The following is a 60,967-nucleotide window of genomic DNA, read 5'->3' as shown; positions in this document are numbered from 1 at the left end:
AGAAGGTCTGTGTCGAAACAACATAGAACTACTTCTGCAAAGTGACAGCAAACCTCAGTATGCACAATTGAAGACAGTATTTCCACAAAAACGCACCACAGAGAACTTCACAAAGCCGGCATTCATGAAAAAGCTAAAACACTAATAATAGACACACCAATGCTAAAATGCAAAAAACAAAAACAAGAACAATATTGTCATGATCATAAAACCTGAATATTTGGAGCACCAGGGTGAATTTTAACATCTGCCCTGGCCAGTTCAATTCTCTGAATGAATATTATCAAAACACTATGGACAGTTTTGGAGAGAAGAGTAAAACGTTCCCAAGTCCCCCTTTAAATAAACAACAACTGCAATTCAATGAAATGGTAAATAACTGTTTTCTATTTGAATAGATTCTAAATCTAATCTTTTACTGTGACAGCAAAGCTTTCTGCAAATCATTGTAATATGATTCTAATATGATTTGGTGCTCAAGACTCATTTCTTATTATTATCAATGTTTAAAACAGATGATTTTGGTGGAAGCCAGGGTTTCCAGGGTTCTTTAATAAATAGAAAATGTTTAACAACAGCATCCATTTGACAAAAATCTTTTGTAATATTCTACATTCTACTGTAAGTGATTCATTTAATGTATCTTTGGACAATAAACAGTTGCATGTCTACGTGGAGGCCAGGGGTGGCACCAGAACACCCACCCCCACCCGAAATTTGTATGTCCACCCCAGGTGCCCCCCCCCCTTTCAGATGTCTTGCGATAGGCTTGTTTTTAGTAAATTTCTAACTGCATCTGGCAGTGCTACCTCAGTAACCCCTCAACCCCATTACACAATCATTCTCGCCCCATAAAAATAATGAACTGATCCTTACGTAACATCATTAATAGGAAGTGACACCATACAACTCTTCTGAACAACATTGTGAGCAGACATAGGCAAGTTAACTTCTTTTATAACTATAACATAAATTATATTGTGATTGTCAAGCTTAATGACTCATTACATCTTAATTACATCAAATAAAGATAGAAAATGATTACTTGTGAAAATTATCCTTTTTTTATTTTAACAATATAGATAATTTCTTAATATCATGCATACCATGTGCTCTCCTGTTATTCACTACATTTAGGTCAGGGGCCGTTATTTATTATAATTATTATATTTGATCAAGTATCTTATCCCACATGCATATGTTGAATGTAGTAATGTCCATGTCAAAGCTGTGTGTTTGTGTTCTTCCTAGATTTTCATATCTCAGTGTTCAGTAAATTCAACAAACAATGCCACATAATGACAAGGTGAACAAAGTTGGAAAGGTAGTGTCAGTGCATCAGTTTTCAGATCTCTCCATCTCTCAGATTTGTACCTTGATACAATCCTGTCTCTGAGGTATACAGACAATGCCTTGGACTTCATGGCTTGGTTTGTGCTCTGACATGCACTGTTACCTGTGGGACCTTCTATAGACAGGTGTTTGCCTTTCCAAATCAAGTCCAATCAACTCAATTGACCACAGGTCGACTCGAAACAAGTTGTAGAAACATCTCAAGGATGATCAGTTGAAACAGGATGCACCTGAGGTCAATTCGGAGTATCATGGCAAAGGCTGTGAATACTTATGTACATGTGATTTTTTTTTTTTTTTATAAATTAGCAAAGATTTCAAACAAACTTCTTTCACATTGACATTATGGGGTATTGTTTTAAGAATTTTGTGGAAAATTATTAAATCCATTTTGGAACAAGGTTGAAACATAACAAATTGTTGTTATGAAAAAGTGGAGCGCTGTGAATACCTTCTGGATGCACTATACAGGCTTGTTGTATGTTGGTTTAAAACCAGAGCCTGTGTTCTTTATTTTATGTAGAGCTCTTGAAAGAGGTGTGGGCCATATATTGAATGCCACACAAGTTATATGTTTTATATATCATGACCTATTGAGTCAGTTTATTATCTTCTAATGTATGCTGTTATTGTTGTTTAACTGCAGTCGGGTTAATAAAACGCCGTTCAGTTGCAATTTATATCTGTTGTCTTTCTTGGTCACATAATGAAATACAGCGTTTATAGAAAATCTTACAGTGAATTGGAGTAAAAAAACAACTATTTACATGTTAAGTTCTATTTGTCTCTTCAACCCCATGACCATCTTCAACCCTGTTATCCTAGTCTCAACCCCGTCACACCAAAAGTTTATGAAAAAATGATTTAATGCTTGTTGAACTCTGAAATGTTCAATGCAATTATAAGAAAACTGATTTTAGTTCAACTTCTGAAGTTTACCCACTTCTTTGATCAAACATTATGAGGTTGATGTCACACAAAATTCAATTTCAGGCTTTAGTATATCAAAACTGTGAGATTTTGTGTAATTTTATATTTGGAAATACTGAGGTAGTGTGAGGACATCTGATTAACAGGAAAATGTGGATTTCATAACAAATACATTTTATGATCATATTCAGAAAGCTCCATAGGGTCCATAACAGGGTTGAAGATTAATAGTGCCCATATCTTAAAATAATGACCAATAATAATAGGGATTTGATACCTGAGGTGGGAAAATATGTTTTTCAGGAAGTTAAATATGTCATTAATGCTGTGGGGTGTTCAGAAAATTAAATTGCAGATTTGTGGAGGTTAACTGTCTTTATGCCACTCACCAAAACACTCTGGTTGAGTGCAGCTCCAACTGATCCCATCCATCAGCTTACACAAGTGAGCGTGCCATGAATTTGCCACCTGTACACCCGCACACAATACAATGAAAGATATTTCACAGAGACAGATGTCTCAATGTGTGCTGATGGTGGGTTTGCCTACAGAGCGAATGGGCAATGTCAGGCTTGTTCTGCTTCAGAAACACATCAGCCATAAGGAAATAACCTCCAGTCATCTCTGTGCTGCCCAAACCAAACATCTCACTGGTATAGTACACCTACACATAGAAAAAAAAATACATATAGTCAGTTATGTACAGTTAATACACAGATTAATAAATCATTTAATAAAAATTTGGTACATTTATAAATGCCAGTACGCCCCAATTGACCAATCAGAATTACATATTTCAAAGGGCCTTGCAATATTCTTAACAATATACTAATATATATTACACAACAGACACACATCAGCAATGAGTCATAGCAGATAATTATGTACATGCAATCCAATAACAGTGTTCCACATGTTTTAGGACTCACGTCATTGGCAAAGAGAGGGAGAGCAGATGTGTATTTTCCCATGGCAGCATGCAGGCGGACCAGGGTTCTGTGTAGCTGATGAAGGACAGTGTGACTGCAGCCTGGTCTTTTCACTACTGTCCACTGGGCCTTAGACAGATACTCATGTGCCTGGGAGAGAGAACCTAAACCTAAACACACATCAACAAAAGTAATGAACAAGAGTTTCTTGATGCCTCTTGAATTTAAGTGAGCCTAGCTATTAGAAGTTCTTTTTCCAGTGTTTTAAAGATTCCTGTCTGGATTGCTTCTCTGTCAAACAGAAGATGAAAGCAGCCACTGTGAATTCTCAGCATACAACGCATTGCATCTATCCACATAGACAGAAGCTTAATTATCAGGGGTGTGTCTCAATCCGCTCCCTTATTCAACAATACAGTGCCCAGGGAGTTGGCCATTCCTAGGGCCATTGTCATCATCAAAACCATTCCATGTTCACTCCCAAGAAATCCACTGAATCCACCATAAAATCTAGTGAGCATCAGCTGCTCACTATATTCACTTACTGGAAATGTCATCTTTTTTGCAGTCTCTCTAGTTGTGAGAAGATGAGTGCAAGTGTAAATCCATGAAGACAAAGCTATGTTTCTGTCTTTAAAACCTTTTATTCTTAATATTCACAGAAGAAAAACCACCCTGCAAACTTTTAATGACCATAAAAGATTTAAGGGTTTTTATAAAATGTAATAATTAAATAATAATACGTTTTTATAATTTAATTCATTATAATATAATTAAAAGGAAAACAACATTTATTTGAATTAAAAACTTTAATTTATGAATGTTCTGCAGTTTTGTAATAATTTTTTAAAATGTTTTTAAAAGAAGTCAAATGATCAGAAAAGCTGCATTTATTTGATTAAGAAATAAATACAATGAAAAAGTATTGTGAAATACTACAATAACAACTGTTTTTATATAAAGTTCACAGAATGGCATTTGTTTGAAAATGAAATTTTTAGTAACATAAATGTCTTTAATCTCACTTTTGAACAATTTAGTACATTCTTGCTGAATTATAGTATTGATTCTTATAAAGGTTTTTACTGACTGTTTTATTTACTGTATACTTTAATCATTTTGCTTAATTAGGTTGTTGTCTGAATCTTATGTTTGCACATTACCTGTTTAACATAAAAAATGCAGGGCAGGCATATTTTATAACAGCTGTTAAGTAGATGCACTATATGCATTATACAGTGAGGTTGTTTATTAATACCAGATGCATTTTAATGCACAGTTTCTTTTCACAGAAACAGAGTTGCAGCTCATGACAAAGAGCTTTCAATGTAAGAGTTTTTTACTCAGACAGTACACATCTGCATGACCAGTCTGCCACATCCTGAATTACATAACAATTGTCTCTCTCTACAGTTCATGTCCAAGCACCGCCCTTGAGCCCACCAATAGACCATCCCACAGGAAGTTAACAGGGCTCTCTGCCAGCCTCCGATTTTAGCAAACATTTGTTTCCATTCTCTCCTGAAGTGGAAGTTATTTGCTGCCAGCCTCCAGAGAGGTTGAGAAAGTGAAGCAAACTGTGATGTCTACCTGTGGCTTTAAATCTAATGGATCTTAAAGGGGTCATATGATGATTTCACATTTTCCTTTCTCTTGCGTGTTAAGCTGTATGTATGGTGCATAATGAAGACCTGTAAGGTTGCAAAGACTAAAATCTTGAATCCAAAGAAATATTTTTTATAAAAGTTAAGAGTCAACCACACGCCCCTTAAATGGCTCATTCAAACACGCCCCCACATGTCTACATCACTAAGTGGGATGATTTGCATAACGCTGCCCAAATGTTCATGCAAAGAAAGAAGGTGTAACTTTTATTCTCAGAGTTATCACAGCTACCATTTTGTGGAGACACTGTATGTTTCATTGTGAAAGTGAAACTACTTTCTTTGGTGGTCCAAAAGAAGACATAACTAGAAATCTGCACAAATATTTGTGTGTGCCACACATTTTATGGAGGATGAGGACTGTTTCCTGAACCAGTAGCCTACGATGCGTCTGTGGCACAAAGGCTGTTTCTATAAAGTGGGGCAGTTCTAACTTTGCAAAGACAGTCTGCCGCTTCTGACTCACTATCTGTAAGTACGTTTTTTTATATTCAAATAATTTGCCAATGATGATTCAAACGCGAGTTTTGAGCAGTGTAGGGCAGACTCGTTGTGTATTGTTTCTCCCATCACAAATGCAGATACAGTTTTCTTTTTACGCAGCATGATACGCAACGCAACGCTAAAAAGACAGTATAAGTCATTATAATCAGTAATTATGTCCCCAATGGATGCAACAAATGCCTTGTTTGTAACAAGTTTTATTGGCTTTATCTCATCGTGCTGGGAGAAGGTGTTCTGTCAGAATGGGTTTGCAACCTTTTCAGCATGATGTGCTATTTTTTATTTTTCTGGTTAACCATTGTGCCAAAAACCCCCACGAAAACCGCAGGATCTACCACGCTCCCTCAGCCACTCCTGCTCCTCCAAAGACAACACTGCAGAAAACACGGGTTTGTTTTATCCCACTTTTCTTAGTTTGTGTTTAATATAACAGAAAACATTAGCTTTCCTGCTATGTTGATGTTTCTAATGTCACAACAATGTGTCTTGAACATGTTTTGCATTAAGTCTGACACTTCTCTTTCTTTCTGGAATTATTGCTTCAGTAGATTTTATACCTAGTTCTTCTCAACATTTCTAGCTGTATTTTTAAACGTTTAGTCAAGCAACAATATATTATCTCATGTATGTCTAAAATTGGGGATTAAAAATTAATTTGTTCTAAGTAAAAACTGTAACATTAGGCTATTTTTTATTACACTTTTCCAGGTTACAAAGGAAATAAAACTTTATTTAATAAATTCATCCATTTAACAAAATTACTAAATATAATTAAAAAATATATAATAATTTTATATAATCATATAACTGATTTAAGATTTCTTTATGAAAACTTAGTATTGAAGAATAGAACAATACTGTTCATTATGTTCATATATTCGTTATGAAGAAAATTTGTTAGCCTAGCCGATTTGTTAAGTTGATTTAAAATTCTTGATAACAAATTTTAAGAGGTTTAAGGTTCAGAAAAATGGAATTAGCCTTTAGTCTATATATAGGCCTTTTATTAAGACTGCAGATCAAAATAAAACATTTCTTTATAATCTTTAAAATGAGAGAAATCACTGCCAATTTATTGGCTAGTCTATACTTTGCAGAAAAAAAAGTTTTGCAGTTAAAAAATTTGCAGTTAACTGATGAATTAAAAGAAAGACAATAAATAAATAAATCACAACAAAAACAATCGAGAGTTTTCTTGTAATGAAGAAAAAAAGATATTACAAAATTACAAAATGAATCCTAAATGATTTTGACAGTGAACACATCTTCATTGCATAACTGCATACAATCACTGGTGGCAGTCCCAAATATTAAATGTGTTAAAAAAATCTTTGTGAAGACGACTGGCAACAATTGGTTCTTGAATTCTAAGATTATAATCTTTAGACAGCACACACTATGCAACTTTTTCTGACAACTGCACACAGCAACTGAGCCCAACTGGAACAGACATGGTCCGACTGGGCACGATCAGTTGTCAATACCAAATTCCATTCATAATAAGCATGACAATTGTGTAGTGTGTTCTCAGCTTAAGAGAGATTTAAAACTGGTATAGCATTGTGTTTCTATGTATGTTTCACCTGTATTAGCCTGTGCGAGCAGTAGATAAGCTGGTACCTGTTCAACAGGACAGGATCCATACACTCGCATGGCCCAGCGCAGGAATAGGAGAGCAGCCGGTAACAACATCCTGGAACCGCTTCTTGGACATCCACTTCTGCGCCTCTGAATATGCAATCTCTACTAGATGTTTCTAGTGTCAAAAACACACAAAACACAGACTGAAATATATGCCCTGCTGGCATTCCATTTGCCCCAATTTATGTGTTGAGTGCATTCAAACCTGTTTCTTCGATGTTTGTGGTGGTGCTCGCGGTCAGACTGCAGTGCACAATTTAATATGATTTTAGGCCATCTGGTTTACAAGAAGGGAAGTGTCCTCATAAACCATCTTCACACTGTAATACCTATGTCATTATACACATGTGTGCCTCATAACCCTGTACTCAGACACACACACACAAACACACTCACACACAATAACGTGTTCCAAATTGTAAAGCAGTCTCCTTTTATGAAACAGACACAAAATAAAGCAAGCCATTCAGGTTCGAAACAAAATAGCTGAGCAAATACAGTATTTTCATATTTAATTTAACTATCGCTTTAATGGCTGCCCGTCAACGAACATTCTGTTCTGTCCAAGATATATCGATATGTATTTGCATGTTGACACTGTGAGACCGTGTAGAGAGCTGTGAGGATGGTGGCGTCTTTAAAAACAGCAAGTGAAAACGCATGCACACAAAACACATACATTTTCCAGTCATATTTCTTTCTCTTTTCTCCTGGTTGGCTTTAAGCACGCATGGCTGGCTATTCTCTTCCCTCTGCACATAATTTCTCCTCCAGCTGTTTGAACTCGTTCAACCTTTCCATTTCTGCAGTAACTCGGCCAAGAAGAATGTGCGCATGACTTGTTTGTCTACAGTGCCACCTGCTGTCTACACGCGCAATTACACGATGGAGCATTATATTACTTGTTGGTTAACACAGGGGCTGATTCCGTGAAATCGGTGCCTTTTGCGTCCCTAACAAATAATCAGTTCTGTAACTATATATATATATATATATATATATATATATATATATATATATATATATATATCTTAGAAATATAATTAATTTTATTATTGTCCCCCAATTTTATATCAGTCCTGTTACTAACACCAAAACCCCCTATAAAATAATGGTACAAACCAGAAGTGACATCATTTCATGGACATTTCATAATTTAGAGCAAGTGGTTTCCTCAGTGTAAGCAAGGGTAAGTTTCTCTCTTCTTAAATATTATATTTTTCATGTTTTATCAGGGTTGTTAGAGAGGGGGCGGCATACAACATCAGTCCTGTTAACATTTTTTAAAGTGTACATATAAACATTTATTTATTAATCCTGATATTACCAAAATCTGGAAGTAATAACCTTTCATAATACATACCATGTGCCTTTCTGACATTGACCTGTTAGCTAGAAATGAGCATATTACCATCAAATCATCAGTCCTGTTACTATACCAGACCAATAGGGGGCATAGATTCCGGCCCAGCCGCATACCTAGGTCATAGATGGTGTATTTGTTATTTGTAGGGGAAAACATTCAAAGGCAATTTAAGGATTAGGACAACAACTCAGGGACATAGACACTTATAAAGGTTATTTTGTGTGTTATTGAGCTAAAACCAGCGACGAGTCAGCAGCATATTTGCATCAAGCACATAGTTACCATTGTATGTTTCTGCATCATTTTTTTTATTTGTATGCTTATGCACCTTATTTTGTATTTTCTCTTATTTGCATAGAATTAACATCACTTACTTTGTTATACACTTTTACAGTTGTTAGTAACATGCCATTAACTGCAGCTGAGAAGCAACGGCGCTATCACGCTCGTAGAGACCAGGATCCAGAGAAAAATGTCATACAAGAAACAATCAGTTATTTAAAAGTATTTACCTGTTATGTCCTGTCAATTCATTTTTTTTTTTTTTTTTTTTAGTTGTATTTCATACATCCAAAGCTGATTTGTTTTAATAAAGATATGTTATCTTCTATCGTTGTATTTTTCTATATAATTCTAGATTACCTCTCATATGGAAGCAGATTGTCATGGCCTAATGTTCCATATAGGTAACTAGTACGTAAATGAGTTCATAATGCATGCTATTAACTGCAATGACAAACAATAGGTGACTAAATACCCTCTTGAGAGCTCAGTCCTGTAACTGTCATTAATTTGATATTTTAAAAGAAAAATGACATTTGACAGTCAAACAGATCTCACCATAGTAACATGTACTATACTGCATTTTGGACAAGACCCTTTTTAAAATAAATGTTTTGTCAAAGTATACATATTTCTTTATTGTAGTGTGATGTAATCTGTGAAATATGAAATTTTTAGTCATTTGAATGGCAATTATGATACAAAACAGATTTTGTTTTTATATGACAAAATCTGAATGAAAAGAGGGACCAAAATATATGTGCAAACTGTTGAATATTTGCAATTGGAAGTGTTATATCACTTTATTCAGTAACCGGAGAGAGGAAAATATCAAAACATTAAAGAAATAAACAGTCATAAAATAATAAAGTTTTGCAGGTTTCTGGCCAAGTTCGCACAGCTTCTTCACTCCTTTGACTGTGGGTTGATGGTGGCCGACTTCCCAAATAAATGTATTCGCAGCTGTTTCAACCTTCAAAATGCGCTTCAATAAAAAAAAAAAAAAAAAAAAGTGAGAGTTTTCCAGTTTCTCCAGAGTTAGTAGTGTTTTTCAAATTGCTTCCCATGGAGACGACCTCGGGGCAGCTGACGAGGACTTGTCTGCCCCTGCGATTTTAATATTTGAAATATTTGAAATATATATATATATATATATATATATATATATATATAGACACACACACACACACACACACACACGTTTTATAGTTATTTGTCAGCAACTTTTTTTTATTTTTTTATATCTAACGTCCAAATAAAATGTAAAGCAGCGATTTTGTTTTCCAAAATATACTCGTATATATCCATCTGAACATAACCAAAGAGTATAGAAGTAACTATATACTTCTATACTCTTTGGTTATGTTCAGATGGATATACATGTTCATATTTGTTCAGTGGCCTGTATATTTTAATATATAGCCTATATATATATATATATATATATATATATATATATATATATATATAAAATTTGTGACATCTTGTACTTCAGCCCATCATAGCCCAAATCATTATTTTATCAAAATGTATAGATTTCACTCAAAGTAATAACTAATTTATATTTTATTAAAAAAAGTTTATTGATTTGATCATCCACACAAAAAACATCAAAACATACAAAATTTTCACACGTGAAATTCTTCAAATTGACTTAAAAATTCTACAAAATTTAGAAATCTTGAGTTTTTTTTAATGGAATCTCTGTGCACAAACAAACACTTCCTACCAGTCTCTCTTCACCTCACACAACTGTCTTGCTGACAGGAGAAGTTTTAAAAGCACGCTGGTTAGTGTTACTTCTGTTACCTCGGCCCACAATTAAAAGCGGACATAATTATGGAAAAATTAAAAGAGAAGAGCAAAAAAGCTTCACCCTCTAACGTCACATTGCATTTTCTCAGGGTGGTCCATTTTCTCTATACAGCAGTATCTTCCTTCACACAATTACCAACACTAATAAGAAATCCACCTGCACACACACAGTGGAGTGGAGTTTAGACAGCTCTGATCCCGTACACAGAAGTGCAGTCGGAGCAGCGAATCTGATCTTTTCTGAGATAAAAAGAGTCGTTAACACTACCCTGCTTCTTTCTGCTTTTTGTCTCACAGCTGCTATTATTCAGACGAGCTCTGAGATTACATTACATTACCAGAGAAATGTATACAAGCGCACATCCCCTCAGGACCCACACTGATACATTTCTATTGGCTTACAGCAATTAATGCTATGTGTGCATTACGAAAGAGTATGAATTTCAGCTTAAATGTACCCGATTAACGTACACGATACAGAAAATGCCATCTACTGTGACTAAAAAACGACACTAGAACAGATTTACTACTTGCTGAAACAAAAGGTTTCTAAAAAAAAAAAACCTATATGATTCATCTGCTATTTGACTGCAGTGTAGCAATGAATCACAGCAGCCAGCAGGTGGTGGTGTTTCCTCCCTTTGTTTCAATGTTTTCACCTGAAATTCACTCACTTTCACTGATATATGTTTGAGCGCTGTTAACTCTTGTTCTTTTCGCAGACCTGAGAGTCATGTTGTTTTTCACATGCTCAGCAAATCTAAAAAGCAGAAGGATTAAAATGGCTTTAGAAAATTCAAGAATATTCCCTGGTGAGTGCGGGTTAACACTAGCAGAACTTGAAATTAAGTCGCCTTTATTTCTAGCCAACGCAAACGCAGTAGCGCTTTTGTTGCTGGAACAGGTTGAAATCAAGCAAATTAAAAATTAAAAATTAAAAATCACTACAAATTCTCTTGACATTACAGAAAGCTCTGTAAAAAGGTTCAAGAGTTAGTATTTTTTTACACGTATGGCCGTTCAAATACAAATAATACCTGCATGTAGATAGAAAGGCACCTAATCAAGGCACAGGTTCTGTTAGCAACCGTAATTAAAACTAGTTTCGAGACATTTAAAAACAACGTGGTCAAAAAAGCAAGTGAAAACACTTATAAAAGGATCCCCTATTTGAATGTACCCTAGTGAAACTCATCATCTTCATTAATGATAAAAGAAACGTAAAAACTGAAGCACATCTCTAGCAGTCTTTCCATGTGAAGAAGTGAGAACGGCCTCAGACGAAAAACAAAGACCTTTGCAATATTGTGTCTGCTGTACTTCCTAAAAATGGTAACCAGAGAAATCTTAATGCTTACAGTACAGAGAGTAAAGAGTCTGATAACCAGTGTGAGATCTCAGATCACCAGAGCAGGAAGCAGTCTGTCAAAACTAAAATACATTTAACTGCCCATGGAAACAAACCGTGAATTCTTCAGCCATGCAAAGGCATTCTGCCCTATTTCATGAGTGAATCCGAGTCCAGTGACACAAGGGACTTAACCAAATGTTTAGAGCACAAAAGCTGATATCAAATCAATCAATCAAAAAAAAAAAAAAAAAAACCTTCCAATCAGTCTTGAAATAATTTCTGCTCTTTGCCTTTATATGGCAATCCAGCAAATCCTGGCACTATTTTCTACCAGCCAGTCAGAATAGGGAAGACTACATACACATACTAAACAAAAATTTTAACACTATGTTTTGAAGATGGAAGATTGACAGAAGAGTGAAATCTTTCTTCTTTCATGTCTTGAACTGACAAATTCTGTGTGTATGTTACCTTAAATGTCACACATCATAATTCTGAAAAAATATTTTGAAATGGCCATTTTGTGGTTTAATTTAAAGGTTTATAAACTGTTATTCTGGAGTCAAATCTAGGAATGTTCTCATTCTGGTTATAATATATACCAAAAAAGGCTAATTGTGACATTAAGGTATGAAGACACTCCCGTATCAATGTTGGGAGAATGACAGTAACATTTGACGTGTGTGAGATTGCATAAAGGAGAATTTCTTGGCATCAAAGGCCTTTGTGCCGTTTTAAACACTGGCTGAATCATTAAGTGATGCATTATCATTTTGGATGGTCAAAACCGGAAGACAGATTGTTGGTGTGTGTGCACATATTAACATTTCCTCCATTTGGCAATGTCAGCTTATGCATCTGATGCACCTCCATCCGCCTCCTTTGCCTTCTCGATCAGGGCATTGTCTACATTCGTCTCAGCATCCCTCTCTTCCTGTTTTGCTCTTCTCTCCTCCACCCTCTTCTCTTTATCCAACAAATGGTAGTTGATTCCCATTCCCACAAACAAGAATATGCTGGCAATCACCAGGACGATTCCACAAGCCTGATATGTGTATTTATAATCACCATAATCATCATTGAGCTTTCCTGCAAGGGAAGAAATGGAAAATGGATTTGTCAGTCTCTTTTACACACTCACTGGAACATGATACGTTATCATGATGTTCAGTGATTAATGGAAAGCTGAAAAATATAACACACACACACACACATGCATGTATATATTTAAGAAAAATATGTTACGTTTATATATATAAATCTTTTCAAAATAAATGCTGTATGTGTGTGTGTCTCTATATACGTAATAAATATACACCGTACACACATGTATTATGTAAACAAACGTATATGTTTTATGTGATTTATCGTTTGACAGCATTACTTTTTAAGCTATATCAATATTTAATTTGAATATTTAATTGTATATATACACACACAATTAAGCATTAAAGGGACCCCCCCCCCCCAAAAAAAAAACAACAACAACTAATCACCCTCATTTGATTACCAACTTTCTTAAATCTTATGTCGCTGGTTTGGAATGAGGTGAGGGTGTGTAAATGGCCATTTTTGTGTGGACCTTTAAGTGAAAAGTATTGACACTCTGTCTTACCCAGCATCGGAGGCCCCAGCAGCACAGGCCCACACTCCACGATGGTCACCAAGCCGACAGCACTGGAGAACCTCTGAGCGCCCACCAGGTCCATGAGAGTTTCAAACAGCACGGAGCTCAGCCAGCCGAATGCCACACCGAAAAACACTGCATAAATGGCAAAACCCACGTAATCGGTGGAGAGTGGTGCCAACAAGTGGCAGACGCCATTATACAGCACAGATGCGGCGAAGAAGTACTGGATACGTGGCCGGACCCAGCGAGTGTTGGCCACCAGGCCCATGGACGGCCGAGCAATCATGTCGGTGAAGGCCAGGATGGACAACAAGAACGCAGCCTTATCCTTGGAGATCTCTTTACTCTTCGCATAGTTACTGAGGAAAACAAGTGGTGCGAAGAGGCCGAAGAACATGACGACGTTTCCGAGCAGGTACAGCAGGAAGCCTCGGTGAGTGAACAGGGTCAGATCCAGGAAGCTGTTGATGGTCTGCATGCATGTCTTTTTCTCTTGACCTTTGGGCTCGCCATCCTCTTTTGGACTGACAGGTTGTGCTTTTGGTCCAATGGGCCGCATTAGTGACCCCGCAACGCAGCAGTTCAGCAAAGCTCCGCCCAGAATGAGGAAACTGCCTCTCCACCCAAAATGATCAAACAGCCAGCTGTTCAACGGGGCAAGGGTGGACAAGAACACTGGGCTGCCCGCCATCGCGATGCCATTAGCTATTGGCCGGCGCTTGTAGAAGTATTTGCCAATCATGGTCAATGCCGGATTCAGATTAAAAGCCAAACCCAGGCCTAGAAACAGGTGAGAGGAGGAGAAAACTGATTTCTGATATTTTGATTATTTAACTGTACTTACTCGACCTTCAGGTCTCTGAATCGTTATGATCGGTCATTCAGTGTACTTACCACCTATAACTCCCACACAGAAGTACAGACCCTCCACGGTGTTACAGAAGGACGCGGCGACTAACCCTGTGCCAGACAGACAGCCCCCAGCAATCATGATTGGCCGACTTCCAAACTTATTCACCAGAATACTGCTGATTGGTCCTGTTGAGAGAAAACTTGTTAGATATATAGCGTACTTTATACATTTTAATGTTGAGGTTTAATTTTTTTTTTTCATAATAGCTAAAATAAATAAAATGACAAAAAAAATATATATTTATATTTTGTAATTGTTGTTTTATATTCTTCATGTTATGAGGTTTACTTAAACCTAAGAGAAAACAGGTGCTTTAAAAAAAAAATTGCAACCCTGTCACCCATTGTGATATTTTGTTTTATAAAATAAAAATTACTTTCATGCTCATCTAATGTTTAGAAATAAATGTTTTAAACTGTATTAATTAAATTAAAACAGAATAAAATATAGAATAAAAAAAGGTTAACAATTTTGTAAGTGTTTATTCTGTTAATTTGATATGTAGTTTTAACAAAACTGATCAACTTGAGCGAAAACAGTTGGATTAAAAACAGGAGTAAAAACAAAGCTAAACCTTAAAAAAAAAAAAAACTAAATTAAATAGTTATAATTTGTACATTTAAAGTATACTAAAAAAAAAAATAATAAAAAAAAAAAAGGAAAACAAACAGAAAAACACCACACATTGTTGCAAAAAAATAATTATTTAATAACTACAATCATACATTATTTTTGTCCTCTTGATGCTGGAATTTTACTCACAATTTGTTCACAAAAAATCTTACAGCTCTTTGGAAAATTAACTATGATTTTACTACAACAACAACAACAACAAAAAAGGTTACTGTAGTTAAAATCATTGTAACCATGTTTTAGCTAAACTAACAATGGTTTAAATAATGGTATTTGTGGTAAAACTGGTTCTAGAAAGTGTAATCAACACGTCAAAAAAAAAATAAGTTTTTACTTTTACTATAATAAAATCTTGGTTAATTTTCGTAAGGAAGGCCGCATTTTGTAATGTTGCAATCATACAGTTCCACCGCTAGATGGCATCACACCAGGAGTCATTAACAGTTCACGCCACTCGGACTGCAGGAGGACATAGGAGACGGTTCAGAGGAAGGAAACTGTGATACTTCACATGACATGTGATCAGCTGAGCTGCTGTGAAGGACAACATCTTAATCAGCAGAATCAAGCTGACCTCCAGCGATCAGAACAGGAACTTGCTATTTCTGTGTCCCAGTGTGTGGCAGACCAGTGTTCATTTCAGTTAACTCAGCTTATATGACCTTCCTTTACTCAACACAATCAATGGAAGTTCCTTCACAAATACACAACTGCTAGCAATACTAAAGAAATACTTAAATTGAGTATTTATTAATTCCTGGGCTGTATTGGTGCAGTAATAAATGGAGGTATTCTCAAAACTGCTTGGCCAGTGCTCTACTTTTCTTGTGAAAGGCTCCATTTAGAGCAGCGTCAGAGATGAATGACTTCTCTTTCAAGGCTAGAAAGCACGGTCTTAAAAAAGTGGTTGTATGCTCAACATGGTAACTAAAACTTTTAAACGACAAAAACAGAAAAGACGCAGTGATGTTTGCCAAGGACAGTGCAGAGGAATCTAGTGCAAACTCCATAAAAACGTCATAGCAAACAGAACTGTGTACATACAACTCCAACTAATGCTAACGTCATGTAGCTTTCAGAAAGGCTTGACGAATAGTGTACAGAAATGTATAGACACCAAAAATATTAGAAACTCTTACTTTGTGTGTTTATAAAATTAAATATCTACAAAATTTGCACGTGCCGGTTTGCCATGAAAGCTAATCTATCATCAGGAGGAGGAACTCTCTCGTACGTTTCACACAGCCAATCAGAGCTCAAAGCAATTTGTTCATCCCCCAGTCACATTTCTCGAATTAATTTATTCAGACAGGCCATCCTTTCCAGCCGAAAAGAGACAAAGACGGCAGTGATTCAAATAGACACACACACACACACGATTATATAAACTGGTTCAGAGACGTGAGAGTTACCATAGGACACGTTTTGGATATTGAGTCTGAGGGCTGCTTGTAGTTTTACGAAGAGAATTTAAAATGCCCAACATACAGGAGCAGCAGTGCGCGAGTCACTAACACTGGAGAATAATCAAACGCTTGTGACTGTGAACAACAAATGTAGACATGCAGATAGGTTGTTACATTTAAATATGAATTTTTAATGGGGATTAAAGTAAATATTTCATGTCAAAAGGGTTCAGCAGACAAAAAATCTGGGAATCCCTCATCGCTGGTATTGATCTCATTTTGCTTCATACTAAAGTTCAAGTTTGGTGAACTCTCACCTGCAAATTCTACAGCAACAAAGTGTTTGACCAATACAGGGACTAAAGGTCACAGATCGACCTCTTGGGCAAATGACAGATGTGATAAACTCATTTTTGACAATTTCACATTACTACAAAAGTAAATTAATAAATATAACTAATTATAAGCTGTACTGTTTTTAAATGTTTAATATCATTTTTTTAAATAAAAAGGCAGAAAATATACAATACCGTTCAAAAGTTTGGGGTCACAAAATATAATTAAAGGAAGTAAACACTGTAACCAACAAAGCACTCAATATTCTGGGAAGTTTGTGTGCATTGGGAATCATTTTTCAAATAAAGCTAGGTAAACACTAATTTTACATAAAAACACAGAGAAAAATGACATGAATATAACAGTGGGCAAAAGCATAAAGTGCAGGAAAGTTAAAGCCACATTTCAATCAAAAAAATATTGTAAACCTTAATTTTGTAAAATATTATTACAATTTAAAATGACTCTTTCTATTAATATATTTAAAAACTTACATTTTAGTGCTGGCAAAGCTGAATGTTCAGCAGCCATTACTCTGGTATTGAGTGTCACATGATCTTTCAGAAATCATTCTAATCTGCTGATTTGGCGCTCAAGAAATATTCAATATTATCAAAGTTCAAAAGAACAGCATTTATTTGAAATTTAATTCTTCAAAGTTATTATAAATTAAATCACTTCAATGCATACTTTCTGGATAAAAAATTTGTAGAAGTAAAAATCATATCCTGTTTCATATCCTGTTGTCAACAGAAAGAAGAAAAAAAAAGAAAAGAGAGAAAGATTCATTAATTCACCAGGTTACAGCACAAGCATTTGCCTAACATTTACATTTACTACACTTCTACTTTGAAAGATATGCACTTTTACACCACCTGGTGCAAAAAAAAAAAAACAAAAAAAAAAACACCTCGCTCACTTGCTCTCTCTCTCTCTCTCTGCCTTTCTCAGGTTATAGGTGACTGGAAGAGCCTCTATGTTGTGTTCAGGCTACGTGCAGAGCCTCATGAACATAATGAAGTCAGTGTACTGAAACCACATGGTCTCTTTCAGGAAGTGACATCATCAGTCTACAACGTCCTCACCCAAATGCACTTACGCGGCAGTTGACTGCAAAAATTAGTCATACTAGATGTTTGTATCCTCCCTAGTGTGGCATCAAGTGACTCAACTCTTCAAATCATAAACCAAAACTTCTTCCCAGCAGCCCCTTCACGTTACCCATCAACCTAACTAGTAGTCTCAAATGCCTTTTCCATCGCCATGCTTTCCAAAAAATTAACTACAAAGTAGTAAAGAAGTGTGGTTTAACCATCTGATCAGCATAGTGTTCTGGGTGATTACCTGGAAGAACATCAGGTTAGAAAACCAGTTTAAACATGCCTCTACCAAACCAGTTTCACTAAAGGAAAACTTCAAGCAAGTAAACAGATGCACAGCCCTGCAGTGCACAACAGTACAAAAAGCAAGTCATGGTTTAACCACACAGCTGTTTCAGTTCTGACCTTATTTCAACCAGAACACAACCCCAACAGAAATAAAACATCTACAGAGAAAGCGGCACCCAAAATACAGAATTGAACAACTCTCATTTTACTGGCACGGAGATCCAGAGGGCACAACATCCACTGATCTGCAGCACAGGCCTGTCAATTTTCCATCCAATTCAAACCATGAATATTTAGATACCCTATTAAAAGAAATATATGTAAACAAACTAGAAGTTCTGGGCAAGTTAAAATGAAACGTGCTTCAAGTGGCATAATGTACTATGGTCACACACACAGCATACTCTTTACCTATGATGCACACTCTCTAGTACAGGTGAGCAGATGACCCCAGAATATGATTGTGATGGACTAAATTGCAAATTCATTAAAGTTGTGGTTTTTGATTTGAAAATGCTTAACATTAAATTTTTGCTCATTGTGTTCATATTCCGGGTTTATCTGCTTGCCTGTACATAGTATGTACATATTTATTAATACGCTCTGTACTGGATTTAATTTTAGTACATTAATACTGCGTACAAAACCCTGTTTTGTCATCCAGATGGGCATAAGAATAAGGATGTGATGTCAAACAAGGATGTGATGTCACAAATTACAATTGGGCCCCTTTTAATTAGAGTCTGACCGATATTGTTTAGCCGATATTATCGGTCGATACGAGCCTGTCGCTGCTGCTTCAAATTATCCACCACCCACCTACCATCACCTATATTTGATCGTCACATTACAATGATTCTAATTCTTAGTTTTGCATGATGATATGATTTGTGGTCAACCGATATATATATATATATATATATATATATATATATATATATATATATTTTTTTTTTTTTTTTTTTTGACAGCCGATATCCTGTAAAGCAGGGGGACGATAGCCAATATAAAACCAATATAATTTTTTATTATTATTAATATTTAAGAAATTGTAAATAATTTGACAATGGATAAAAATAAATAAATACAAATAAATGAATGAAATAAATGTTGAATAGATGGCTCATTTTTAACAGCTGATTGAAGTTAGAGACTAGAGCTGATCTGCACATCATGGCACACGTCTGCGGCCACCACAGCTGATCGTAGTTATTCAGTCAATGCTGGTGTTTACATCGGCCGCACCGATGATGGGTCACATCACATGAATTATATTACATTTTGTTATGCCACACCGCTCACGTCCGGTGTAGAACAGAACCCATGGATGCAATAAACAGATGCCTCAATCTACTTATGACGTGCTGACACAAAGTTCAGATGATTTTCAATGGTTGCTTTGTCGCATACTGTTCGGCACAGACATGGTGTCAACATAGTTTGTCAATATGTCAGTAACATAGCAGATTGAAAAGTTCGTATCTTTCTGCAGTCCAATGGACGGCAGCGCGGTGGTGGCTTGAATCTTTTGAATGGGGATTTAACGCTACATTGTCACCTAGTTAGAGAGACTCAATGCTAAGTAAATAAACAATGTCCCCATCTTCTACTGTCACAATAAACTTATATTTGTTTGCTACTTTAGTAGGGCCCTATGATTTCCACAATGCAGGAAACATGGACGGAATTGTGGAATGCAGCCATAAGAACGGAATTGCATGTTTATTATTATTATTTATAATTTTGAGTTGTTTACATTTGGAGAAGCTGTGCTTCCTGCATAAACCTATCCCCATTGGTTTCCCCTACACAGTTGCCTGGTTTTATTTCTTAATTAAAGTTCTTTTTTTTCTATTTGTGTTATTCATAATAAGTGAAATGAAGTTAACTGTTAACTGCACTAATGTCAGACACAATTTGAATAATAAGAGTATTTTTAAATTGTTAAATACCCTGCCTCCACCATTCTGGCCTATGTTTGTCACATCATAAGTGTTTGATCACCACATTTGAGTTATCATATATATATATTTATGTAGGTTATAGACTATATTCCATATACAGTTCCAGTCAAAAATTTGGACACACGAATTGGAAGTTGGAAATTGGAAAAGTCCAAACTTTTAACTATACTGTACAATAATATAGCCCACACATAAAGAATATCGGCCGCTATATTGGTATCAGTCATTTTTTACTCCCTAATATCGGTATTGGTCCCAAAAAAAAAAAACATATAGATTGGGCTCTACATTTAATGTGTGAATTTCAATTGGCCACATCAACTGGATGGCATTCAATTACAACAGGAAGAGAAATGTGCTAGAAAATTACACAATATAAAGTAAATCACAAGTTTTTAAGACAAAAACATGTTATTAAATATGCATGATTAAACAGACATATATATACATATATACATATATATATATATATATATATATATATATATGAGAGTTTTTATAAACTAAAAATCTTATCAACCCCAAACCTATAAACTTATTTTTCCTACTTCTCCAAACACTGATTATCATTGTTATAAAATATCCCATAGGGGTGTAGGATAGCATGTTTATGTGTAATCTGCAAAATAAATCAATAAAATTCTAAATCTAATTATCACAGAGAGATAAATAAGTACAGTAAGTACAAGGATGAACAGAAGTGACAGTAGTAAATGGAACTGACCTCCTGCATACATGACAGCCAGCATAATCGACGAGATCCATGACACTTGGCTGCTGGTGGCATTGAAGATCACCTCGATCTCTTTGAAAAACACTGTGATGGACTTGGGGAAGGCATAGGAGAAGCCAATGCTGATAAAGGCCCCTACCACCACTGCCCAGCCCCAGCCTCCCTCGGGAGGAGTGTAGCCCACCGGCCCTCCTGTCGCTGGCGGCATCTTCACACACTGACAACGATGAACAGGAGAAGGATCAGCTGAGCTTCAAACACACTGGATCAAAACTGGAAAAAGAAAGAAAAGAATTTGGAGCAGAACGCACATAAGGACAGACTGGAAAAGATGATTCACAGTCACACAGTGTCAGATACTAGTCCACACTGGATGAGATCCAATTTAGGAAAAGTTATCCACGTGGACAGGGCAAGAGCACACCATGTGAATGAATAAAGCGTGAACACAAATACTGTGTAAACAGCTTGTAGTTTGAATCTAACTGCTTTAGTCAGTTACTATTTAACTGAGATGATGTCAAAATACACAAACATACAAGACCTGGACACATCAAATGTCCTTTCCCCCACAAGTAATGTAGAGAATAGGCTCAGATGCCTTCACGCACAGTCTTTAATTCCACTGAACAGAGTCCCTTAGGCTCCAGAGCACAGAAAACATTCATTTGAGCGTGAAAGGCATGTTCTCAGACTGGTATGTGTGCTATGGGAGGTCGAGGCTAAATCTCTCCAAGTGCCTCAGAGTTGAAGAAGGGTAATGTATCAGAAAGGATCAAACAGATTGGGGTAATGACTCCAATTTTTAATCAAGTCCTCTCACTGTTGGTTCAGGCAGAATTTACCCGAGCACTCCAATAGATGTGCATTCATACTAAATGTATTTAGACTGCTGACTATGGTATTGAGGTGCTATGTGTGTGTGTTTTATATCTCTGGTCGTCATGATCTAAATGTATGATACTATGGAAGATTAACAGTCAACGTTAATAAAACTTATATTTCACCATAATAAAAATAGATTGATAAAAACATTTTTACAGATGTTATAGCATTTGATAATGAACATAAATTTACATCTGCATCCCAACTCAAGTTACTACTACTGACTATGTGCATTTCTAAGAGGAAAAGAAAAAAGTAATATTTTTTAATATTGAAGCATGTACTGCAAACTGTGCTGAAGATACACAAAGCTGACTTCAACTTAAAAAAATAAATAGAGAATATGAAACATTTTATGATAATCGCCCAGCCCTACAGGAAATGGAAAATTATATACTTTATGTCTGAGCAAGCATGACGACATGGTTTCATTCTGTGTTAAACCGGTTTAAGGCCATATGGTATTTGCAGAATCATTGGAATAGTCAAGGCCTGCTGATGCTTGTCTGAAAAAAAACTGAAAGCATGACAGTGTACAGTACACCCACGCCATTCACCGTTTTGGTTAATTGTTGGTGAAATCCAATGCAGTGGGCAGTGTTTTTTGGCATAAATAGTACAGTGAGGGTTAATGTAAACTGGTGCTAAACAAGAAAAGTTCAAGAGAGATGAACCGAGACTAACCCTGTTACTGTATGTTTAGTCAGTACAAATATGAGAGATAGCAAAGTCAAGATGCATCTATACATTTGAAAAATAATTGTCACAAATTTGTGAGAGCACAGCTTTGTCATGGCACCAGACACAGCTACGACCTCTAGTCTCAGGCCACCTGACTGACATCAAAGTTGACCAAACACTTGGTTTAACATTAGGGCACATGATGTTCTTACAAGAGCATCAATGTTATGTTATACACAGCCAAAATATTGGAGAGTTACACAGATAATGATTTATGAGAAGCTGAAATATCGAAGCAGCTGTTCGCTCTTCAAGAATTAGAACACATTTTCCATCACTGCCAACACTGAAATCCTGGACACTCATGTTCGGAGAAAGAAACTCCCGCTGAACTATTTCAAAGAGCAGCTTCCACTGGCGCCAGGATAAAGTCCTTACTGGCTCTCACAAATATTTACACAACTATACGATGTTCTGCCTTGCCAAATCTTAAATTATTGTCCTAAAAAGTACAAGGAGGATCCAATGTGAACTGCCATTTGCAAACCATTTTAAACTTCTTGTTTCTGGGTGAAATGAAAATATTTTTATGAAAACTGTCAATCACATTGGAAATTTCAGGCTTCATTGGAATAACATGCAAAAAAATTAATAAATAAAATTGTTCACAGAACAGAAACATGCATTTTTATTTTGTGTCACTCCAGTATGTGAATTCAACCTCTTGTATTTATGTGGTCTAATATACAAACATCTGCAGTTAGATGAGCGCAGACACACTAGCTGGATTGTTCTGAGAACAAACCGAGAATCAAGACTTGATTGTCGTGATACCAGGCTCTCCAACTTCCCCATGATGTTTTATTGATGACTACTGACGAACCTCTATTTGGTTTATTATTTTGATGCATTAACCCCTCCTCTTAATCCTAATTGGTCTGCAAATCTGCCAATCACCTTCACAAGCTGCTGATTTGTGCTTTTTGGTGATTTCATTTGGATACTGTATGTTACACAAACTAATAAAACATAGGGGTTTCGAAACATCTGCAGACTTGAGGACTTTAAAATGCTGATCTGTTTCCTAACACAGTTCAGACAGAAACCCCAGCAGAATGCCAGATCACCTCACACATAAAACTGGTTCATTCCTACCTGCTGTTCTTTTAATGCAGCAGAAACGTATGCATTTAATCTGGCTGAAATCTGAGACAGGAAAAACTAAGGTGTGTGTGTGTGTGTGTGTGTTAAGACTTTAAGCGTTTCTGTTTTCCGTTGACTTTGCAAATGCCCTCAAAAGGGCATTGTAGCTTAACTGGCGTACAGTTATTTATAAATAATTAATAAAATGTATGATGTCCTTGCAAAAACATAACCAAAGATTAATGGTTCAGGTTACTGAAGAACCACAATGCTGTAATATATAATGGTCAGAAATGCATTTAAAGGCAGCATAATGTTTCTGCAACATCTAGATGATGCACATGTCCATATTTATGTAAAAATTTGCTCATTTTAATCTCTCTGAAATGGGTTCTTTTTATAGACCGTGAATACCAGGCTAATATTAAATATTTGTAAATCTCCCAGCATGCTTCAGTATGGCCCAATTAAGCCATGAAGAGGCTCTTTCCTCCAGAGACTGCAGTATTGGACAGGCTGCTGGTTCTGTGGTCTCCTGAGAGTCTGTGGATGTCCTGAACTGCTCTCCCTTGTGGACACATGTGAGTGTGTGTGTATATCAGTCAGGCTCTCAACAGTAAAGGTTACGACCTAATATTTCTCCACTGGGGCAGCAGGATGCTGACTAGTCAAAGGTTGAGAGATGACAATTGTGCATGTGACGAGACAAGAGATCAGCATTAAGAAGATAGCTAATGTCCTCAGTGTAGGTCAGGTGTTGTGTTTAAATTTCAAGTAGGAAGAGGTCAGGATGGTCGACCAGTCAAGCCTCGATATGCTTTAAACAAAATCGAAGAACGAACTGATATGACAATTTCGAACAAAATTAGGCCGAAGTTAGTTTTTATTTCATTTCGACAGTTCGAAACAGCGGACCAAAGCAAACTTTCTGGGGCAGTTTGTTTTGGCTCCTAAACACCTTCGAGCTTTCATTGGTCCTTGATGATTACGCAGTTGGTGGGTGTGTTCAAAACCTCCAACCTTATTTAACGTGCAATTTTTTTCTCGGTTTGTTTCTCATTCAACGCATTTAAATCCTAGAAAGAAATTGCAACGAAGCTTGACGAGACAAGTTTTCCAAAGCCATGAAAAGAGTAAATATATTAGGTATTAAGGAGCAAATACATGCAAATAAACATTACACCATACCAGCAGTATGCTGCCGAAGTTCTTTTTAAAGGGAATACAATATAAATGAAATGCCAAACGAACATACAATAATAAACCTTTAGTTTATTTTCCCATAAAGGACTGATTATGTTAATGAGATGGTTCTATTGTATTGCAAACATGATACTTGACTCTGAACTGCTGCTAATCGTTATTCTTTTGTCTATAATATACTGACCATTGGTGCCTGTCTCACACCTAGACTGCCTACACCTCATTTCATCGTTGTTTTGTTTAGGAGATATGCGCGAGCATTTAGAGTCATGTTTACATTAATCTACACCCCGTCTCCAGCAGCGCAGGGGTATCGGAATGTTCAAAAACAGAATGCCATTGCCCAGACTTTTCAAACTTATTTTTGCCCCTAAACGAAGAAAGAAAACAAACTTTGTTTGAAGTATACAGGGGCCTTCAGTCGACAGATGGTCCATCATCAGCCAGCATTAAATAAACTACACGGGGAAGTCGTGGCCTAATGGTTAGAGGGTTGGACTCCCAATCGAAGGGTTGTGGGTTCTAGTCTCGGGCCGGACGGAAATGTGGGTGGGGGGAGTGCATTAACAGCTCTCTCTCCACCTTCAATACCTCGACTTAGGTGCCCTTGAGCAAGGCATCGAACCCCCAACTGCTCCCCGGGCGCCGCAGCAAAAATGGCTGCCCACTGCTCCGGGTGTGTGCGTGTTCACTGCTCTGTGTGTGTGCATTTCGGATGGGTTAAATGCAGAGCACAAATTCTGAGTATGGGTCACCATACTTGGCTGAATGTCACTTCACTTTCACTTTCACTTTACATTAAACCTGGATCATTTCACGTGCATGCTGCTTTATGTCAAAAAAAAAAAATGTTAAAAGGTACTAAAGTAACAGTTTCTGTTCAATGGATTTTCACCTTGTTTTTAGAAACTGAAAAGTAATTTATGACATTTTCAACATTTGGTGCTGCAGTTTCAGCTTTTTCATTAAACTCTAACCTAAACAAATCATTTTTATTTAATCAGAAGAATTGCTTCCAAGCAATTATTATTATTAAAAATTATTATTATTCAGTACACAACATATAAAATTTGACATTCATCTTGATGTATGCTGGGCAGGGAATATCAATGCAAGTACACGAATAAAAATAATTTGGCACATACAATGCTGTCTGTTATTATCAACTGACTACATTTGACTAAACACCTGTCCCATACTTACACATATCCTCCTCCATTACTTCTGCTGTGTACTGAATTCAGCACATCAGAGGATAAAAATCACTCTGCATCATGCTGCCGCCTACATCACCACTACAGCAATCCATGGAGATACAAACACAAACTACACCTGAATCCAAAGATCTGATGATATATGGCCAATTATAGCTTTCTAGAGCTCTTAATGTTATAGACATATGTTAAAAGTTCAACCAGATTAGAGCTGCTATTATAATCACCTATGTTAATACTACTCTTACTATTTCTAAACATAACCTATTTGACTTTTGCAGAAATGTGGAGGATACTTTATCCCATAATACAAAATGCACTATTTGACCTATTATATCCAGTCTGATGGAGCAGTGTCTTTGACTCATTAGCCTATATGACCTAAGGCTGGACTGCCCAAAGTTAACCAGGCATAATGTGAAATAACCATTTTAATTTCCAGACATTATCTGGACAACACTTGCTAAATTATACATACATTGTTTAAATCAAAGTTATAGCTATTATTGCCTATTTTAGTTCATAAATGGTGTAAACCCTCAGTTTAATGATCTTTAACAAAAGACAATAGATGGATGGCAGTTGGCTGCATCTCAAAAGAAGGAAGTGAATATTTCCTGAAATGTCCTGATCTGAGAATTTGCAAGTGTAAATGATTAGTCTTTTAACAGTCACAAATGTCGGGGGGGTGTGTGACAATGTGTACACAGGCCTTCAAGCGAAATCCTTTCGGCTAAAGACGTCGGGTCAAAATTTATTTGACAGTAGAGAAGGATGCATTGAACATTTAAACCGTGTGACTAAACTACTCTCATCCTCATGTATAACTAACTTGCGCACACACACACACACACACAAAAATCCTCATATATAACTAACTTGCACACACACACAAATTACCGTCACAAAGGAGTGTTGAAGGTTCAAAAAAGCAAAACCATTATTAAAGTATGACTTCTGAACCCATACTATATTTTTATGTTGAACCTATTGAAATTTAGGCCCAAGTCTTTATCTATTGAAAATACTCCCCCTTTACGTGAGCTAATGAGAGAACTGATTCATGAACGAATCATGTATTGTATGGCTTCAGAAGACTTAGAAAGTAATGTTTAGAATATAATTATACAGAAAAGAATGTCCAGAGCATTATTTAAATTGCTAATTTGGTGCTCCCTGGTAGAAAGGAAGGCATAAGGAAGAATACGAAATTACAACACGAGTAAAAATTACTATAAGAGTATTTGTGCAACAACCCTGCAAAAATCTTCACACCATTTCCTCTTCTGAATAAATCTGATAGGGAGCGCCCAACTTCTATGTGACAGATAACAAGTGAATCAAGCATGAAATCAATTAACTGATACAGTGTGTGGCCTTTGATCAGAAACCAGACTTACACTTGCAACAATCCCACATTCCCTCTCCTCTCACTCGCAGCAGAATAGTAAGGATGGTAATGAATGACTTTATTCATTGATACATACATATAACCAAACAAATACATAGGGGCAGCTGTGGCCTAATGGTTTTAGAATCTGACTTGTAACCCAAAGGTCACAGTTTTGAGTTTCGGTGCCGGCAAGAGTTGTAGGTTGGGGGGAGTGAATGAACAGCAGTCTTCAGCCCCTCAATACCCATGGCCTAAGTGCCCTTGAGCAAGGCACTGAACCCCCAATTGCTCCACGGGTGTTAAAGCACTAGCTGCCCACAGCTCCGGGTGTGTGTTCACGGTGTGTGCCCTTGGATGGGTTAAATGCAGAGCACCAATTCCGAGGATGGGTTACCAAATGTCACAAAAAAAAAAAAAAAAACTTATATATATATATATATATATATATATATATATATATATATATTTATTCCAGGTTATTTGCTTCAAAAATCAGTTTTTTGCTCAGTATAACACCTAATAGAAATATAAAAGTGGGCCCACAACTACTCATTTCACAGAGTACCATACTTATGACCCTGATACACATATTAACAGTGGAACAGGTAACACACACAGTAACAATTAAGGAATAACCATAAAAAGAAATTTAACAGGCACTTACACCAGTGTTAATTTCGTTGACTAAATATTTTCGTCATTATTTTCGTCACGAATATATTTTTGCGGACGAAAACGAAACGAAAACTAAAATAGAAGGCACTGATGGAGACTAAAACTATGACTAAATTGATTGACATTATCGTCAACGAATAAAGGACGAGACGAAAATAGACTGTGACGAAAATCAAATCAGCAGACGGGAGAGATGCGAGGAATGAGCAAAAGAACCGGCAAAACAGAACAGACTGCATGAGAGAAGAGAACCAATCAGAGCCTGACTTATTGAGACGTGAAGCAAAGGTTTTCAGTTTTTATGAGCTCCCGGGAAGTCGGCATTCGAAGAGGTGATAGGGACTTTACGCAACAGCCTCTGGTGGAACGGCAACGCCATTCTGGCGTTGTATTGCGCCTGCGCGAATTTAACTGCTACTTTCTGACGTTCTAATTTAACGGTCTACTACGGGAGAACAGCTGATTTGCCAGAGTCGCTACAACGTGAGAGGTTAGGTAAATAAATGTTATGTTTTTAGACTTATTTACATCATACAATATTAAAAACTCCTCTTCTGACAAAAGATTGTCATTTAACGCCAAAAGCAATCCTTCTCTTGCTTTTTTAAATTATATATTTTTTTGGATCTCAATAAATGAATTAATGCTGCGTTGCGCTGTTCTGTTTTACCGTTGCTTAGTGACTTTTACGTTCTTGGCTACAGCGGTGTGACGGCAAACTTCCGGTCGCTGTAGCCGTTCCATTCGCAGCTGTTGCTTAAAGTCCCTACTGTCTAAAAGAGCGACAAAATGTCCACAGCTCACTTCACGTTTGACGACGAACAAAACAAAACAAAGTGTAAAGCACGCAGAGCGCTCATTCGTGGCAAGAACACAACCAATTTGAAAAGACATTTTCTCAAATGTAATTTCACAACGATGTTCTTTTGTTTATTGAGCTAAGCAAAATTGGAAGACTGCAGTGCGTAGATGTTGTAGCATTAAATATTACGAACTGAAAAGTACTGTAAAATAGCCCCTTCTTCAAATTAGATGCGAGCACAATACTAATACGTAATATCATGATAAATACATTTGATTAATATAATGTTTAGTATATTTTATAATGTTCTACTTGTTGACAATATCACAAATATTTCTATATTAGTCATGTGAAACATGAATGTTCACATCCTATCATTATACATACAAATCTAGCAATATTGTAGTATTTAAAACATACAATATTGCTAGACAAATGAATACCTTATAAAATCTTGTTACTTTTTTTATCCACCTAGCTGCCAACTTATTAAATATTTACTTTAAATGTATGCACTTATTGTTGAGCTCAGCTGTAAGCTTTAAGGTCCTGGACCTAACATTATTTTTCTTTTATTGATGGTCAATTGGCAGCTAGTTATTGTTTACATTATCATGACAGTGTTTGTTGCTGCATAAAAGCTTTTGAATCGAAATAAAGACACAGTTGTGTTGAAATAAAGTTGAATTTGTGTTTTATATATTTTGGTTAAGTTTGTTTCCTATACCAGCTGTAAAAAATTGTCTAGTAAATCTGTTATTGATTTTAGTCTTATTTTAGTCGACTAAAATACCAAGCAATTTTAGTCGACTAAAATACCAAGCAATTTTAGTCGACTAAAATAAGACTAAAATTAAAACAAATCAGATGACTAAAACTTGACTAAAACTAAAAAGAATTATAGTCAAAAGACATAGGGCCCTATTTAAACGATCTGAAACGCAAGTGTCAAAGCGCGAAGCGCAAGTAACTTTGTGGGCGGGTCTCGGCGCTGTTGCTATTTTCCCGGCGGGATAAATGGCTCTTGCGCCCGGCGCAAATCTAAAATGGGTGGGTCTGAAGTAGCTTCATTATTCATAGGTGTGGTTTGGGCGTAACGTGAAATAAACCAATCAGAGCGTCATCCAACATTCCCTTTAAAAGCAGGTGCGCAAGTTCCATTATGGATTGCTATTATTATGGCGTATTTACCAGGCGCACGCCAGGAGCGGTTCACAGCCGAGGAGACTGATGTTCTTGTAAGAGCAGTGAAAGACAGAGAAATTGTGTTGTATGGGGATGGGAGAAACCCACCCAAAATAGCGTCGGTTAAACAGGCGTGGGAGGAAATAGCCACAACTGTTTCATCGATTTTTTTTCCTGGTTCTTGACGGACAAACCAATTTGTCAGATGTCCTTATATACATATATGTATTGCCACTATTGGGCAAACAGGTCTGATCCTTAATTACTACAATTAGCCTGAATAATTTGTAAGCAAGATTTATGCCTATTTTTTCACATCTTCGTGACACACCACAATGATTTCCGTCATCTCATGTGTTAATATTTTTTTAGTGTAACAATTTATGAATCTTAATAAAAATCTGTGTAGATTATATGAGCAAAGTGTATGCGCGTTGTGCACGCTATATACATTACGGTCAAACATGCGCCCTTAAAATAGCATAATGAACAGCGCGCAACGCGCCACTGACTTTAGACTAGGTTTTTTCTGGTCAGTGGCGCAATTGCTTAATGGAACAGCAAAATAGCACCAGGGATTGTTTGCGCCGGAACACGCCTCTTTTTTTGCGCTGATCCGCCCAGGGAGCGCAAGTTCATTCACTAGTTTAGCGACGTGCTTCTGTGGAGGGAAAAGCGCGCTTTGCGCGGGTGCAAAATAGGAATGACACATGCGTCGGTGTACAAAGTCAATTGCGCTGGGTGCAAGATAGGGCCCTAAGACTAAAACTAAATTAAAATTTCGTGTCAAAATTAACACTGACTTACACATACATAACATCACTTGCCTTTTCAAAGACCTGAGGCCTGAGAGGTGGGTTTAAACACTCCCCCTTCATTCATTGGTTTCTCACTTCCAAACATCTGTCTCCTCAGGGCTCAGATGAGGAAACATTTGACTAATGCACACTAAATGTTTACATGTGACGGGAGGCGGTGAGTTAAAGTAATGTGTTAACCCAAATACGAAAATTACTTTGAGGATGGTAATAAATGGGGACTGATGCTTTAAACTTTAAATCAAACAAGCTGTTTTCACAGAAGTACTCCCTCTTATATTTTTATGTTTCCTGGAGCCATTCCATAACTTTGTGTGAGGAACAGAATTTAATAATAATAATTTAAGTTCCTCTTCATTGCGATTACATGTAAAAATGCACTGAAAAATTGGTAACACTTTATTTTGAGTTGTCCTTGTTAAATTTGTTAAAGAGTTTCCCATACATTGATCACAATATCAAACTGACCACCACAAATAGATTTTCCAAAAAGCTTTGACTTTGGTGAATAAATATGAGCAAGTTTCAAAATCATAAATCGCCACGGGTGTTTTTATATCACTGTATTTCAAAAGAAAAACTGAGAGTTTGTGAACTCGGCACTGATTTGTATACAGCCGTAAATGGAGAAACCTCTAACCTCTAAAACCTCCTTCTGTGCGATGATGTGACTTCTTACACAGAATAAGCCATGCAATATAGTTAGCAGTATTCGAATCGGTGATAACAGCACAGCATTATAGATATACTTTATTTTAATATAAAATAAAAAGAACTCCAATAAACTATATATTGTCGTAGTTGTGTATTCATTAGTCACTTTAAATCAATGAAAGCAGTTAAATCTTATGTTTATTCAGCTGCAGTGATGACATTTCCTGGATTTCTTCTTCGGGGCATATTTCGATTTTCAGCGCGAGCGCGCCCCCTGACCTTCAGATGGAGATTTACTGCTGATCACAGAACTGTGATTCTCTGGAAGATACGCATGACAATCCCAGGTTCTGTCGAATCACGATTTTGATTCCATTTCAATTAATCGTGCAGCCCTAATATTTATATATGGGAGCAAGGGTGTGCTGCCACGAACAGAGCGTAAGGCTGTGGGAAATAGAGCTGTAATCGGGCCTTAAAAGTTAAGCCCGGTAGGACCCGAGCCCGACAGGTTTCGGCCCGAGCCTGACAAGTACATTTTGATTGACAGCTTTTTTTAAAGCTCAAACCCGTTTACAGCCTGACATTTATTCAAATGTGTGCACACACACACAGCTCTTTTGTCAAGAATGAGTCATTTATTCATGTTTCAACATAGTTTATTAATAACTTACGAAGACTACACCACTTGGAAGTTGGAATAAAGAAATAAAATAAGTCCTCTGTGATCATTTGAAAAACGTTTACTCACAGAAATTAGGCTAAGCCTATGTTTTTGTGGAGGAAAATGATTGAATCCACTGTAGATGTCTTCAGCGCGTTCCTGCTGTCACTGATGGTGCGTCATTATTCACTCATTATTCTCATTATAAACACTGTCAAAACTCTTCCACACCTCAGACTTTGCTTTAGTTGCTGGTGCAACCAAAATGTAATCACCAGAGGCAAGCCTCCATCACACTTACACAGCATTCATTTTCGCATCTATCTCACGCTAATCGAAACACATCACATGACCGCTCGTTTACCTCGCAAACTGGAGCGCAAGCCCGAGCCGGGTTCGGGCAAAGATCTTCAGCTCTAGTGGGAAAGACTGCATTACATGTATTTACTATTATAATAAAAATGTATGCAAGTAACCCTAAACTGAACCCTAAACCACAAGTACATGTAGTTATTTGATATTACTCAGTACTTAAATGCATAACTACACTGTAACAAGGACACCTAAAGTGTATAAATCCCTTATCCAGTAAATCACAAACAATATGAAAAGTCATGTGGCTTACTAATATTGTTATGGATTGTGGGGGGCTTTAGAGTCAAATAAGTTGAGAACCACTGCTTTAATGATGCTGACAAGTGTGTGCGCCTCTCAAAAGAAATAACATTTATGACCAAGAGAACAGTGGAATAGCCAGACAGACCGGCCCCAAGCCATACACACCTTCCTGGCCCTCCATTCTCATTCAAATTTCCTGGCTTTCCATTTCCTTTACTCTCCATTCTCAACCTTGATTTCTCACCCTCTAATTAACGAGTGGAGTCTTGTCTTAAAGCTCATAATACTTCCCTCAAGTAGTTCATCTTTAATTTGTTTTTTTTTCTATCCATCAAACCAAAGCCTTTAAGTTACCCAAAACACTCCCAACCACAGCCAAGACTGAATGTCACAACCATCGACTCAAAGAGTGGATGCAGTTAAATCTCTGACATGCAGCGGAGTTTGCAGCATAGCTATCCAACAATAGAATGACCTTTCTGTCATATTCAATTGGCACCTCATAGAAGGACACATAACAATACGCACACACAAACCACTATTGAACACCGCCTGTGACACTACACGTGTAGATCTGCCAAACAGTCACAGAACAAAACTATAATTAGCTTGTGGTTGTCTCAGCAACAAAAATAGCTAAACAATACCTGTAAAGAAATATAATAGCCATAGCTGTGTGCTAGATGGAGGGTTTGGCACCTTACACAAATCAACTTAACTGTGTGTTCTTTATCAGTCTCGTGACCCCTTTGAATATCTGAACCAGTTCCCTTCCCTTTCACAACCTCAACATTTGTCCTTGTGATCAATTACAAATCAGACATGACGGTGAACTTTATGTCAAATCACGTTGAATGTTACCTCAGTGAAAGGGATCTTAAACAACACGAAAACACCTCAGTCAAATGGACTTTTAAGCAAACATTACTGCAATACAGACCCAGTTTCATTGATGGAATATTATTGTTGGACTCTCAATGGGGGCAAAAGTTGAACGTGAAGTTGCATCAGAACGCTACTACTGATAAGACGTAGGAGTTGCTCTTTTGTAAAGTACTGTTTTTAGATATAGGTTAGGGGAACTGGTGTACATCTTATGCCTCAATCCAATTTACATAGACTCAAATTCATATCAGATTTCTGGCATGCAAATACCTTTATCTTGTACCACCCAGAGTATTAAGTGGCACTAATTGTGCTCCATAAAGATTAATGGCTCTGGTTACTGAAGAGCTACCATGTTGTAATATGCAAGGGCCAGAAATGCATTTATAAGCAGCACAGTGTTACTGCAACATCTGTATGATGTCCTTATTTATATAAAAACCTGGTTGTTTTAATCTCTCTTACATTTCTTTACCAGCCATTGTTCTTCTCTTCTTTGTGCTATTTCTACATTATTGAGAAGGAACCAATATTAGGCTCAGTCTGTAGTAACCTACATTTAACCTTAGCTTGATTATATCAATAAGCTCATGATGCAACATTATAGATGTTGAAACTTTCATAAATAAAAAGTTTCATGAAATAACTTGCATGCAATAAAAAGCTCATAATCCAAATCAGATGCTCTTTAAAAAATCCACTGTCCATATAAAATGAATTTGAAGTTGGTATTTTCCATTTGGCATTTTAGACCCAAATATACAAGTGAAGCAGAGTGGAGTTTGTTTAAATCTCTCACAATAGCAAGATGATCTATAATTTAGTTAACGCAAGTAGCAGGTTTCTGTAGTCAGGCCATCATCAGGCCCTTATTTGCTATCCATCTACAAGTTTTTTGATGAGTTGAGAAGAAATAGGACTGTAGAGTTTTTCTCTGAAAAAAAAGCTACTCAAAAATGTCTCAAAAACCTTTGAAAATCTTGCCTAGATGGAATTTTAGGGCATCATATTATATACCCCAACACATTGGACAGGACTGAGTTGCTACATATTTTAGGTAGGCATCCCATCAGGTTTTGGTCCAGACATTATACTTTCCTCATACCTCAGAATAACCCCCAATATTCAAAAAAAAAAAAAAAAAAAAAAAAGTTCAACATGATAAAACAACATATGTTTTAGAAAATATGATGAGTTTTACTTTTCCTTCTAGTATCATCACTCCTTCATTGCGCACGTGAGAGTTACACGCGCGCGTAGCGATATATTCAAATGGCGACCAATGAGACAATGGAGATCCGCTTTTTGGTTTTAAGAAAAGGGTCTTTCCCCATGATATTGTTTACAAACCTCGTATTTGCCCACTATTCTGTCTCATATCGGCGCAGTGTCTCAATCTACAAGTCTGCGCGTACTGCGACATCGCGAATGATGCAACTCACCCGAAACATTGAGAGGATATCACAAAGAGAAGTGTTGCTTGCACCAACTAGACTCAGAGTTCAGGTTAATTCATTGTGATAAAGATCAAGACCCGCAGTTAAACAGACCCCTTCTCGTTCCAGTAGGACCACATTGTCCATACAATTTTCTTACGAATACATCAATGAAACACATACCTGCGCTTTTCATTCACCAACTCCGGTTGTAAGTTCACGCGATCCGTCTGCGGTGTTCACTGCAGCCCCGGTTCACCGAGCGGCATGGAGTGCTCTGAATGGCTCCGTGAGTTTTCCATCCAGTTGACTCTAAAACGAACCCTGCTGCACATGCGCACAATTGCTGCACAAGCCCCGCCAGCGCTGTGTGGTGCAATAGTCTCCGGTTACAAGGACACAAGGAGTTATGACTTTGACCGTGATGTTAAAACCTCACCGGTACCTTTTAAAGCTTAAGCTATATATTATTTGCAATCTTACCTTATCCTAATATAAATGATAACGAGAGAGGAAACAAGACAGCAAGTAGGCTAATTTGTACTTTTAAAGTTGTGTTTAACACTCAAACTATTAACAAAACATTCTTAAAGAAAATATATTAAAGTAGCCTACTAAGTAAATATTTAAGATAAATGTGGATACTTTTGACTGTAACTCAAGTAGGCCTGTGTGTGTACTGTATGTATTGGCTATGACTTTTAATAGAGTAGCCTAATATTTTGACATATAAGATGTATACTTTAACTTATGTGCCGTTTCTTGTACTTTTACATCCTTCAAACTAGGATTTTTTTTTCTTTTTTAATGAATGTTTGCTGCTTAAGTAAACTGAAAAGATTTAGGCTACTTAATATCTGTGAAGCTTCTTTGTATTCACCAATATTCGTCCGTCCCCCTTTCTTTAAATTCCATTTGACAGCATGTGAAACTGCTGTGCTGCACCAGCAGAGATTAATTAATCTTTTGTTAATAAGCATGGGCTCCAGTCACGGCAGTAAAGAGAACAAATTCCTTCACTGAAGCAGAGATTGCCATATGCAAGAGCACTGAAATGAAATAAGAATATGAAAATAAGTCTTGGTAAACCACTTATTCTGTTTATTAGAATATTTCTGGTGTCCACAAGAATGCAAAACAGACAGTGACCACAATTTCTTAACCAATGAAGCTCCTTGCGGAATCTACTTGTATAAACAGAATAACACATTAATCATTTGAGATTCCAAGCTTTGCACATCAAAAGCTGCAAATCAAAAATTGAATCTCACTACAGAATTCCAAAATGTGCATTGAGAAATAATTGTGTGAGCATTTGACAGACCTGCAGTTTACAAAGGTTCACCTTGACAGAGTAGCCATGTCTTTAGTTTATATATGCTAGACAGCAAGGATCAGGATTTCTAACAGGATCTGATATTTCCATAAAAGTCCCCTGAGTATCAAACCCTGCAATCAGTTTTGATAAAACATTCTTAAAGAAAGCACATACCAAACATCTTAATGGTACTGTTTATTTCCATTCCATATCTTTTAAAGATCCAAAGAATGCAACAGGAATTAAATTCCAAGAAACTTCTCTCTGAAGCATTCCAACTTTAATCACGAGAGGAAATCAATACAAGTGGAATCACTCAAATCTCTAGTCATTGGCTACAGGTATAAACATAACTGATACCATGTGCAAATCAATTCAATTCAAAGGTGAAATAACTTTACTCTTATAGTAGGCCAAGTTGAAAGAGTTCTCAAACTGAGCACTATGGAACATATCCATTCAATGCGTATAAATTATTCATATGCTAACCTTTCTCTTTTCCTTGCACTCTCACTTTCAAAACAAATACTGGCATACTTTATATCCTGCTTTTATCATCTTTAAGGGCTCTGAGATCATGAGCACAGCTTTATCAGAATTAGATACACACATGAGACTTAACAGGTAAAATATTATTTTTGTTATTTGATGAGTCAAAGCCAAGAATTGTCAGAACCACATAGTGATAACATAATATAAGTCTTTGGTTAGCGCTAGGGCCTAAATACTGTTGTAGATTTAAGGTGCAGTCAGATTTACTGTTGTTTGGCAAATTTTATGTCCGTAATACAGTCATTTCAATAGAAATCTATGCAACTGACCTCAAACAATAAACACCATTTTGTGGCTCTTTTAATGTGTCGTGACAGATCACTGTCCTGCCTCAGTTCAAGTGGCACACATGTCTTTTCATATTTACTTAAAGCACAAAATAAACACGAATTAACATCCTAACATATTTTAGTTAAACTGCGGAAAGACATCATTAAACACAATTTTTCAAGTTTAAATTCACCAAAGATGATCTACTCTTCTGTCTGGCGTTTATGGTTGGTCAGATCACCTGTCAATCAAGCTCTTTGCAAATGGTCAATTTTGAGTAAAAGTCAAAAGATTTCCACATAAATTGAATAATGGGATTATTTTTGTCATGTGAATTTGTGGCAGTGACCAACAGAAAGCTGCTTGGTTTTAAAGTGACTTTTGGTTGAGCTATTTCATTCACAATGAGCAAGCCCCAAAAATATTACCAGAAATTTGCGTATGTGTACCTTTTAAGATATTTAGATTTGATAGCTTGGATCCATTACCATAGATAATTAAACTATTTTAAAAGCGATGTATTTGAATTTTTATTTTAATTAAATTTTCACTCATGTCATTCTAAACCTATGACTTCTGTGGAACACAAAAGAAAAGTTTTTCTTTTTTTCTTTTAGTCAATGTTGTTTTGGTCCTCACTGAGATTGATCATAAGTGGACAAATGGACAAAACAGTCCATTTCAATTCAAATATCAAAACATATTTTTTTGTTTTCTTCTGAGAGTGTATATTTTCCTTATTTCGCAGAACCAGCATGTTCCCACACAAACCCTCTCCCTCTGTCTGTTATTTTTTCACTACTGCAGATGTAGAATGACCTGCCTCTGCTTGAACAGGTCAGAGGTGGGAACTTTAACCCACAACACACGCAAGCTAGCCCACGGGCCTGTTTATTCACACTGAAGCTCTTCTCTGCACAAGTCCTTCTTAAAACATCCCCTGCAGTTCACGAGGAAACCCGCCTGTATCTCCTCCTGTTTCAGTACCACTTATGATCAACAGAAGTCTATTTTTCTGTACACAAACCAAATATTTACATCAGCAGAGGAGATGGGTGGAGAACAATGTGATAAATACTGAACTGTGGATACGGTCATGGCCATTAGTGGGGTGGATGGCTTGCTATTATTTCATTTGGCTTGACTAAACTTGTATAAGCACATTCTAATATCCCTTCTGCTTATCTAAAAGTCATTTCCAGAATTTTTTAGTGGAAGAACATCACAGTTTGAAAATCCTTGTGTAATCTGGTTGTATTAGAATAAATTTTTCATGTAAGAAGCTATTGTGTGCTTCTAATGGTACTGGACGTTTCCTCCAAAAGCTAAGGTTTCTATTTATGAGGGGGATTTTTGATGAGAGGCCACTGCTTAGTTTGGTTCAAACCACCACTGAATACAGATGAAAGGCCCTGAAATACTTAAAGTGAATTTGAAGAATGAACTGGTGTTCATTTTTATTTGGTGAGTTTGAAACAGCTTGCCAGAGTGAACTTGCCGGAAAGATTGCTTGAAAACACCTTCTGTTCAGTCCATTGAGGTCAGAAACAAGTAAAAACATGAACATATTGGATGACTACTTTATAGAAGAATTGTATCAAGGCCTTAAAATCACCAACCCTGCATCACAACACCCTCGGAACAACAGAAATATCAAGTGCAATACAGTTTGAGAGATATGCATTTACTACAATGGCCAGATAGCCTTCTGCAGACCATAACTGTCACTATGACACTGACCAGAGGCATGCAAAGAAGTTTTTCCCTGTTACTAAGGGGCGACGTGGAGTGAGAAGCATGTGACGTGCTCTAGATAGTACAGAATGTATTTAAATGCCTAATTCAGTTGCACACATATTTTCCACCAAATGAAAGAACGTGCTGGCCCCTGATGATGTACTGTGAGCTGAAAGGATATTCTCAGCACTCACACAATGATCAAGGCCAACAATGATCGCTAAATACCCATCAGCACGTACAATGGAAATCCGGACCCAATATTCAACACTTCCAGGCAAAATGTTCTAGCTGCAAATATGTAATGAGATGTATACATCAGCCAGACTGTCTTGTCCTCTACTTTATGTGAAAAAATAAAAATGATGTAAAGCAGTGGTTCTTGACTCTTCTAGGGCCTTCAGATGACTTGAAGTGATTTAACGTAAGAAATAACAAGCTTTACTGTAAGCTAAGCCAACTAAAAATAAAGTTGTTTCTCATTTTAATTCACCTACTGAACAACGTTTAAGAACCAGGATTCCTGTGGACTTGGAAACTTGAGGTAGCTTAATTTTAAAGACCTGGAATTAAGAAAATCTTAAAATGCTCTTGGGCCTCCAAGAAACGTCAACTACTTGAGGAGACAAACAGTGCTGTATTTCTAGATCACCAATGTGCCTTAAAGCTGCAGTGCGTAATTGAAATGAAACACAAAGGCTACGACTGCTTTCAGACAGGTTTCCATAGCATTCCTTTGCCAGTCAGACTGATCAAACATAGTGACGTATAAATGCCACTACACCTCCACACTATTCCAATTTTTTGGATAGCTGACTTATGAATGGCTCACTTGTAGTTGTCTCTGCACAATAAACATCATAAAATGACGCACTTAATCTTGTATACATCTATACAGTTTTTTTTTTTTTTTTTACCTTTCATGGTGTATTGTACTATACGCCACCTACTTTCCAAAGGAACTTTTTCAGAATTACTGCTCTAAACTACATAAGATAAGCCGTATCCATCCATGCTACTGATCCCTGTCAGGTGTGTATAGGTGCGCATGTTTGTTATGACCATCATGCGTGTCATATTTACAGCGTAGAGGGGCTGTTTCATCTCCACATGCACTCTGTCACCCTTCAGGCTTCTCAGTACAGCGCCTCTGCTGTGATTGGTGGACAGAAGATGGGTGTGTGGCCATCTGTGTCTGATTTAAGGAAGGGATTTGAAAGTGTAGGGGGTGGTAGCTTTTCAAAAAGCTTGTGAAGGAAATGAGAGATCTTAGCCGCTGACTTTGACCTTTGACAATGTGTTTGTGAGTATGTGTATGTGGTTAAACATGGGGTGATAACAGGGGTTTTGAACTGCTTAGATGTACATGATTTAATCGTCATAGCCTAGATCAGCATTTGCAGACTGACCTCTGACCTCTGTCTAGAATACCATGTTAGGACTTATTTTCGCCTTCAGAACTGGATATATATATAGTGTCGATGCATAAGTGTTATTTAGTGTCTGTAATGAATTTGAGTGTTAATGCTTGACATGTTTCTCCTGGTGTGGGAAGTTTCAACCAGAACCAACAGGCTGGAGTCGGTTTCACTATGTGTGTGTGAGGTGTTGTGTCTGTAGTCCTGGTGGAACAGTGCATGACGTGAGCGAGATTCTAATATACTAATTATAGCAACAGTGCTGCTGATTTTCCAGTGCGTTGACAAGCGCAATCAGCTTGAGAACACGAGAATCAGTTTGTCATTCAGTAATACTCTGTTTTACCCAATGTAACTAAAATATGAATTATAAATCAGACAAATGGCCTTATAGAGGCTTTAAAAATGTGAGTATGAAATACGATACAGAAGGCTTTCTAAGAATGTCCCACTTCAGACCAGGGTTCTTCTGTCTTTTTGCTGTGAAATCACACACACTTCACTTCACTTCACTTCTTCACTTCACTTCACTTCACTTTATTTATTTTTATTAAGTATATCTTCAAGAATAATTTATATGTTGTTAGTGATGTTTCAAGTTGAACACTTACTGGACTGAAGCAACAAAGGTTTACTTGATTATCTATACAATTAATTATTATTATTATTTTATTTTTTAAAGAAAGATAATGTTAAAAGATATAGCAGATATGATTCATCAGTCTACTGAGGAATGTTGATTTGTACGTCTCTCAATCATTATTGTATTGTGTAGCATTATGTTTTGCCCTCACATCAATAACAACAGTTTTGATCATAAAAGCATTTAGACATCATATCATCTTTCTAACACCTATTAGTATTATTGGTATATAGAGTGTGACAGCTTATATTTCTGTACGTTTTATGTAAGTGGTCTGCAATACTGTTTTGAAAATTGCATTGATTTACATCACAAGTTATTATCAGAATGTCATCCTACTATATGGTCATCCTACCATATAGACACTGCACCAAATTGCTTATTTGCATAGTTTGGATCTTTTTTCCTCCTCAAATATGAGCAAGTACAGAAACACAAACACACATAAACACACACACACAAAAACAATTGAGATTTTTAAAGATGCTGGAATAAAAAGACTTTCATTTTGGTTTTTACCTCTTTCAGGCAAATGACCTCTGAGTGCACGCACAAATCATAAGAAACATTTGTAGTCCCTTTTTGTTTCAGAGAAAAAGAAATAGCAGCAATACTATACTTATGCGCCTTTTTCAAGGTCAAAATTGTGATAAAACAGGACTCTGATATCTCCAGTTCATAGGCCACCATATTTACATGTCTGTAAATGGTTAAATGACCTTCCAAACTCCACCTGAGCAACAGACATTAATCAAGAAACACCTGAATAAACGATTGTTCAACTACAAGCCTTACCTGAAAGTGAATAATGTGAATAATGAGTTAATGTGAATTTACTGTATTAAAGTTAGTGTTCTCTAATGGAATCAGAGTTGACACAGTATTGGAAGAGATATAGCAGGATGCTAATGAGGACTGAGAATGGTCAGTTCCGAAAGGAAATCCAGTCTAAGCAGTGCCAGAGAGCCACAGCTGCGGTTTATGTTAGCATGGTGACATCTAGTGGAGATCAGGAGTTTCACAGACGCTTGGAGGATATGAATGAATTTGATGTTCAAATGTATGGTCAGTGCTAGATAGATTACTTATAAACTGTAGTATGCTACTGATTACAAATTACATCATAAAAATCCCATTTCATATGAGCTGATGAAAAGCAAATAATCAATTAAATCATTAAAATGTGATTTTTTTTTTTTTTTTTTTACAATTTAAACATTTTGTTTACCTGTCAATGTGACCATTAGTCGGCATCAGAGGACTGTAAACGTTATTGTGCTGTTACATTTTACAAGGAGTTTAACTGACTGTTTTTTTTAACTGAAAAAAAAAAAAAAAAAAAAAAAAAAATTAGGAATGGCTGCAGCATGTAAACATGAAAACAGCAATGATCTGGCTGAAGACTTCCAGGTTATACTTTTTTTTGCCAGTTATACGTCAGCTTTAGTAACTTGTCTTGTACATGGTATAATTGACCGAGAGGTGCTTTCGTCTCCAAATTCAGAAGCATGGAACGCAAATTAATTTCCATAATATGTAGATGGCTGTTCTGTGAATATTCAAAGCTAAACAATATACCACACAGTAGATTTTTTAGGAAGGAAAATTAAAATAATAATAATTTACTGTCATGTGTGATTGTAATCATGTAATCCATAAAAAAGTAACTGTAATCTGATTACAAGCATTTTAATATGTAATATACCGTTATCAATAATACAAATGCTGCATTTTTGGAATCTGATTATTAATCCAAATAACATATACGAATTTATAATTTTAAAAAAGTTAACGATTTTTGTTTTATTTGTACGAGCATTTTCTTAAAGAAACAATAACGATTTAGCTTGCATATAATTTAAGAAATATTTCCACTCGCATTTCAAAGATAAAACTGAAACAGCCCATACTACTATTATTATTATTATTTAAATCTCTCAGTGTTTAGTTGCATATGCATGACAGTAAGTAAGCAGATGTTTAGATTCTGACACATTCTCTGGATATTGCTTGAACTGTCGGTTGGCCGCTGGGTTTCTTCATGCTTCATGCTCATTACTCAGCATCAGATGTTCACACCAGGTGCAACTCAGAGAAATGATGATTCATTTTTCAACTAAACAACACTGACTCTCTCTCTAATTTGGTACATGCAAAAATTAGGAGGTTTCAAAATCAACCTTTTTAAATTATTTTCTAAAGATTTAATGAATAGCTACTATACAATTCCAGGCAAAATGTATCACTGTCTTTCTGAAGTTATTTGAAACCATAAACTAAACATGATAATAAACGTGCTCAATTTAAGTACACTTAAGTGGCCATTTATATTAATATTATATAATAACTTGTTTTTTTTTTTTAAATATACTTTCAACATTTGTTAAGCACAACACACATGCATGTTCAGTACAATTAAGAACACTTTTTTTCTTCACAAGGGAATATGTGAACATAAATCTCTTTGAATTAGCAAACATGAAATAACTGTCTCTACACAATATTTCTAAATATTATTTGATGTATTGACACTAACAGATGAATCTACCTGTTAGAAACCAGCGCCCTCTAGTGGACAAAGCGAGATAAATTATAGCCTGATAGTACTTGAGGGATTGCGAGAATATCATACAATCAGCATTCAATTAATGGCAAAATATTGATACATTAACTTTGCATAGAGTCTTGCTCTCTTAATCTGTATATTACAGACTTATTACATTCACACATTTCATACTTCCATAAAAATTCTCATAAAAACAAAGAAAACGCTCACTTAAGCAAATGCTTTATATTTCCAGTGAGCTATTGACTTACAAGAGATGTCCCAAAACATATTTGAACACATTTAGACCCTTATGAATGTCATTACATGTGATTATTTAATAGTTCTGCATAATAACTTTAAAAATGTTCCACAAACATTTGACATCAAGAAAAAAAACAAAAACAAAAAACAACAACAACAACAAAAAAACAGAAGTATTAATTTTTTATTCTAATTTTATTTATTTAATTACTTAAAAAACCCTTTTTTTGTTTTGTTTGCCAGTTGTTTGCCATTCTGGGTTTGCTATATATATATATATATATATATATATATATATATATATATATATATATATATATATATATATATATATATATATATATATATATATATATATATAGACCCACTTTATATTAAGTGGCCTTAACTACTATGTACTTACATTTTAATTAATAATTTAGTACAATGTACTTATTGTGTGCATACATGTTTTTACATTGTACTTATTTAAAAAAAAAACTACATGTAATTACATCTGTATTTAATTTCTGTAATTACATTTATAATTACACTGTTGACCCATATTTTACACCTTAACCCACCCTTAAACTTATCCGTACCTCCAGCCCTCTGCCTAATCTTACCCCATCCCACCTCAATAGCAGCAAAAGTGTTTTACAATACAATATGAACACAATAAGTACATTGTACTTATTTTTTTTATGTAAGCACATAGTAGTTAAGGCCACCCAATATAAAGTGGGACCATATATATATATATGTATATATATATATATATATATTGGCATCAAGGGCTACTTGACCAAGAAGGAGAGTGATGGGGTGCTGCGCCAGATGACCTGGCCTCCACAGTCACCGGACCTGAACCCAATCGAGATGGTTTAGGGGTGAGCTGGACCGCTGACAGAAGGCAGAAGGGCCGACAAGTGCTTAGCATCTCTCGGGGAACTCCTTCAAGACTTTTGGAAGAATCATTGGAATTGAATCATACTGACATATCCAACATTCTGAGCTGATTTTGTACACTAAAACATTAGTTTTCCTTTCCCAAAACATGCCTTTTCGCCAAAATGAATAAGATCTGCAGTCTCCCACAAAAACAATTGTTTTCCAAACTGCCTAAAAAACACCTTGCAGAAAGTCAAATTCCTTTGAGTGCTGATTTTGTCTTTCCCATAATACAATGACTTGATGACTGAGAAAACTACTTCCAGTGAAAGCTGGTAAAGGTCAGACAGAGTCAGCGTTTTGACTGTAGAACTGCAGGATTAGATTAGAATAGATTAGATTAGATGAGATTAGAAGGATTAGTGCAGGAAGTCTCGTCAGATGGATGTTGAGTCCCAAAAAGCCAAAGAAGAATAAGTCATCAACATATTCTGCCTTCAAGATCATAAGATCAGGGATTCAGTATTAGAACACACTAACAAAATAGACAGAGACAGCTTTACAAATGAATGATTTTATCATTTGAAACTTTAAAACATTCCGTTTTAGTTTAAATGATTTTCAAATAAAGTTTTAAAGCTGTCAGAGCCAGTAAGACTTCTTTTACAGGCAGGCATGCAGACAGAGACAGAAAGAGTGAGAGAGAGAATGGTCTTCTCCTCGACAGTGGTCCTGACAGACCCTGAGTCCATCCTGATGAGGAGATTAAAGGTCCCAAATTCAATAAATGCAACACACAACTGCACCTGAGTGTGCACACACACATATAAACTCACAAACACACTCCTCACTGTCACACAGATACGCTCACTGACACGTAATTAAGATAAGTGGACAGGGGCATTATTGCAGCCCCACAGAGACAGACAGGTGAGAGCAGGAAATTAACCCCTGTGTGTGAGACAGAAACGGAGAGGGAGATCACTGGGCTTAAAAAAGAGACAGCTAAATTGACCTTTGAAAGAGAGGGAGAGTGCGTGTAATTGAATAAAGAAAAAAGAAAAAAGAAAAGCATGCAAGAGGGTTTCTGTCTGACATTGATAAAATGGCTTCTCATGACTCAAAAACATATTTCAGAGATAATGAATAATAAAATGGGTGCCATTTAATTTAAGGAAAGCTCTCAGTTGGAGTGTTTTTTTTTTCAATTGCCAAGTGTCTAAATTCATAATAAACCATGTAACTTTGTGACCATTTCTACATCCGCGCCAAACTTTGGCCACACCAACACCTTCATTGATGCAATATAAACCATCTACAACTTCTTCTTTTTTTTTTTCTTTTTTTTTTTTTAATTACTAAAAAAAGAAAAGAAAAAAAATTCAATATTTTCAATATTTTATTTAATTAATTGTCATTTAATTTTCCCCCCGTATTTTAAAGTTAAATAAAATTAGCAAAAAATTTATAAAAAATAAAAAACATTTGTATGTATGTATTACGTAAATTTGGTTTTGTCAAATGAAGACTTATTTACGCAGCGGATTTGTATCATACAGGACATGATATACAGTAAGAGCATAATCATGATACAGTAACTAAGGACTTCTGTCTTATTGCATGCTTCATTCTCTAGTTTTCTCCTTCTCTGTCTTTGTCCTGTGTGTTTCTGTGACAGTGTCCTGTGAGAGAAGGTCTCGGATGTCAGGCCGTTGTTTAAAGTGCTATCTGTGGCCTCAGAGGTCTGCAATATTAACCACCACTCACCGAAGGCTCTCCTCCACCCATTTCTGTCTTCATAATAGTATCATCAAAAAGACATGCTAGATATCCTGTTGGCAGCATATACTATAGCCTAGACCTTTTGTTATGCATACATACATAAGTGTTTTTAATGGTCAGTGTTCCAAGAGGTTGATTTTTATTATCATTAAACAAATGTTTATTATTTTTTTTCTTTTTATTACATGAGGGTCACTTTAAAACTTTCAAAATAAATATTTCAAAAGCAAATATAAAAGCAACTATTTGCACAATATAATAAAAGTATACATAATATACAGTTAAAATGTTTATTTTTTTTTCATTTAAATAATTGCATCAGCATAATACACTGAATGCTTCATAGAATGACTTTTCTTTGTTTTTTATTTCAGAAATCCCAAAACATGTTTTCTTTTCACTTTCATAAATAAACAAACAAACAAACAAACAAATACAATTCTTAATTTTCAACTTTATATGCTGGTTAATTTAGCATGTCTAATGAATATTCGCTCATATTAGGTAAGTGACAGATTTAAATTATAACAGTATAACACAGAAAAATAAAATAAAAGTACAAAAAATAAAACAATGAAATAAAAATACTAAACATATCATCATGATTTTATAATCATAAAGAACATCCAGTGTCAGTTCCCTTAAAAGAAATAGTTAGGAGTATACTATAAGTCTGTAGTGATTATAATTAGTCTTATATAAAAGCACTTCATGTCCTAAGGTATGTCCTGATTTGGATTGCTAAGTAAACGCTTGTGTGTGTCTTTGTAATGGTCAGCCTACTAATAGGCACCACAAATTTTGTAGCCAAATTAAACAGAGGCAGTATGAATACACAACTTTGAAATGTAAACAAATATTTATTTAAACTTACAAAAGGGCAATCATCCAAGCCCAATAATATAATTAAACATGGCAAAAAATAGAAGGAACAAAGTCTTAACCAAAAAGAAAAATCCAAATTAATTTCAAATGCAAAATAAGTTTCCAAAAATAACTTCCTTAACAACAAGGTCAATTTCAAAATAACTAAACAAAATACCCACAATACCTACAATACCTACAACCCTCAGGCCACACTCTCCACTGCAGCAACAAACACAGACTACCTTCCATTACAAAGTCATTCACATTTATACTGGTGGCCAGCACCATTACCCCATGGGGAGGGACAAACTCACATACAACACTTTACACATGTTCACCTAAATATACAGCGTCTAAAAGAAACATATTGGCATGATGTTATAATTAATAAATCTACTTCGATGTTATTAAATCATTCACATTAAACAGGAAATAACAGCAACAACTCGGCCGCGTTGCCCCTGAAACCCCCTCGCTCAATTAATACATGGTAGATTCCCACCCTAAGCGGAACCAATAATTCCTGCCATTGTTTCCTACCGGGACTCTAAAAATCACGGGACAAATGCTACACGGGAACAATACACATCATTTACAGGTATTCCATTCACTCTGATCAATAATTACAATAAACTCTTATCACTAAACAGTCTCTGTGTGTGTTTGTAAGTATGTGTGTGTATTAAAGTCCATGTTGAATGTGCGGTCTTCCCGTGACCGTCACACTCCCCTCCACCCATTTTCAAGCCGGCAGGCGAGAAAGAAAGTCCGCTGTAGCATTACTCTTTCCTGGAACATGCTGGACAATAAAACGATAAGGTTGCATAGATAGATACCATCGAGTGATTCGTGCATTTGAGTCTCTCATTCGATCCATCCATTGCAGTGGCCGGTGGTCAGTTTCAAGGAGGAACTCCCGGCCAAGAAGGTAGTACCTGAACGTGTCCAGGGCCCATTTAACGGCCAAGCACTCCTTCTCAACGGTGGAGTATCTCACCTCCCTGGGATACAACTTGCGACTTATATAGGCCACTGGATGTCTATCTCCCAGTGCCCCTTGCAACAGCACTGCCCCAATGCCAGTATTAGAAGCATCAGTCTGCAAAACAAAAAGTTCTTCAAAATTAGGACAAGACAGCACAGGATCATTGCATAGGGCATTTTTAATGTCCTGGAAGGCATGCTTTGCCTCCTCAGTCCACTGAATTTGGACAGGACAGGTCTTCCGTGTCAGATCAGTTAAAGGTGCTGCTCGAACCGCAAAATTAGGCACAAAGCGCCTATACCACCCAGCCATACCCAAGAATGCTCTCACTTGAGTTTTCGTTTGGGGCAGGGAACAGTCTTGAATTGCCTGCATCTTTTGTATCTGTGGCCTAATGACACCACCACCGATAACATATCCTAGGTATTCAGTTTCCTTTTTTGCTATGGCACATTTACGGGGATTGATAGTAAGACCAGCTGATTGAATACGATGAAACACCACTTTGAGATGCTCAAGATGTTCTTCCCAAGATGAACTGAAGATAATGACATCATCCAAATAAGCTGCTGCGTATCCTTCCAGCCCACCTAGCACTTGGTCCATTAACCTTTGGAATGTCGCTGGTGCCCCATGCAGTCCAAACGGCATAGTACAAAAATGGAAGAGCCCCCAGGGGGTCTTAAAGGCGGTCAGCTCTTTTGCAGTGTCACTCAAAGGGACTTGCCAGTAGCCTTTGCATAAATCAAGTGTGGTCAGCCACCTAGCCCTTCCAAGATGGTCAATCAAATCATCAATTCGCGGAGTAGGGTAGGAGTCAAATTTGGAAACTGAATTTAAATACCTGAAGTCCACACAAAAGCGTAGGGTTCCATCTTTTTTTGGAACTAAGACTACAGGGCTACACCACTCACTGCTAGAAGGTTCAATAATACCCATGGCTAGCATTTGATTCACCTCTTCCTTCAATGCTGGTAATAACCGTTCAGGGATACGGTAGCTCTTCCGTCGATTGGCAGCCCCTTCATGTAATGTGATGTTGTGATGAATCAGTGTGGTGCGTCCAGGTTTCTCTTGGCACACCCCTGGGCGACAAATCTTCTGAAGCTGTGACTGTTGAAGGGGGGAAAGATGATTGAGGTCAACTGTGGCTACTACCGGCCGGGGTAAATATTGCTCCTCCACCTCATCTTCATCCTCCACCTGACGAATCAAACACACACCAGCCACTTGAGGCAGTCTCTCATGCCATTTCTTAAGCAAATTAACATGCAGTACTCGACTTGAGCGCCTCTTCCCCAAGTTGGCAACCTCATACGTAGTAGGTCCAAGCTTACGGACCACTTCAAAAGGTCCCTGCCATTTAGCGAGCAATTTGCTGGTATCGCTGGGTAACATTACCAACACCCTTTCTCCAGTCTCAAAACTTCTTACTTTGGTCTTTTGATCATAATATTTTCGCTGACGTTGTTGTGCTTGAGCTAAGTTTGACTGGGCTAGCTGAGTCATGCTCTTCAGCCTCTCTCGCATTTGAAGAACATAAGAAAGGACATGTTGAGTCTCTGGAGCCTCCTGGCCTCCCATCCAGCACTCCTTCAATAGAGCCAAGGGACCTCGCACCTCCCGGCCATATAACAATTCAAAAGGTGAAAAGCCAGTAGAAGATTGAGGGACCTCCCGGTAAGCAAATAGTAAATAGGGAATCCACTGATCCCAGTCAGCTCCAGATTCACTCACATACTTCCGCAGCATTTGTTTAAGTGTCTGATTAAACCTCTCTGTCAAACCGTCAGTCTGTGGGTGATAAGGTGTGGTTCTTATGCCCTTAATACCCAACAAGCGGTACACCTGTCGTAAAAGTTTAGACATGAAGTTGGAACCTTGATCAGTCAAGATAGTTTTAGGAAAACCCATTCGGGAGAACAACTGCATAAGGCATATTGCAATGGTCCTAGCCTTGACTGTCTTAAGAGGGAAAACCTCTGGGTACCTTGTTGCATAATCGGTCATAACCAACATAAAGCGATTTCCAGTTTTGCTTCGTTCTAATGGCCCTACCACATCCATACCCAACTGTTCAAAAGGCACACCAACTACGGGAAGTGACTCTAATGGGGCTCTAGGGGGACCTCTACCGGAAGTCTTCTGACACTGAGGACACGTTCTACAAAATTCTGCCACATCTTTATTCATATTTGGCCAGAAAAAATGTCGGCTAATCCGAGCTGAAGTCTTCTGCCTTCCTAAATGGCCAGCCCAGGGAATAGAATGGCCCAATTCAAGCACCATCTCCTTTGCCTTCTGAGGGACTACTATGCGAGCCTCTATCCCCTTCCCCTTATACAACACACCATCTTTAACAAACATCAAATTCCCTAAACCACCTGCGGTAGAGTTCTTATCTTGTCCCTCTTCCTGAGCCTGCCTATATAGCGAACCAATCACTGAATCCTCTTGCTGCCACAATCCAATCCCCTGAGGTATGTCTACTGGAGCCATCCCTTGTTCTACACTAGGTTCCTCACAATGCGTCACAGTAAAACGAAGTTTCTCTAATCTTTTTTGTCTTTTAGGTTTCCTCGACTTACCTGGATGAGCTTCCAAATCTACTCCAAAGTAAGGTAACATACTCAAGGACTGACTATCTGCATTTTGTTTCTGAGCCTTAGCCCGGGTCAAAGCTACACTACAATCTTTTACCATCATGCTTTCATGGTCATCTCTGAGTAGGTCTACTAGAACAGGCAAGTCTCTGCCCAAAATCATTGGATACGGCAAACCATCCACTACACCTACCTCCAATATATAAGCCTGTCCGCGTACATTAACTTGAACACCTACAGTGGGGTACTGCCTTTCTTCTCCATGAACACAACAAATCTGTGCTATAGAAGTGTGACTCCCCATATCTACAGAGACCAAATCTGAACGCACCAGTGATTGCATACTTCCTGTGTCTACCAGTGCTCTAACCTTTTGTCCATTAAGAACTACCTCAACACAAGGCAATATAACTGGGGTTACTACACCGCTAGATCTTGGAAATGTACACATATTGACCTGGGTAGAAGCATTACTAGGGCACCTTGACTGTTTGTGACCTTCTTGTCCACAATGGTAACATATCAAACTCCTATTCACACCAAATTTCAAACCAGGGCTTTGTTTGGCCGAACCAACCTTATCACTCACAGACTTACCTTCATGGATGGCTCTTACTGTAGTGGGGAAGGAGTGTTGGAACTTGTTGGAATCTTTACTCCCCTTCCAACGCTTGAATGTCCATGGTTGAGTCTTGCGTCGCGCTGCCACAAAGGTGTCTGCTAAGTTGGCGGCTTCTGCAGCAGAGACAGGGCCTCTTTCCTTAATCCATACTTGCAGATCAGGGGCCAACATGCGCAAAAACTGCTCCAAAATGACTGTCTCCCCAATCTCCTCCTTAGTATGATGCTGTGGCTGCACCCACTTGGCATAGTTTTCTTTTAGTCTGGCATACAACTCTTTTGGGGTTTCATCCTCCTTCACTTCTGTTGACCGGAACTGAAGCCGATAAGTCTCTGCATTTATGTCATACTTAGCAAGAATGGCTGCTTTGACTTTGTCATAATCAAGTGAGTCTACCATGTCCATATATACATATGCAGCCCTAGCCTTGCCCGACAAGAGGGGCACTAACCTAACTGCCCAGTCGGTTGTTGGCCACCGACACGCCATCGCTATTCGTTCAAAAGTAGCTAAATAATGCTCTACGTCATCTGTCTCACTCAGTCGTTGCAGGTGTGGCTCTCTCTCAATTCTCAATGGACTCTGGCCTTGGCCTTCCAGTGGAGATGCAGCTGGTGATTCCATCTGTCGGCTGACTGATGTATCCCGTAACACTGAGGGCACTCGCTGGACTGTTGGTTGTGATAAAAGGCCAGTCTGAATATCACTACCAGGCCGTAGATCTGGCGTCGTCCTTACATGCACTTCCTGCTGCAGAAGAGAGAACTGATGCTGCATTGCTCTCCACCGAGCATCCTGTCGGTCAGCCTCTTGCTCCAGGCGACGGTCTCGAGCCTGCTGCTGTGCGAAATGTGAACGGAACAGGTCTCTCAACTCTGCAAGTGAGACATCCTCAGTGACGCTCCCCAGTTCCACTTCACTAACATCACCTTCCCCAACAGCTCTACCGGGTTCCTCCACCTCAGCTTGATCCGTCCGCACCTTTTTAGGAGCCATTCTGAGCCGACACTATGCCACTGTTGACTGCAGTGGAGAGTTAAAAATAAAACAAACAAAAAAAAAATAAATCCCTACTGCTCTCTTCTGGCTATCCCACTTCTGACACCAGTGTAATGGTCAGCCTACTAATAGGCACCACAAATTTTGTAGCCAAATTAAACAGAGGCAGTATGAATACACAACTTTGAAATGTAAACAAATATTTATTTAAACTTACAAAAGGGCAATCATCCAAGCCCAATAATATAATTAAACATGGCAAAAAATAGAAGGAACAAAGTCTTAACCAAAAAGAAAAATCCAAATTAATTTCAAATGCAAAATAAGTTTCCAAAAATAACTTCCTTAACAACAAGGTCAATTTCAAAATAACTAAACAAAATACCCACAATACCTACAATACCTACAACCCTCAGGCCACACTCTCCACTGCAGCAACAAACACAGACTACCTTCCATTACAAAGTCATTCACATTTATACTGGTGGCCAGCACCATTACCCCATGGGGAGGGACAAACTCACATACAACACTTTACACATGTTCACCTAAATATACAGCGTCTAAAAGAAACATATTGGCATGATGTTATAATTAATAAATCTACTTCGATGTTATTAAATCATTCACATTAAACAGGAAATAACAGCAACAACTCGGCCGCGTTGCCCCTGAAACCCCCTCGCTCAATTAATACATGGTAGATTCCCACCCTAAGCGGAACCAATAATTCCTGCCATTGTTTCCTACCGGGACTCTAAAAATCACGGGACAAATGCTACACGGGAACAATACACATCATTTACAGGTATTCCATTCACTCTGATCAATAATTACAATAAACTCTTATCACTAAACAGTCTCTGTGTGTGTTTGTAAGTATGTGTGTGTATTAAAGTCCATGTTGAATGTGCGGTCTTCCCGTGACCGTCACAGTCTTAAAGACTCCTCTGTGACTGACTGAGTAAAAGTCTGCCTCTAAACTGTTCTGCATCTGTTCCTGCTCAAGTGAGTTATCATGACAGCAGGACAACCCCATCACTGTGACGCTAAAGAGCAGCAGAGGAGGATTTCAAAGTCGTGAAACACAGAGACGGGATACGAGTAGATTACTGGGGGTTTCCAAACAGACACATTTTAAAGCTACAGTCTCTGGAAGAACAAAAGATGGTGGGATGTCATCTAAAATAAGAGTCCCTTTAAAAACACCAACAGCTTCGGTGATTAGGGTGTGAAGAGGACCCTCTTGGAATTACTGTTTATTTCAGACTGTGATTTAAAAAAAAGAAAGCTAATGGAAATGGGGGACATGGTTGGCTGTAACCGCAAATAGTGGACATTTTTCTCAGATTGTTTAAAAGCCGCAAGCGAAGGCTCGTTAGCTAGCGGAGGTTAGCGCGGGCTCATTAGCTTGTGCAGGTTAGTGAGGGCTACTTAGCTCACTCTGTGGGGGGTCTCTCAAGTCTGCTGGCTAATTACTCCCCATTCATCTCTCCTTAACAGTCAATTAAATAATTAATGTTTGATAAAGGTGCGATGTCAGGCTGATCTCGCCCTGTGAAATATTAATTAGATCAGGAAAGTAATTTATGAGAGTAGATTAGCAGAGTAATTTTCCTCACCCATGAGAGAAAGAGACAAAATCTAGAAATAGAGACAGAGAGAGAAAAGAAATGAGAGAACTGAGAATTCGTCCTGAATGAACCGCTTCATACTGACCACTACAATTCTGTCAGGAATAACCTGAAACAGGATATTTGTGATGTTTTGTTTTGGGTAGATTTATATTTAAATGTGTTAATTGATCAGTTATCTTGATGTAAAGTTTTAAAAACTTTATTTAAAACATTTTTTTTCTACATTCACTATACTAAAATCAGTCCAGAACCACTGCTGTAGAGTAAGACTTCTGAAGAGTGAAGGAAGTTTCCTATTGTCCCAAATAAAGTAAAATTAAATTAATACTTTTTTAAACTTTTTTTTTTTTAGCACTATTCTATATCTTTAGATTTAAAACATAATTTTCTTGGTGATGGTACCACTTCAGAGATTTCTAGGAAGCCTCAACCATCTCTTAATATATCTAGGATGCGCTGTACTCTTTATTATTATTATTATTATTATTATTATTTTATTTTTAAAATCTCAATCTTTAAACAGTAAGGTGCCACGTCACTGTTTAAGGTAGATCTGATTGGTGGATTTAAACTCTTGACATCTGGCAACCACAGCCATGAAAGTGTGTGGAGGCTTGTTACCAATGCAAGATAATGCAAATAGCAAAAGTTTTCAGGATAAATAACCAGTGGGTAAATATTGCAAACGATTATGCTTAATAAATTGAGAGAAGCTGAAATCATGATCACAATTAAAATATTATTTATTATGCAGCCCCAACTTTTCACACCCAACGCTGAACTGACTTAGCTAAATAATGACACTATTGTCTTTTAGAGCTGCAGAATCTGAACTGTTTTCATAATTTATTTTCTGCTGATTTTACACAATCTGCATTGTATGAAGCACTATAGAATTAATGGTGACTTGACTCGGATTAAAGTAGAATGATCTGACAGAATAAGTGTCATTTGTTTTCACAATAACACAAATAATGCTATAAAATGGTTTAGAGACTCAGATCAATTCCAAATGACTTATAAACTTATTTATCAAAAAATTATTTCATGAAAATCAGATAACTTTTTTTTAAGTATTGCAATTTTGTCTCTCTCTCTCTCTCTCTCTCTCTCTCTCTCTCTCTCTCTCTCTCTCTCTCTATATATATATATATATATATGCATACACACATATATTTATATATACAAAGCTTGAAATGACACAATGACAGAATTAACTCTTTTAGAAATGTAATCTAAAATGCTCCTGTTTGATATATGAAGTAATATAACTGGATGTTGATTGTAGAACAGCATGCGAGGACAGGCAAAGTGTCACCACACCCTTCACTTACACACCAACAGTTGTTCTCTGATTCTGGGAAAGGATAATATCAGCAGGAAGTGGTGGCAAGGGCCTCAGATCAATGTTCTCCTAATAACAGCACAGCACAGATCCGGACGAGGCTCTTCCTCAGAGCACTGTTAACTCACACACACAGCACTGCTGGGCAAATGAGAGAGAGATTGGGGGAGTTTATAGACTGTGTGCTGATGCACGGTAAGTTTGGGCCCAAAACCTGCTCCAGGCTGTGAGTTGAGAATAATAGCAAGGCAACAACCGGCTGTGTATGTGAATGCCTTTCAATTGCTATGGGAACGCATCTCCATCCTCCCATCTCCGTGGGCAACAGGCACCCTGAGAGAGTTATTGGATTAGCATAAAAGCTTCTTTCGAAATAAAAAGCACTTTTATTGCTCTGATCGTTTTATTTTCTAATGAAGTTATGGCCAGTGGGAAATCTCTGACCTGACCCTGCTTGGCCTGCTCATCTTCGTTGGCTCTTTCTTTTCATCAAGAAATTCAAGAGTCCTCTCACATAAGACAGCCAAAGTTTAATTAAAGGTTGAGCCACCATATATCTCAGCACAAATATGCTTGAACACTGGTGAGACAGCTTTGAAAGTAGACAGATTGTAGGGGTGTATCTCTGCACATAAGTGTACTGAAAATTTCTGGTTTATTACACAGGTGTAGTGAAAAAATACAGCACTGCAAAACTCCTAAATAACATAAAATTCCTTGTTGTACATGTTCATTTTAATGATTCAATATAGATAATTTATTAAGTCTATGCCGTTTCAGTTAATGAGTGAATAAAATGTACATTCTATAGTTTGCCTCCTGTACAATAATGGCAATACACTTTTTTTGTTACTTTTGATGACAAACAAAGACCTGTTAAACCTGTTAACGTAAATGTCTCAGTTTTTATTTGAAAATGGTGATTTATAAATGCCCTCAAAGACTAATCTTTAAAATTCTGTCAATTTGTTTAGGAAATTCAAACAGTTCTCTGATGTGTTTTTTGACAGATCACAAGTTCCTCTAGCTCAGTGAGTGAAGGCATTCATCTCTTTCTCTTTATTACTAGTTATAGTATGAAATAAACACAATTAAACATCACAATTTGTTGTGGAAACTACTGTTTAAAAAAAAATTAAGTTTAGTTATTTTCCCACTGCTTGACTGAAAACACACAGAACTGTGACTTAAAAACTGAGATATGTATCAAGCCATCATTTTTGTGTACCATTCCACCCATAATAGATAAACAGAATGATCAATGAATGGGTGGATGGTTGAATAGATAAAGGAATAGATATGAGATTAATGTGATTTAACACAATGAACTGCCACAGTGATGTACTGTAAAAGGAGTCTCTGTCACACACACAGCGTTTGAGCTTGAGGCGGTATCAGGCTGAGATACTGAAAGCCGTTCTGTTGTGTCTGAGCTCTGGGGTTCAAACCACATTATCCTCTCAGGATGATAAATGCTAAAGAATGCAACGATTCTTTGAATGATTCTTCGAAGAGTTAGTACTATTATGTGTTTGTGAGGTCAGAAGTTGCTGTTAGCTCAGCCTGGTCTGTGATGATAACTGAAATCCTGTGGCCTGAAGCTCATTTGCAGCAGTGAGGACCACATGCACCCCTCTGATGTTGCAAACATGCTAAGAAGTCTCATGTCTCTCTTGGAATCACCTATAGAAGACATCTGATGGATGTGCTGTTTTTAGGATAGTTTCTCCTAGCAGATTCAGTTTTCTTATATTTGAGTTCACGTTAAATCTAGTATTGGAGCAGAAGGGTGGCAGTTAGCACGCTACATATCTACATTGTGCTAATACAGTTTCGAGTCAGATCATGTCATGTCATAATCCAGTTTTCCCTCTTCTGCCCAACATTTCATCCTGTGGAATATAATAAAAAAATGTTTTTTTGGTTGTTTTTTTGCCAGAAAAAAATGGGAGATGAAGTAAAATAGGCCCACTAGGCTGTTGGCTTCGACCAGATATTTTTGACTGAATTGATCCATGTGGGGAACAGAAAAGGTGGAATGAAGAATAATCCAACTTTCACAGTAATTAAATTAAATTAAATTAAATTAAATTAAATTAAATTAAATTAAATTAAATTAAATTAAATTAAATTATTTTTTTTTTACTTTATTAAATGTTAGTATTATTATAATTAAATTAACAATTATCATTACAAATTATTTATAAAAATTAGATTCTTTAACATAACAAATGTAATAATTTATAATAAATGTTTTTTGTAAACATTTGGGATGATCAAAAAGAATGAAAAAATATACCCATGTAATTTAAAATGACTTAAATTCAAGTCATATATGAATGTACTGATAAATAAAAAAATCGACCTGTGCTGGAATCTTTCTCTCTCTTATATATATTATTAAATCATAAAATGGAAGAAAATAAGACAAAAATCTGTGTGTATGTGTGTGTGTGTTTGTGTGTTGTGTGAGGCTGCCAAAAGCTTTTCTGGCTAAAAACAAGTTTTGCTCTATATCGTGGGATAGCATTACACAACAGAGATCTCCATTCAAAGAAATGATGGAATATTAGGATCTTTATAAAGCATCTCTCTTCTCCACAGACCGTCAGTTCCACCTGTCTGAGAAATATCAGGAAACAATGAGCACTAACAGCATTGATCTACAGTATGTGCTGTCAGCCCTGATCACTCAGAATTATTCAAAACATTCTCTGTTCTCTGATTTATTTATGGCTGAATGGATTAAAATCAAATCAGAAGTTAAGGATTGTTTTTTTGGGCATAGGTTACAGTCTGAGTGATAAAATTTTGAATGATGCTCCGCTGACAGCATTTTCTGCTTTGGGATTGATCAAAGACTCCCATTGTGTTTGACTCTCAAGTTTCAGATAGGCAGCAGGGAGTGTGTGTCTGTGTAGAGCGAGAGAGCGAGAGAGCGAGAGAGCGAGAGAGTGAGACACATGTCATAGTGTATTTGCTGTTTGCTGTCACACGATGATGTTCCAAGCTGGATCAATATCCAATCAGACCTGCATTTCTCACCTACCCAGAATTCCCTCTTGCTGTCGGAGAGCAGCATTCTGAAGATGTAGAGAAGCAGACTAGATGAGAACAGTTCTGTGTGTAAATGAACAAAATATAAGACAGCAACAAGGACTTGCTGCCAGAGATCAGAAACTATCCCGCTTTATTAAAGAACATTATTTTAGGTTTCTCCTGCTGAGATCTGTTCTCTAAGACTTCATGATTGTTTCCATTTACTAAGGCCCAGTGTTTGGATGTAACTAACTAAAAGTACCAACAACTACTTAAGCTGAAAGTCTAAACTTTTACCATATCAAAAACAGCTCTGTTTACAGAGAACTGTTTGGGTGCATGTCTCTTTAAATGATAATGAGCTGCTGCTCAGACCGCCCCTCTCTTCCGCTTTTTGTGTATTCAGTGGCACATTATCATCAAAAAACTAATTAATCCACTGCGTCTTCAGTTGCTCTGTTGTCATGAGAAAATCAAGACTCTTAAGTTCACTTATATGTACAATTACAAAACACCTACATTGCTTACAAGTCTTTGGCTACATTCACTGTACGTTTTTGGAAATGACTGCATTTAATTACAGGTGTGAGTCTCGAAATGTCCCATTCACACAGCAGCTTACAGTAGGGTCTTTAATACTGTCTGTATAAACCTGCCACAGGAGTCAAGCCCATATTCCTTACCAGTAACCATAGCAACAACAGTGATTGAAGTAACATCAAAGTTCATCACAAGTTCATCCATGAAACCTTCATTAACCAACGGCAGCTTTTAAATTTGGCTGGAGAGTGGAGTCGTGCACAGAACACAAAACGGACAGGAGCACTGGATATAGCCTCATAGAATTAAGTTGTGAGTGCTGAAAATGTACAGTGTGATTTTGGTTATGCCCATAAATAACCATACTGTTTGTGAACGTTACCATATTAGAGATTAGAATACAGGACTGACAACCATATTCTGCTGCTGTGTGAACATGGCCATAGTTGTCACAACAGCTTCTTGAGCATGGAGAATATGGGTGGAAATATGCTAATATGGGACAATCCGTCAGCGCTCGTGGCTCGTTCAAAACAGCTGGATAATTAAGACTGTTTAAGGGATTAAAAAAGGAGTGAATTGATTTTTATTATTGTAGTGGTTGTGTCCACACACTGCTAAGACACTTTTATATGCAAACTGTAAAAGTGAATTTGGCATCCAATGCCCCCAAATTAATGATATTTTGTAAGTAGCTTGTAGTGCAGCTAACTAGATTTTCTAAAGAGGCTGGATTTCTGATATTCTAGACCGGGGTAGGCAACGTCGTAGCTTGCTCAGGTGCATTTGATTAGGGTTGGAGCTAAACTCTACAGGACAGTGGCACTCCAGGACCCATGTTGCCTACCCCTGTTCTAGATGGACGGACGAACGGACGGACGGACAGACAGACAGGCAGGAATCAGGTGACATTTAAAGCTCATTTCTCTTAAAGCACATGCGTTTTAGTGATCAGTAATGTTTCAGAGATTGATCACCTGTGCATGTGAGACAGCAGTTAGTCACAGGCTCAAGTGAACACACATCACTCAATATCCTGCTTATTGCAGCTGAACGTGACGTCTCAATTCGAATACAAAAGACATGCTGATTATCTCATTTCTTTCCTTTTCTTTCTCTCCATTCCTCCTCCTCTTCTGTGGAGTTGGGTCCTGGGCAACAGATCTGACCTCTTTTGTGGACGTTTTTTAGGGGGACGTGATCGATTAATGAGAAATTCTCAACAGAATAATGAAGGATGACAGGAACACTAATCACTCTCTCTGTGATTGATCTGCATGCTAGAGTGATAAATTAATAGCTTCACCCTCTTTCTCGCTCGGACGTATTCTAATCACTCTCACTAATTAAAAGCTATTGATGAACACAGTGAGGGGCGTAACCGGGCTGCAGCGACAGAGATGAACTCTCAGTGACACCGTAACTCTGTCTGTACTGTCTCGTGCTTGCCTGTGAAGTCTGTTTTTTAAGTGTCACCAGGCTTGGTTTCATTCTTTCATAGGGGAATGTTTGTAGGAGAGTCTATCATAGTCAGATTTTCAGGCTCTGAAGATGATTTAGGGTCATTTTCAAAATATGGTAACAAGGACGTCTCTTGGTTTTTAAAGGGATAATTCACCCAAAAATTCATTCATCTTCAGAAACAAAAATTAAGATATTTTTGATGAAATCCGTGAGCTTTTTGACCCTGCTTAGGCAGCAATGCAGCTGAAAGGATTCCAGGCCAAGAAAGTAAATAAGAACATCGTTAAAATAGTCCATGTGGCATCAGTGGTTCAACCACAATTTTTATGAAGCCACGATAATATTTCTTGTATGCAAAGAAAACAAATATATG

The 60,967-nt window shown here is 37.1% G+C and overlaps 2 protein-coding genes and 1 long non-coding RNA gene across 3 annotated transcripts; all 3 read right to left on the bottom strand.

Annotated features, from left to right (window-relative positions):
* Positions 1–992: 992 nt before the first annotated feature.
* LOC127963351 (uncharacterized) lies at positions 993–7,922 on the bottom strand. The gene is made up of 5 exons (XR_008154790.1): positions 7,701–7,922; positions 7,227–7,298; positions 7,001–7,136; positions 3,213–3,382; positions 993–2,947 (listed from the first exon to the last, which is right to left on the bottom strand). It is a non-coding gene; the product is annotated as an uncharacterized LOC127963351 (long non-coding RNA).
* A 2,305-nt stretch (positions 7,923–10,227) lies between these two features.
* LOC127963350 (monocarboxylate transporter 1) lies at positions 10,228–35,446 on the bottom strand. The gene is made up of 5 exons (XM_052563201.1): positions 35,278–35,446; positions 20,830–21,111; positions 14,360–14,503; positions 13,451–14,245; positions 10,228–12,924 (listed from the first exon to the last, which is right to left on the bottom strand). The coding sequence occupies exons 2-5, from the start codon at positions 21,044–21,046 to the stop codon at positions 12,686–12,688; spliced, it is 1,395 nt and encodes a 464-aa protein (XP_052419161.1). The 5' UTR covers positions 21,047–21,111; positions 35,278–35,446; the 3' UTR covers positions 10,228–12,685.
* A 12,865-nt stretch (positions 35,447–48,311) lies between these two features.
* On the bottom strand, positions 48,312–52,979 carry LOC127963104 (uncharacterized). The gene is made up of 2 exons (XM_052562812.1): positions 51,546–52,979; positions 48,312–48,459 (listed from the first exon to the last, which is right to left on the bottom strand). Exons 1-2 carry the CDS (start codon positions 52,564–52,566, stop codon positions 48,455–48,457), a joined length of 1,026 nt encoding a protein of 341 aa, XP_052418772.1. The 5' UTR covers positions 52,567–52,979; the 3' UTR covers positions 48,312–48,454.
* Between the last annotated feature and the right edge of the window lie 7,988 nt (positions 52,980–60,967).

Source organism: Carassius gibelio, chromosome B8 (assembly GCF_023724105.1).
Source record: "Carassius gibelio isolate Cgi1373 ecotype wild population from Czech Republic chromosome B8, carGib1.2-hapl.c, whole genome shotgun sequence".
NCBI lineage: Eukaryota > Metazoa > Chordata > Actinopteri > Cypriniformes > Cyprinidae > Carassius > Carassius gibelio.
The sequence above is the reverse complement of the archived record's forward strand: the minus strand, read 5'-3'. Positions and strand labels throughout refer to the sequence as shown.

Excerpts from the sequence above, each read along its gene's own strand:
- LOC127963350 (XM_052563201.1), bottom strand. The coding sequence starts at position 21,046 with ATGCCGCCAGCGACAGGAGGGCCGGTGGGCTACACTCCTCCCGAGGGA. Across the intron at positions 14,504-20,829 it reads GGCTGTCATGTATGCAGGAG|GACCAATCAGCAGTATTCTG; the intron begins GTCAGTTCCATT and ends TTCTCTCAACAG. Across the intron at positions 14,246-14,359 it reads CTGTGTGGGAGTTATAGGTG|GCCTGGGTTTGGCTTTTAAT; the intron begins GTAAGTACACTG and ends ACCTGTTTCTAG.
- LOC127963104 (XM_052562812.1), bottom strand. The coding sequence starts at position 52,566 with ATGGCTCCTAAAAAGGTGCGGACGGATCAAGCTGAGGTGGAGGAACCC.